General features: G+C 45.0%; 1 protein-coding gene and 1 pseudogene across 2 annotated transcripts; one reads left to right on the top strand and one right to left on the bottom strand.

Moving 5' to 3' along the window:
* Positions 1 to 31,181: 31,181 nt before the first annotated feature.
* Positions 31,182 to 31,883, top strand: LOC125516410 (uncharacterized; annotated as a pseudogene).
* A 7,642-nt stretch (positions 31,884 to 39,525) lies between these two features.
* LOC125515771 (uncharacterized) lies at positions 39,526 to 50,751 on the bottom strand. 2 transcript variants are annotated; one of them, XM_087527530.1, is made up of 14 exons: positions 50,461 to 50,751; positions 50,107 to 50,364; positions 49,319 to 49,493; positions 49,148 to 49,199; positions 48,901 to 49,074; positions 42,198 to 42,295; positions 42,019 to 42,077; positions 41,902 to 41,944; positions 40,806 to 40,897; positions 40,482 to 40,720; positions 40,232 to 40,391; positions 39,957 to 40,038; positions 39,831 to 39,878; positions 39,526 to 39,737 (listed from the first exon to the last, which is right to left on the bottom strand). In XM_087527530.1, the coding sequence occupies exons 1-14, from the start codon at positions 50,677 to 50,679 to the stop codon at positions 39,526 to 39,528; spliced, it is 1,911 nt and encodes a 636-aa protein (XP_087383656.1). In that variant the 5' UTR covers positions 50,680 to 50,751. The 2 variants fall into 2 exon arrangements, with proteins under 2 accessions (XP_087383656.1, XP_087383655.1); XM_087527529.1 differs by having other exon boundaries at positions 39,526 to 39,734; positions 48,901 to 49,075; positions 49,149 to 49,199.
* Positions 50,752 to 72,089: the final 21,338 nt, after the last annotated feature.

The following is a 72,089-nucleotide window of genomic DNA, read 5'->3' as shown; positions in this document are numbered from 1 at the left end:
GGGAGGGTAGCCGCACCTAAGTTCTGGCGCAGCCCTCCCCCTCTCCCAAGTCCTTCTCTTCTCCCGCGGTGCTTGGCGAAGCCCTGCAGGATTACCACGCTCCTCCTTCACCACCATGCCGTCGTGCTGCTGCTGGATGGAGTCTTCCCCAACCTCTCCTTCTCCCCTTGCTGGATCAAGGCATAGGAGACGTCACCGGGCTGCACGTGTGTTGAACGCGGAGGCGCCGTGGTTCGGCGCTTAGATCGGAATCAACCGCGATCTGAATCACTACGAGTACGACTCCTTCATCCGCGTTCTTGCAACGCTTCCGCTTAGCGATCTACAAGGGTATGTAGATGCACTCTCCTTCCCCTCGTTTCTAGATAACTCCATAGATTGATCTTGGTGATGCGTAGAAATGCTACGATCCCCAACATAAACATGGTCCTCAGAATTTTTTAAATGAGTATCAAGATATTTTTTGTGAGTGGTTTCACTATACACCAAACTTGATCCTTAGTAAATGCGGGAAACCCCTGTGCATCACCTGTCAATTCTAGGAATTAAACTCGGGTCGTTAGGCTGCACAACCGCATGCCCAACCACTAAGCCAAGGCTCTCTTTGCAGTTAAAAATGGGGGAATATTTCACTTCCCCGGCCTCTGCACCAACTAGGGATGCATACGGCCATTTTAGTATGAGTACCAAGATAAACATGGTCCTTAGAATTTTTTAAATGAGTATTGATGTCTACTACACAACCTTCTTCTTGTAGACGTTGTTGGGCCTCCAAGTGCAGAGGTTTGTACGACAGTAGAAAATTTCTCTCAAGTGGATGACCTAAGGTTTATTAATCCGTAGGAGGCGTAGGATGAAGATGGTCTCTCTCAAGTAACCCTGCAACAAAATAACAAAGAGTCTCTTGTGTCCCCAACACACCCAATACAATGGTAAATTGTATAGGTGCACTAGTTCGGTGAAGAGATAGTGAAACAAGTGGTATATGGATAGTAGATAAAGGTATTTGTAATCTGAAATAATAAAAACAGCAAGGTAATTGAAAGTGCAACTATCCCTAGGTGGTTTTGGTAATTCATAACAACATATAGCTCATTGAGCTAATGCTATTCCAAGATGATTATTTCAGGAAAGCTCAATGATTGGCATGGCATGGATGGTGAAAGTGGAACCCTCAAAATGCTAAGGACAAAGGATTGGCTCAAGCTCAAAAGCTCAAGACTCTTCATTTTATATTTTAGTGATCCAAGATCACATTGAGTCTTTAGGAAAAGCCAATACTATCAAGGAGGGATGAGGTGTTGCTTAATGAGCCTCTTGCTTCATGTGCTTAGTGATATGCTCCAAAACCCTCAACTACTTTCCCATATCCACATATGACCTAAACCCTAAGCCAAACTTGGTTCTACCGATTCTTTCTATCCGGCGCCACCGAGTTTTACTTGTCATAAGCCACTGCCAAACCCTAGCAATCCGGTTCTACCGATAGGGATCTCGGTCTCACCGAGATGGGATTGCAAACTCTCTGTTTCCCTTTCGTAACTTTTCGGTCTCACCGAAAGAGCGAATCGGTCCCACCGAGATTGCAATGTAAATTCAGTGTTTCCCTTTTGTAACTTTTCGGTCTCACCGAAAGAGCAAATCGGTCCCACCGAGTTTGCCTAACCAACTCTCTGGTTAGCTAATTACCAAATTCGGTCTCACCGAGTTTGTGTAATCGGTCCCACCGAGATTACGTTATGCCCAAACCCTAACCATATCGGTCCTACCGAGTTGCATGTCAGTCCCACCGAAAATCTCTAATGGTCACTAGGTTTACATTTTCGGTCCGACCGAGTTTGTTGATTCGGTCCCACCGAGATTGGCAAACTGTGTGTAACGGTTGGATTTTGTGTGGAGGCTATATATACCCCTCCACCTCCTCTTCATTCGTGGAGAGAGCCATCAGAACACATACACAATTCCAACTCATATGTTCTGAGAGAGAACCACCTACTCATGTGTTGAGACCAAGATATTCCATTCCTACCATATGAATCTTGATCTCTAGCCTTCCCCAAGTTGCTTTCCACTCAAATCTTCTTTCCACAAAATCCAAATCCTATGAGAGAGAGTTGAGTGTTGGGGAGACTATCATTTGAAGCACAAGAGCAAGGAGTTCATTACCTACACACCATTTGTTACTTCTTGGAGAGTGGTGTCTCCTAGATTGGCTAGGTGTCACTTGGGAGCCTCCGACAAGATTGTGGAGTTGAACCAAGGAGTTTGTAAGGGCAAGGAGATCGCCTACTTCATGAAGATCTACTGCTAGTGAGGCAAGTCCTGTGTGGGCGATGGCCATGGTGGGATAGACAAGGTTGCTTCTTCGTGGACCCTTTGTGGGTGGTTGCTTCTTCGTGGACCCTTCGTGGGTGGAGCCCTTTGTGGACTCGCGCAACCGTTACCCTTTGTGGGTGGAGCCCTCCGTGGACTCTCGCAACCGTTACCCTTTGTGGGTTGAAGTCTCCATCAACGTGGATGTAGGATAGCACCACCTATCCGAACCACGGGAAAAACATCCGTGTCTCCAATTGCGTTTGAATTCTCCAAACCCTTCCCTTTACATTCTTGCAAGTTGCATGCTTTACTTTCCGCTGCCAATATACTCTTTGCATGCTTGCTTGAATTGTGTGATGATTGCTTGACTTGTCCTACAATAGCTAAAATCTGCCAAGAACTAAAATTGGGAAAAGGTTAAGTTTTTATTTGGTCAAGTAGTCTAATCACCCCCCCTCTAGACATACTTTCGATCCTACAAGTGGTATCAGAGCTTTGGTCTCCATTTGCTTTGATCTCCATAGCTTTTGGTGGTCATAGCCTTGGTTTCACAACCTAGGAGAGTATGGCGTCTAGCGAGGGAAATTATCACCGTAGAGGTCCTTACTTTGATGGTACTAATTTTGCTAGTTGGAAGCATAAAATGAAAATGCATATTCTTGGACATAACCCCGCTGTTTGGGCTATTGTGTGTGTTGGTTTGCAAGGTGACTTCTTTGATGGGAAAGAACCAAACCGTGAAGCTACCGCGGATGAGTTGAAGATGTTGCAATACAATGCTCAAGCTTGTGATATTCTCTTCAACGGATTGTGCCCCGAAGAATTCAACAAAATCAGCCGTCTTGAGAATGCAAAAGAAATTTGGGACACTTTAATTGATATGCACGAAGGTACCAACTCCGTCAAGGAATCCAAGTTGGATGTGCTTCAAAGTCAACTTGACAAGTTCAAGATGAAGGATGGTGAAGGTGGCGCTGAAATGTACTCTAGGCTTGCTTTCATCACAAATGAGATTGCCGGCTTAGGAAGTGAAGAGATGACCGATAGATTCATCATCAAGAAGATCCTAAGAGCCTTGGATGGAAAATATGATACTGTGTGCACGTTGATCCAAATGATGCCTAATTACAAAGATCTCATGCCAACGGAGGTGATTGGAAGAATTGTTGCTCATGAGATGTCACTTAAGGATAAAGAGGAACTTCACAACAAATCAAGTGGTGCCTACAAAGCCTCATGTGAAGACCCTACATCATCAAGTGAGAAACAAAACTTCAATGAAGAATTAAGCTTAATGGTGAAGAACTTCAACAAGTTCTACAAGAGTAGAAGCAAAGATAGAAGCTTCAAGTCAAGGTCCTACAATGACAAAAGATCTTCTAGTCGAGAGCGAAACTGCTACAGTTGTGGAAGACCCGGACACTATTCCAATGAGTGTACGGCTCCCTACAAGAGAAGAGAAGATTCTCCAAAAATAAGAAGCAAAGAATCACCACCAAGAGAGAGAAGGAGTAGAGATGATCGTTATGAACGAAGATACTCACGGAGAAGCAAGGATTCGGAAAGGAAGGAAAAATCATCAAGGAGCTACACAAAACGAAGACATCAAGCTCATGTTGGTGAATGGGTATCCGGCTCCGACTCCGACAGCCACTCCGAGAGAAGTTATTACTCCGACTCCGAAGATACTCAAGATGAAGGTGTTGCCGGTCTAGCACTTGTGTCAACCAACTCCTACGACATATTTGACTCACCAAATGAAGGAATTGGAAGATGCTTCATGGCCAAAGGTCCTAAGGTAACACACCCCGAGTATGTTGATTACAATAGTGATGAAGATGACTTGTTAGGTGATGATTTGCTTGTTGACAACTCTAGTGATGAATACTATGATGAAACGTCAATTAATCATGCTAATAAAAATAAAATGAATGACAATGATAAGGAGAAGATTGAGGCTCTAACTAAAGAACTAAACACTCTTAAGTTAGCTCATGAAACTATCTTCGAAGATCATCGAGAACTTTTAAGAGCTCATGAGAAATTACGCTTTGAAAAGCTCAATCTTGAGCATGAGAATGAGTTCTTAAAAGCAATCAATGATGATCTCCGCAAGAAAAGTTCTTCTTACATTGCCAAGCGTTTACTCTTATCCACTTATAGGCCTCAAGTCAAGTCTAGTAACAAGAACAAGAAAGATTCTTCCTCTAGTAGTAACAATGATCATGCTAAATCCAATATTGTTGCTTCTAGTAGTTCTCTTGATTCCACTAATGATTCTATTAGCCAAGTTACACTTGAGCAAGAAAATAGCTTATTGAAGGGAATTATAGAGAAAGGAGTGTACAAAAGCCTTGCCGGGAGTAAGCAATTCGAGGAAATTGTGCGCAAGCAAGGAATGCACCGGAAGAATCAAGGTGTTGATTTTGAACGAAAGTTCAATGCCAATGGAGTTGAGTGGGAAGAAGATCAATACCCCAAGACAAAGTTTGTTCCTCAACAAGCTCAAGATGATCTTCCACCACAAGACTACAAGCAAAAAGGCAAGGACAAGCTTCAAGAGGAAATTGATGCATTTGAAGAAGCTCCTAAGACCTTAGTCAAGTGGATTCCCAAGACTACTTCAAGTTCCACTTCATCAAGTATGACTACAACTCCAAGGATTCCCATCAAGATGGTGTGGATCCAAAAGAAGAAGAACTAGAGAGTTCATGAGGGTGACTCCGCCAACATACTTCACTCTTATCATTTTGGCAAGAACAAGTGCAATCAACTTCCACATCTTGCACTAGTTCAAGGAGTCACAAACCCTCTTGTTGGTAAGACAAGGGACAAGGTAACCTAAAAGTTTTCATGGACATCATCTTGTGTGTGCATCACTCTATGTCTATGGATATCCTTGTTTGTTCCTTGTGGGACTAACCCATGTAGGTATTGAAAGTGCAATTCACTCAAATGGATAGCTCCAAGTGATCTACATCAACATTGAGCATCCACATCTTCAACATCTACATGAAGTCATCATCGACAAAACCTGAGGTTAGTTCATCCCTCTAAGGGGGATATCACATCTAGGGGGAGCTTTACTCTAAGACTTGAGCCAAAGCAACTCTAAAGATGTGAACACAACAATGCTTTATGTAAAAGTGGTAACCCCCACTAGAGCTTAAACGATGAGTATGACCTATGATCAAGTGTTCTCACTTGACTCCTAAGTCAATATACTCATATATAGATGACCTTGTCATCGCAAATTGCTTGATAGATGCTAGAATTGGTTGTGCATGCCTTGTCACATATTTCATTTGCCATCTTATTGTGTGAGCATGCTGGTTGCATATTTTACTCATTCAAGGACATCCACTTGTTGTTTTGATTGTTTGGTTTTATTTCCTTTTGCCAAGTGGATGGACAAGAATTCCTAAGAACCTCCTCTAGCTATCTATGCTTTTCTCGTCTCAAACTCTATTCATGCTACATCACAAAATTTGATCAAGTCAGATTCGAACCACTCTGTGTGAGGAGCGCTCGAAGTCCCCGATTCGTCATAGACTTAAACTTCCAAAACCTCTTTATGATTCTCGGTCTGACCGATACCCCACTTTCGGTCCTACCGAGATCATTAAGTTGATCTAGGTTTTCGATCTCGGTGCAACCGATTTGAACCTTTCGGTCACACCGAGTTTCAGTAACTGCTTGCAGTTATGAATCTCGGTGCCACCGAGTTGTTCCACTCGGTCACACCGACAGGGTCGGGTTATATATAGTCACGGGCAAAAATTTGGAAATTTCTCCGAATCCCTTCGCCCGCGCGATAGCCTGCTCTGCCAACTTGGTCTCCGGATTGTCTCCTCGCCGCCAGCCGCCTCCAGTCGCTGGTCTCCGTCGCCGTCAACGGAATTCTACCCCGCCGTTGCCGCCGTAGTGAGTCTCCGCCGAACTAGGGTATGGACTCGATCTTTGTGCTATTCTCCAATCTGATTCTTAGCACATTGTGATCATCATGATTCTTGCCACGATTGAAACACTCCTATCCAGTCAATGCGCTCGTAGATTAGGTTTGATTCAAAAATTTTAGGGTTAGGTTTCCGCCGAAACCATCTCGGACCCACCGAGTTGAAAAACTCGGTCCCACCGATTTGGCTTATGCCATTGCACAAGTGAGACTCGGTCTGACCGAGAATTACTTATCGGTGTGACCAATTTTGGAACTTTGTGAAACCCTAGCAGTCTCGTTGCCACCGAACTGTGACTCGGTCTGACCGAGTTCACTAGTTTAGGTGCCAAAACTGCTTCGGTATCACCGAGTTTAAAAATTGGTAGATCCGAGATGATTTCAGTGGGAAACTAAAACTAAGTTTTTGAGTCATTCTTTTGCAAAAATCTCTGCATTTTGTGATGCTCATCTATTCTACCTCATCTATAAACTGTTCACAGGGTCAGCAGTCAGCTTGTTCATCATGTCAGACTAGAGTGACAGCCAGAATGTGTCAGAACAGCAGGTGCACATGAGTGAGGGCACTAGTCCCTCAAGTTCTTCAGATGATGGCAGCAGAAGTACTCCTAGCAATTTGCCCAAAGCTGCCACTAGACAGAGGAAGAAGAGAACTTCAGATTCTGAGGATGAAGATTATGTGGCAGAGGAGGAAGCCACATCAAAGAGAGTAGTTCTTGAGAAGGAACATGGCTCAGCTCAAGGCACAAAGCCAGGACTGAAAGTCAAAAGGCCAGCAGGCAGGCAGCCTATGTCAAAGGCCAGAGCTTCAACTGAAAAGCCTGCACCCAAAGAGCCAGTTGCTGCTGAAGGCAAGAAGAGGAAGGAAAGGGTCAAGAAGACCGTAGCCAGAGTGCTTGGAAAGGCTTCCATCATGGAAGAGGAAGAGGAAGAAGAGGTTGCTGCACCAGCACCTAAGGCACCTAAGCTTATGGGTGATGCTATCAGGACAGGGGCTGCTGCATCTAAGCCCAAAGAAGCACCCAAAGCTGCCTCCAAGCCAAAACCAAATAGAAATACAAGAAGCATCCCAGCTGCTGAGAAGAACAAGGCCCCAGTGCCTGAAGCTGCAGAAGAAGATGATGAAGAGCAAGTACTCAGAAAACTCAAGCCCAAGATCCCAGACCACAATGATGCTCATCCTGTGGCTGAGGACATGAAGCTCAGGAGAGATTCAGGGCTCAGGAAGTGGAGAGAAGCAGATCCGTATGCTTCAAGGAGGAGGACTGTTGTTGACTACAGATTTCACACCAAGGAACAGCAGGACTTCTATGAGACAGTGCTGCTTGATAAGAAGCCAATAGTCTGTGATATGAGATGGGTTGACTGGCAATACATCAAGGACAATGAAGAGTACTACCCTGGAGTGCAGGACAGCTTTAGTGCTTGTGGAGTTGCAAACTTTGTTGGGCAGAAGCTCACAAAGTGGAACGAGGAGCTTATCATGCAGTTCTACTCCACAACATATTTTTATCCAGATGGGAGGATTGTATGGATGTCAGAAGGAACCAGATATCAGTCAACAGTTGCTGAGTGGGCACAGCTCATTAATGCCCCAAAGGAGCAAGCAGATGACTTGGACATTTATGCCAAGAAGAAGATGGACCACAACTCTATGTCCAATATGTACAAGGAAATTCCAAATGAAGCACTTGATACTTTCAAGTTTGGGTCTGTGCATTATCTTCTGTCAGGGCTGCCAACTATTAATTGGATTTTGAGGCACACTCTCTTGCCCAAGTCAGGTGATCACAAGATGATCAGAGGCCATGCAATCAATTTGCTTCATGTATTTGTTGTACCTCAGAAATTCAAAGTCATGAGCCTCATAGTAGAGACTATCAAGAGGACAGCAGTTGACCAGAAGAGGAGCTGTGGATATGCCCCACAAATTCAGGAATTAATCAACTCCAAGATGGGCACGGGCATATACTTATTGGACAAGGAACACCTGCCCATCCGTCCAGATTTTGAAGATAATCAAGTTGTAATCACTGAGAATGAGCCATCATCAGTTCAAGCACAAGCCAAGAAGGAGAAGGCAAGGAAGGAGAAAGCCGCCAAGATGCCAACTCAAGAGGAGGCATCTGAGTATTTCTTGAAAACCAAACAAGAGCAGCTTGGTTACCTGATTGCATCCACCCTGCGGATTGAGAAAGGACTAGCCACCCTAACTCAGAACCAGGCAAGCCTAGAGAGAATCATGGAACAAAAGTTCTATGACTTGGATGTCAAGGTGACAGAGATTCAGACTGCCGTGGAGCGGCTCCAGGATGACATGCAGGAGAGGAGAGGCAGGACTACAACTGATGCCTTTGCCAGAGTGCCACAAGGTCCGAGGTCATCTGCAGTGCCAGTTGCTGACACCAGAGCCACCACGTCTGCACCAGCTACAGCTTCAGTTCCACTAGCTCCAGCATCTACTTCAGCCTCGACTCCGACCACGTCTACAGAAGGCTTCGTCCTTGGAGTGCTCCGGACTCCACCACCACCTGAAGATCAAGCCTGAGCGTAGATCTAGCACTATGCATTTTCTAGGAACTTTTTGGTAACTTTTTGCCAAAGGGGGAGAAAAATGTATAGATCATAGGCTTAGAGAGAGAGAGAGTGTGTTGCTTTTTTCTCTCTTGTTTTATTTGGTGGTTTTTTGAACTTTATTTGCTTTTGAGTGCTTGAGATACTATGTCATTATCTGTGAGACATTGATGATCATGTGTTTGATCATAAGTTACACTTAATGTTTGCTTAATGTTATCATCTTATCTATCTTATGTGATCATTCACTATTCTTGGTGATGAGTGCATGTATTTCATTCTTATCATTTTAAGCGCTCCACCAAGATGTATGTGACATGGAAGAGTAACCCATGACTCTAACTCCTTGTGCATTTGCAGTCCAAAGCAAATTTTAAATATGCACAAATTTAGGGGGAGCTCTTACTTGTCACATACTTCTCAAAGCGACGATATATTTCATGCTTATTATCATTTGCCGAAGCTTTGATCTATATGTTGTCATCAATTACCAAAAAGGGGGAGATTGAAAGTGCAACTATCCCTAGGTGGTTTTGGTAATTCATAACAACATATAGCTCATTGAGTTAATGCTATTCCAAGATGATTATTTCAGGAAAGCTCAATGATTGGCATGGCATGGATGGTGAAAGTGGAACCCTCAAAATGCTAAGGACAAAGGATTGGCTCAAGCTCAAAAGCTCAAGACTCTTCATTTTATATTTTAGTGATCCAAGATCACATTGAGTCTTTAGGAAAAGCCAATACTATCAAGGAGGGATGAGGTGTTGCTTAATGAGCCTCTTGCTTCATGTGCTTAGTGATATGCTCCAAAACCCTCAACTACTTTCCCATATCCAAATATGACCTAAACCCTAAGCCAAACTCGGTCCTACTGATTCTTTCTATCCGGCGCCACCGATTTTTACTTGTCATAAGCCACTGCCAAACCCTAGCAATTCGGTTCTACCGATAGGGATCTCGATCTCACCGAGATGGGATTGCAAACTCTCTGTTTCCCTTTCGTAACTTTTCAGTCTCACCGAAAGAGCGAATCGGTCCCACCGAGATTGCAATGTAAATTCAGTGTTTCCCTTTTGTAACTTTTCGGTCTCACCGAAAGAGCAAATCGGTCCCACTGAGTTTGCCTGACCAACTCTCTGGTTAGCTAATTACCAAATTCGGTCTCACCGAGTTTGTGTAATCGGTCTCACCGAGATTACGTTATGCCCAAACCCTAACCATATCGGTCCTACCGAGTTGCATGTCAGTCCCACCGCAAATCTCTAACGATCGCTAGGTTTACATTTTCGGTCCGACCGAGTTTGTTGATTCGGTCCCACCGAGATTGGAAAACTGTGTGTAACGGTTGGATTTTGTGTGGAGGCTATATATACCCCTCCACCCCCTCTTCATTCGTGGAGAGAGCCATCAGAACACATACACAATTCCAACTCATATGTTCTGAGAGAGAACCACCTACTCATGTGTTGAGACCAAGATATTCCATTCCTGCCATATGAATCTTGATCTCTAGCCTTCCCCAAGTTGCTTTCCACTCAAATCTTCTTTCCACAAAATCCAAATCCTATGAGAGAGAGTTGAGTGTTGGGGAGACTATCATTTGAAGCACAAGAGCAAGGAGTTCATTACCTACACACCATTTGTTACTTCTTGGAGAGTGGTGTCTCCTAGATTGGCTAGGTGTCACTTGGGAGCCTCCGACAAGATTGTGGAGTTGAACCAAGGAGTTTGTAAGGGCAAGGAGATCGCCTACTTCGTGAGGATCTACCGCTAGTGAGGCAAGTCCTGTGTGGGCGATGGCCATGGTGGGATAGACAAGGTTGCTTCTTCGTGGACCCTTTGTGGGTGGTTGCTTCTTCGCGGACCCTTCGTGGGTGGAGCCCTTTGTGGACTCACGCAACCGTTACCCTTTGTGGGTGGAGCCCTCCGTGGACTCTCGCAACTGTTACCCTTTGTGGGTTGAAGTCTCCATCAACGTGGATGTAGGATAGTACCACCTATCCGAACCACGGGAAAAATATCCGTGTCTCCAATTGCGTTTGAATTCTCCAAACCCTTCTCTTTACATTCTTGCAAGTTGCATGCTTTACTTTCCGCTGCCAATATACTCTTTGCATGCTTGCTTGAATTGTGTGATGATTGCTTGACTTGTCCTACAATAGCTAAAATCTGCCAAGAACTAAAATTGAGAAAAAGGTTAAGTTTTTATTTGGTCAAGTAGTCTAATCACCCCCCCTCTAGACATACTTTCGATCCTACAGTAATTAATGGTAAAAGTGAGCGTAAACGGTATTGCAATGATAGGAAACAAGGCCTAGGGTTCATACTTTCGCTAGTGTAAGTTCCCTCAATAGTACTAACATAATTGGATCATAAAACTATCCCTCAACATGCAACAAAGAGTCACTCCAAAGTCACTAATAGCGGAGAACGAAAGAAGAGATTATGGTAGGGTACGAAACCACCTCAAAGTTATTCTTTCCGATCAATCCGTTGGGCTATTCCTATAAGTGTCACAAACAGCCCTAGAGTTCATACTAGAATAACACCTTAAGATACAAATCAACCAAAACCCTAATGTCACCTAGATACTCCAATGTCACCTCAAGTATCCGTGGGCATGATTATACGATATGCGTCACACAATCTCAATTCATCTATTCAACCAACACAAAGGACCTCAAAGAGTGCCCCAAAGATCTACCGGAGAATCACGACGAAAACGTGTGCCAACCCCTATGCATAGGTTCATGAACCCGCAAGTTGGTCACCTTAACATACATCAAGTGGCACGTGGTATCCCATTGTCACCACAGATATCCACGGCAAGACATACATCAAGTGTTCTCAAATCTTTAAAGACTCAATCCGATAAGATTACTTCAAAGGGGAAACTCGATCCATTACAAGAGAGAAGAGCGGGGAAGAAACATCATAGGATCCAAATATAATAGCAAAGCTCGCGATACATCAAGATCGTATCATCTCAAGAACACGAGAGAGAGAGAGAGATCAAACACATAGCTACTGGTACATACCCTCAGCCCCGAGGGAGAACTACTCCCTCCTCGTCATGGAGAGCACCAAGATGATGAAGATGGCCGCCGGAGAAGGATTGCCCCCTCCGGCAGGGTGCCGGAACGGGTCTAGATTGGTTTTCGGTGGCTACGGAGGCTTCTGGCGGCGGAACTCCCGATCTAATCTCTGTTCTAGAAGTTTTAGGGTATATGGAGTTATATAGGCAGAAGAAGCACGTCAGGGGAGCCACAAGGGCCCCACGAGGCAGGGGGCGCGCCCTAGGGGGGCGCCCCCCACCCTTGTGAGCACCTCGTTCCTTCCTTGACGTGGGGTCCAAGTCCATCAAGTGTGTTTCCTTCCAAAAATAACTTCTCTAGTTGATTTCGTTCCGTTTCGACTCCGTCTGATATTCCTTTTCTTCAAAACACTGAAATAGGCATAAAACAGCAAATCTGGGCTGGGCCTCCGGTTAATAGGTTAGTCCCAAAAATAATATAAAAGTGGATAATAAAGCCCAATATTTCCCAAAATAGTAGATAATATAGCATGGAGCAATCAAAAATTATAGATACGTTGCAGACGTATGAAGCATCCCCAAGCTTAATTCCTGCTCGTCCTCGAGTAGGTAAATGATAAAAAAGATAATTTTTGATGTGGAGTGCTACTTGGCATAATTTCAATGTAATTCTTCTTAATTGTGGCATGAATATTCAGATCCGAGAGATCCAAGACAAAAGTTTAATATTGACATAAAAATAATAATACTTCAAGCATACTAACAAAGCAATCATGTCTTCTGAAAATAACATGGCCAAAGCAAGCTATCCCTACAAAATCATATAGTCTGGCTATGCTCCATCTTCACCACACAAAATATTTAAATCATGCACAACCCCGATGACAAGCCAAGCAATTGTTTCATACTTTTAATGTTCTCAAACTTTTTCAATCTTCACGCAATACATGAGCGTGAGCCATGGACATAGCACTATAGGTGGAATAGAATGGTGGTTGTGGAGAGGAAAAAGGGAGAAGATAGTCTCACATCGACTAGGCGTATCAACGGGCTATGGAGATGCCCATCAATAGATATCAATGTGAGTGAGTAGGGATTGCCATGCAACGGATGCACTAGAGCTATAAATGTATGAAAGCTCAACAAAAGAAACTAGTGGGTGTGCATCCAACTCGCTTGCTCACGAAGACCTAGGGCAGTTTGAGGAAGCCCATCATTGGAATATACAAGCCAAGTTCGATAATGAAAGATTCCCACTAGTATATGAAAGTGTCAACATAGGAGACTCTCTATCATGAAGATCATGGTGCTATTTTGAAGCACAAGTGTGGTAAAAGGATAGTAGCATTGTCCCTTCTCTTTTTTTCTCTCATTTTTTTATTTTTTTATTTGGGCCTTTTCTTTTTTTATGGCCTCTTTTCTTTCTTTTTTTATTTGGGCTTCTTTGGCCTCTTTTCTTTCTTTTTTTTATTTGGTCTTCTTTGGCCTCTTTTATTTATTTTTCGTCCGGAGTCTCATCCCGACTTGTGGGGGAATCATAGTCTCCATCATCCTTTCCTCACTGGGACAATGCTCTAATAATGATGATCATCACACTTTTATTTTTCTTACAACTCAAGAATTGCAACTCGATACTTAGAATAAGATATGACTCTATATGAATGCCTCCGGCGGTGTACCGGGATGTGCAATTATGCATGAGTGACATGTATGAAAGAATTATGAACGGTGGCTTTGACACAAACACAATGTCAACTACATGATCATGCTAAGCAATATGACAATGATGGAGCTTGTCATAATAAACGGAACGGTGGAAAGTTGCATGGCAATATATCTCGGAAAGGCTATGGAAATGCCATAATAGGTAGGTATGGTGGCTGTTTTGAGGAAGGTATATGGTGGGTGTATGATACCGGCGAAAGTTGCGTGGTACAAGAGAGGCTAGCAATGGTGGAAGGGTGAGAGTGTGTATAATCCATGGACTCAACATTAGTCATAAAGAACTCACATACTTATTGCAAAAATCTACAAGTTAACAAAGCAAATTATTACGCGCATGCTCCTAGGGGGGATAGATTGGTAGGAAAAGACCATCGCTCGTCCCCGACCGCACGCATAAGGAAGACAATCAAGAAATAAATCATGCTCCGACTTCATCACATAACGGTTCACCATACGTGCATGCTACAGGAATCACAAACTTCAACACAAGTATTTCTCAAATTCATAACCACTCAACTAGCATGACTCTAATATCACCATCTCCATATCTCAAGACAATCATCAAGCATAAAACTTCTCTTAGTATTCAACACACTCATAAGAAAATTTTACTAATCTTGAATACCTAGCATATTAGGATTTTAAGCAAATTACCATGCTATTTAAGACTCTCAAAATAATCTAAGTGAAGCATGAGAGTTCATCTATTTATTCAAAATAAAACTACCACCATGCTCTAAATGATATAAGTGAAGCACTAGAGCAAATGACAAACTACTCCAGAAGATATAAGTGAAGATCAATGAGTAGTCGAATAATTATGCAACTATGTGAAGACTCTCTAACACTTAATAATTTCAGATCTTGGTATTCTATTCAAACAGCAAGCAAAGCAAAATAAAATGACATTCTAAGAATGGCAAACATCATGTGAAGAAGCAAAAACTTAGGATCAACCGATACTAACCGATAGTTGTTGAAGAAGAAAAGTGGGATGCCAACCGGGGCATCCCCAAGCTTAGATGCTTGATACTTCTTGAAATATTATCTTGGGGTGCCTTGGGCATCCCCAAGCTTGAGCTTTTGTGTCTCCTTAATTCCTCTCATATCACGGTCTCCCTAAATCTCAAAAGCTTCATCCACACAAAACTCAACAAGGACTCGTGAGATAAGTTAGTATAAACCATTGCCAAAACCTTATCATACTCTAATGTAGCAAATCCCTAAAATTATTATTCACCATTGCATACTAAATTCCTCTGCATATTTCATAGTCCTATCCTCAAATAGAATCATTAAATAAGCAAACATATGCAAGCAATGCAAACATAACAGCAATCTGCCTAAACAGCATAGTCTGTAAAGAATGCTGCAACATCCATACTTCCCTAGCTCCAAAAATTATGAAATAAAATTCCCACTGTATTAAATTTATCAGAGCTTAATATTCAAAAGGTTTCAACATTTAATCACATTCTGACTTTTCTAGGGAATTATTGCAACAGCGGTAAACTTTCTGTTTTCAAACAGCAACATGTATACCTGTAACATAGGCATAGTAAAGGCTATAAATGCCACTTTTATTGAAATAAAAGATGCAAAACATTGTTCTAAATAACAGCACGCAAATCCTAACAAAATAAATTGATGCTCCAAGCAAAATATATGTTGTGAATAAAAATATAGCTCCAAGTAAAGTTACCGATGAACGAAGACGAAAGAGGGGATGCCTTCCGGGGCATCCCCAAGCTTAGGCTCTTGGTTGTCCTTGAATATTACCTTGGGGTGCCTTAGGAATCCCCAAGCTTAGTCTCTTGCCACTCCTTATTCCATAGACCATCGAATCCTTACCCAAAACTTGAAAACTTCACAACACAAAACTTAAGAGAAAACTCGTAACCTCCGTTAGTATAAGAAAATAAATCACCACTTCAAGTTACTGTAATAACTCATTCTTTATTTATATTGGTGTTAAAACTACTTTATTCCAACTTCTCTATGGTTTATAAACTATTTTACTAGCCATAGATTCATCAAAATAAGTAAACAACACATGAAAAACAGGATCTGTCAAAAACAGAACAGTCTGTAGTAATCTGGATCAAACGTATACTTCTGGAACTCATAAAATTCCCAAATAAATTTATGGACCTGAGGAATTTATCTATTAATCATATGCAAAAATAATTAACTAAATAGCACTCTCCAAATAAAAATGGCAGCAATTCTCGTGAGCGCTAAAGTTTCTGTTTTTTACAGCATGATCAACAAGACTTTCCCCAAGTCTTCCCAAAGGTTCTACTTGGCACAAACACTAATTAAAAGAATAAAACCACATATAAACAAAGGATAGATGAATTATTTATTACTAAACAGGAACAAAAAGCAAGGAACTAAAATAAAATTGGGTTGCCTCCCAACAAGCGCTATCGTTTAACGCCTCTAGCTAGGCATGATGATTTCAATGATGCTCACATAAAGGGTAAGAATTGAAACATAAAGAGAGCATCATGAAGAATATGACTAGCACATTTAAGTATAACATGCTTCATATGCATAGGGATTTTGTGAGCAAACAACTTATGAGAACAATAATCAACTTGCATAGGAAGGTAAAACAAGCATAACTTCAAATTTTAAGCACATAGAGAGGAAACTTGATATTATTGCAATTCCTACAAGCATATGTTCCTCCCTCATAATAATTTTCAGTAGCATCATGAATGAATTCAAAAATATAACCAGCACCTAAAGCATTATTTTCATGACCTACAAGCATAGAAAATTTACTACTCTCCACATAAGCAAAATTCTTCTCATTCGGAATAGTGGGAGTATCATAGGAAAATCGAATACTATAAATTGTTTCCATATTAAAAGAGTAATGTTCAGAGAAGGGGTAATCATAATCATGACAAGTTTTATAAATATAATCATCACTACTTTTTATAGCATAAGTTTCATCACAATAATTATCATAAGTAGGAGGCATGCTATCATCATTATAAACTTGCATATCAAAACTTGGGAGACTAAAAGTATCATCTTCATTAATCATAGATTCCCCAAGCTTGGGACAAACATTAATTGAAGCAAATATATTCTCAAATATGTCATTCTCATCAAACATAGCTTCCCCAAGCTTGGGCCTTTTCATATCATAAGCATAATCACTCTCATAATTAATAGCATGGATAGCACCAATAGTATAGCAATTATTATATTCTTCCAAGCAAGTGCCAAAAAGATTTTCAAGATCATAAGAAGTATCATTATCTTCCACAATTATATTTTCATGAGGCACAATAGTAATAGGAGCAACTTTATTTGGGAGAGATACCTTTTTACCTCTCTTCATTTTTCTTTTCTTCTTCTTCACCACATCATGTGTGGGTTCAATCCTCTTTTTGGAGCTCCTTATTAATGAGATTGGTTGAATAGGAGGCTCCTCCTCGTTGCCTGATTCATCATAAGAAATAATAGGAGGATATTGGGAAGTCTCTTCCCTTTCATTAGTATTCTCTTCATCTTCTAATTGTTTTCTTTTATTTATGTAGTTGGCAATATAAGGATTATCAATGCAATTCACCGCACAATACATATAAATTTTCTCTTGATCAAAATCAAGAACTCTATCAAGATTAAACTTTGGAATACCCTCAGTTATACGTTTCATTTCTTCATAACCCAAAAGAAGGCTAAGCTCTTTATGATGCTCAAGGGTAATCAAATTATCACAATGTTTGGACACGACTTGATCATGAAACAAATAGCATTGGAGCTTTAAATGACCATGTTCATTGCAAAGTTCACAAGGGGCACGAAAAATATTAAATCTTTCAGCACACTCATCTAGGCTTTCTTGCAACGATTTGGTTTCTAAGTACTTATGCCTCTTGCAATATCTATCTTCCCTATTTGGTGTGTACTTGCAAACCCAGTCTACTCCACAAAAATTGACATGTTTATAGGAGGCATTTTCATCATAACTAGTGCAATCATCATTAGTGTCATGGATATTCAAAGAATTCGTACTAACAACAATGCAATCATGCTCATCATTCACATATTTTATGCCAAGCATTCTATGTAATTCTTCTTCTAGCATTTGAGCACAATTTTCCTTTCCATCATACTTACGAAAAATATTCAAAAGGTGAAGCGTATGAGACAAACTCAAATCCATTTTTATAGTTTTCTTTTATAAACTAACTAGTGATAAAACAAGAAACTAAAAGACTCGATTGCAAGATCTAAAGATATACCTTCAAGCACTCACCTCCCCGGCAACGGCGCCAAAAAAGAGCTTGATGTCTACTACACAACCTTATTCTTGTAGACGTTGTTGGGCCTCCAAGTGCAGAGGTTTGTAGGACAGTAGCAAATTTCCCTCAAGTGGATGACCTAAGGTTTATCAATCCGTAGGAGCCATAGGATGAAGATGGTCTCTCTCAAGCAACCCTGCAACCAAATAACAAAGAGTCTCTTGTGTCCCCAACACACCCAATACAATGGTAAATTGTATGGGTGCACTAGTTCGGCGAAGAGATAGTGAAACAAGTGGTATATGGATAATAGATAAAGGTATTTGTAATCTGAAATAATAAAACAGCAAGGTAATTAATGGTAAAAGTGAGCGTAAACGGTATTGCAATGATAGGAAACAAGGCCTAGGGTTCATACTTTCGCTAGTGTAAGTTCCCTCAACAATACTAACATAATTGGATCATAAAACTATCCCTCAATATGCAACAAAGAGTCACTCCAAAGTCACTAATAGCGGAGAACGAACGAAGAGATTATGGTAGGGTACGAAACCACCTCAAAGTTATTCTTTCCAATCAATCCGTTGGGCTATTCCTATAAGTGTCACAAACAGCCCTAGAGTTCGTACTAGAATAACACCTTAAGATACAAATCAACCAAAACTCTAATGTCACCTAGATACTCCAATGTCACCTCAAGTATCCGTGGGTATGATTATACGATATGCATCACACAATCTCAGATTCATCTATTCAACCAACACATAGGACCTCAAAGACTGCCCCAAAGTTTCTACCGGAGAATCACGACGAAAACGTGTGCCAACCCCTATGCATAGGTTCATGGGCGGAACCCGCAAGTTGATCACCAAAACATACATCAAGTGAATCACGTGATATCCCATTGTCACCACAGATATGCACGGCAAGACATACATCAAGTGTTCTCAAATCTTTAAAGACTCAATCCGATAAGATAACTTCAAAAGGGAAACTCAATCCATTACAAGAGAGAAGAGGGGGGAAGAAACATCATAGGATCCAAATATAATAGCAAAGCTCGCGATACATCAAGATCGTATCATCTCAAGAACACGAGAGAGAGAGAGAGATCAAACACATAGCTACTGGTACATACCCTCAGCCCCAAGGGAGAACTACTCCCTCCTCGTCATGGAGAGCACCGGGATGATGAAGATGGCCGCCGGAGAAGGATTGCCCCCTCCGGCAGGGTGCCGGAATGGGTCTAGATTGGTTTTTGGTGGCTACGGAGGCTTCTGGCGGTGGAACTCCCGATCTAATCTCTGTTCTGGAAGTTTTAGGGTATATGGAGTTATATAGGCAGAAGAAGCACGTCAGGGGAGCCACGAGGGCCCCACGAGGCAGGGGGCGCGCCCAAGGGGGGAGGCGCCCCCCACCCTCGTGAGCACCTCGTTCCTTCCTTGACGTGGGGTCCAAGTCCATCAGGTGTGTTTCCTTCCAAAAATAACTTCTCTAGTTGATTTTGTTCCGTTTCAACTCCGTCTAATATTCCTTTTCTTCAAAACACTGAAATAGGCATAAAACAGCAAATCTGGGCTGGGCCTCCGGTTAATAGGTTAGTCCCAAAAATAATATAAAAGCGGATAATAAAGCCCAATATTGCCCAAAACAGTAGATAATATAGCATGGAGCAATCAAAAATTATAGATACGTTGGAGATGTATCAAGTATCAAGATATTTTTTTGATGAGTGGTTCCACCACACACCAAACTTGATCCTTAATAAATGGGGGAAAACCCCTGTGCATCACCTGTCAATTCTAGGAATTGAACTCGGGTCGTTAGGATGCACAACCGCATGCCCAACCATTCAAAATTACGATATTGTAGTCATCATTTATATATGGAGTTGATGAACAATGTGGTAGGCATAGATGACATGTCATTCTCCACTCCTGCTGAGGGTGACAAAGAATTGAGTTCCGTACCAAAGAAAAGACAAAGCAACTTCAACAACAACGAGGACAAAGCATTGGTCCTCGCGTGGGAGAGTGTTAGTCTTGATCCAATAGTAGTCACTGATGAAAGCATGAGAACCTACTGGAAGCGCGTATCAAATCATTATGATCACAATGTCACTAGACCAATCCCAATATCATTAAAGTCATTCCAGGGTCGATGGGGCTTCATTCAGGAATATTGCAGTCATTGCACAAGTTGTGTTAGTACTCCACTTGTCCTTTGTCATTGCACAGGAATATTGCAGTCATTGCACATGTTGTGTTAGTACTCCACTTGTGCTTTGTCATTCCACTTGGTAAAAAAAGAGTAATGTTCATCATGCGAAACCAAGTGGAATGACAAAGGACATGTTGGTGAGTATTTTTTGTGCATATTATTCTTTGAATTGTTTATCCAAAATTCTAATATGACATTGCTAACTTCTCAGATAAGATAGTCAAACGGCATGTACAAGCAGAGGGATCCCAAAAATAGGTCCTTTTTGTTGTACCACTGCTGGGCGTTGCTGAAGAGCAATGAGAAGTGAAAAAACAGGAAGACTGTGCAGCTAAATCCCAAGAAGGATAAATAAAATTCACAAGATAGCGATGATGATGATGATGATATGGAAGAAGTGGCAAATACCCCTACTACTCCCGTCATCCAAGCAAAAAGGCCACCTGGAAGGAGAGGAGAGAAAAATAAACGAAAGAATGAAGACGATGCAGGTGTGTTCAAGTGTATTGTGGAAGATATATGGATAGACGGGTAGAGGAGGAAGTGGTGGCGTATTTTTACATGCTAAAGGCTGGACTGTAGTATACATTATTTTTTATCGCCATATTGCATGCTAGTTCACCGGGCTGCCGTGTTTCACACTCCTCCATCGTACTAGTACTCAAGTGGAAAACTAGATTATGTTGCACGGTTCTTTGCTCCTACTTCGTTCATCAACAACAATTATATTTCCTTTCGTCGACATGTGCGATAGCCAGCATCCTTTCGGCGAAATTGGAGAAGGCCATGAGGTGGGACAGAGCTGAAGGTAATGGAGGACCACAAAGTGACAATCAAAGAAGAGAAACTGAGAGCCTTTCAAGAGGAAGTGCAGACAAAAAAGATGGAGCAAGAGTACAAGATCATGTTGCGGACTTGAGCCAGAAGCGATGCAATATCTACAGATCATGAACTCACAAATTTTAGCATCAAAGCTGGATGTGGACAGGGTTTTGGGACTAGCAACGGTGGTGGAAGTCAATCGAGATGATCTACGACTAATCTTCATATTTATCATTTTCTTTTGTTTATGTCCTTCTTTTCATGACCCATATATCGCATGTTTCATCTTCATGTTTGAACCATTTGATTAAGCCTACTTCGGATTTATTATATTTGAATTATTATCAATTATACGCGAGTTTGATCTTTTTTGGCGAATACGCAGAGGATGCTTATCTCTGCATTGATAGGAGAAGAGTTTTACAGCATAGGGTTACAAGAGCTCACTAAGCCATGTACGCAAGAAGGCGCGGAAGTGAACTAGGAGCAGAACAGACATGGGGTGCTCAGCCGCACGAGCCTACATAGCTATCCCTCGGGAATGATGTTGTGCAGTCCGGTCTACCATTGTTTTAGTTATTACGATGATATTTAGGTATATGCATGTGTAATTTGCATTTTTGTTTACTGAAAAATAGAAGAATGAAATACATTTACAGAATCTGACAAAAGTAGCTCTCGGAAAACTTGCACTGTTATTTATTTACTAACATCTCGTAAAACCAGTTTTATACTCCCTCTGTTTCTAAATATAACACTTTTTAGAGATTTCAATATGGACTACATATAAATATATATAGACATTTTTTAGAGTGTAGATTCACTTATCTTGCTCCGTATATAGTTCATATTGAAATCTTTGAAAGGACTTATAGTTTGGAACGGAGGGAGTAGAAGGTTTTTCAAGAGAGGCGTTGGAGTTGCTCTAACTTACATGCACATGAAATCAATTTATATATCTATACCCCTAATAATAAAGGAGCTATTGCTTCTGGCGGTACGTCACCGAAATCGCACTCAAATTTGCAAAATATTATCCACCAGTGTCACCTATAAGTGAAAAAAAATCACACAGCGGAATCCCTGCCCGGCCCATGTAATAGGAACAGTCTAAACTGCGCTCTGTGCGCTAGGAGAAGACACAACACGCTGTTTGGGCCGGCCCATGTCTTGGCAGCCTATTTTTTAAATTTCGTTCTGCTTTTCCATCTTCACATTTTTTACATTAAATAATTTGGGAATTCAAAAAAAGTTCCAAAAATTAAGAAAATGAGAATTTTGAGATAAAATGTTTAGCAATTCGTAAATGTTTGTGGATTTCAAAAAATGTTCGCGTAATCAAAAAATGTTCGACATTTTGAAAACAAATGTTCGGAATAAAAAAATGTTCATGATTTTTTAAATGTTTAAAAATGTTAATGAAATTAAATAAACTTTGGTCAAGTCAAAAAATATTCATGAATTGAAAATATCCTAAAAATTCGAAAAACTATTCGTAACTTGCAAAATAGTTTGTTGATTCATAAAACGTTTGCTGATTCAAAATATGATCATGCATTTAAAAAACATCAAATCAAAAAATTGTGAATTTCAAAAAGCAACTAGTTCAAGAGGTAAGTGGCATGCTTTATCATAAACCATTTTATATGGAGACATACCCATAGATTTTTGTATGCAGTTCTATAAGCCCATAATGCACTATCAAGTTTCTTGGACCAATTCTTTCTAGATCTATTAACAGTCTTTTGCAAAATTAATTTAAGCTCTCTATTGCTAAGTTCTACTTGACCACTAGACTATGGATGATATGGAGATGCAATTCTATGATTAACATCATACTTAGCAAGCATTTTACGAAAAGCATCATGAATAAAATGTGAACCACCATTAGTCATTAAGTATCTAGGGACTCCAAACCTCGGAAAAATAACTTTTTAAGCATCTTAATAGAGGTGTTATGATCAGCACTACTAGTTGGAATAGTTTCTACCCACTTAGTAACGTAATCAACAGCAACTAAAATATGAGTATACCCATTAGAGGAAGGAAAAGGTCACATATAATCAAAGCCTCAAACATCAAATGGTTCAATAATAAGTGAATAGTTCATAGGCATTTCTTGATGTCTACTAATATTACCAATTCTTTGACATTCATCACAAGACAAGACAAACTTACGGGCATCCTTGAAGAGAGTACGCCAATAAAAACTGGATTGCAATACCTTATGTGCAGTTCTGTCTCCAGCATGGTGTCCTCCATAAGCCTCGGAGTGACACTTGCGTAGGATCTGTTCCTGTTCATGCTCGGGTACACAATGTCTAATAACACCATCTACTCATTTATAAAGATGTGGGTCATCCCAGAAGTAATGTCTTAAATCATAGAATAAATTTTTCTTTTGTTGGTATGTGAAATTAAGTGGTATAAATTTAGCAACAAATTAGCATAATCAGCATACCATGGAGAAGTACGAGAAGCATTTATGACAGCTAATTGTTCATCAGGAAAGCTATCATCAATAGGTAGTGGGTCATCAAGAACATTCTCTAACCTAGACAAGTTGTCTGCAACGGGGTTCTCAGCTCCCTTTCTATCAATAATATGCAAATCAAATTCTTGTAGCAAGAGAACCCATCTAATAAGTCTAGGTTTAGCATCTTTCTTTTCCATAAGATATTTAATAGCAGCATGATCAGTGTGAACAGTTACTTTAGAATCAACAATATAAGGTCTGAACTTATCGCAAGCAAATACAACTGCTAAAAATTCTTTTTCAGTAGTAGCATAATTTCTTTGGGCATTGTCTAGAGATTTACTAGCATATTGAATAACATTTAATTTCTTATCAACTCTTTGTCCTAGAACAGCCCATACAGCATAATCACTAGCATCACACATAATTTCAAATGGTAAATTCCAATCAGGAGGTTGAACAATAGGTGCAGAAACCAAAGCTTTCTTAAGTATTTCAAATGCTTCTACACAATCATCATCAAAGACAAAAGGAACATCTTTTTGTAAGAGATTAGTCAGAGGCCGAGAAATTTTAGAAAAGTCCTTAATGAACCTCCTATATAAACCAGCATGACTAAGGAAACTTCTTATACCTTTAATGTCCTTGGGACACGGCATCTTTTCAATAGCATCAACTTTAGCTTTATCAACTTCAATACCTCTTTCAGAAATTTCAATTCAAGACAAGATTAGTTTCTTCACATCTCTGCAAAACTCAATCAAGGTTGCTTAAGAAATCATCAAAAGAAGTTCCGTAAACGGAGAAATCATCCATGAATACCTCAACAATCTTTTCACAAAAGTCAGAGAATATAACAGTCATACATCTTTGAAAGGTACCATGTGCATTACATAAACCAAAAGGCATACGTCTATAAGCAAAGGTACCGAAAGGGCAAGTAAAAGTTGTCTTCTCTTGATCCTCTTTTGACACAAGTATTTGGGAGAAACCAGAATAACCATCTAGAAAGCAAAAATGTGTATGCTTGGATAATCTTTCTAGCATTTGACCAATAAAAGGTAAAGGGTAATGATCCTTTTTAGTGTCTTTATTTAATTTACGGAAATCTATTACCATTCCATAACCTGTAGCAATTCTTTGTGGGATCAATTCATCTTTATCATTAGGAACAACAGTAATACCTCCCTTCTTAGGGACACAATGGACAGGACTTACCCACTGACTATCAGCAACGGGATAAATTATACCTGCCTCCAGAAGCTTTAGTATTTCTTTTCTTACCACTTCTTTCATCTTAGGATTTAACCGTCGTTGGTGATCCACAACCGGTTTAGCATCCTTCCCCAATTTTATCTTGTGCTGGCATAGAGTGGGACTAATGCCCTTAAGATCATCAAGAGTATATCCAATAGCAGCACGGTGCTTCTTTAGAGTTTTCAATAATTTCTTTTCTTAATGCTCTGAGACGTTAGCACTAATAATAACAGAATATATCTCTTTCTCATCAAGATGAGCATATTTGAAAGTATCAGGTAAAGGTTTAAGCTCAAACACAGGATCACCCTTGGGTGGAGGAGGATCCCCTAGAATTTCAACAGGCAAGTTGTGCTTCAAAATAGGTCCCTGTTTAAAGAATACTTCATCTATTTCCCTTCTTTCATTCATAAACATATCATTTTCATGGTCTAGCAAATATTGTTCTATAGGATCAGTAGGAGGCACGGCAATAGAAGCAAGACCAATAATTTCATCTTTACTAGGCAATTATTTATCATGGAGTTATCTACGAAATTTAGCAAAATTAAACTCATGAGACATATCCCCTAAACCAGCAGAAACAATATCCTTATTGCAGTCTTTCTTGGCATTAACAGTATTCAAGAAGGGTCTACCAAATATAATGGGACAAAAGTCATCTTTTGGGGAACCAAGAATAAGAAAATCAGCAGGATATTTGACTTCCCCACACAAGACTTCAACATCTCTAACAATCCCAACTGGTGAAATAGTATCTCTATTTGCAAGCTTAATTGTAACATCAATCTCTTCTATCTCAGCAGGTGCAATATCATGCATAATTTCTTTGTACAAGAAATGAGATATTGCACTTGCACTAGCACCCATATCACATAAGCCATGATAGCAATGATCTCCTATTTTAACAGAAATAGCAGGCATGCCTACAACAGGTCTATGTTTATTTTTAGTATAAGGTCTAGCAATTCTAGCAGATTCATTGCAGAAGTAAATAACCTGCCCATCAATATTATCGGCCAAGAGATCTTTAACCATAGCAACACTAGGTTCAACCTTAATTTGCTCAGGGGGTTTGGGTGCCTTAATATTACTTTTGTTGACCACAGTTGAAGCTTTAGCATGATCCTTTATTCTAACAGGGAAAGGTGGTTTCTCAATATAAGCAGTAGGAACAACAGGATTATTATAAGTGATAGTCTTTTCTTCAACTTTAATAGGTGCAACTACTTTTACTTCAATGGGAGGATTATATTTAAACCACTTCTCCTTAGGGAGATCAACATGAGTAGCAAAGGATTCACAGAAAGAATCTACTATCTCAGAGTCAAGTCCATATTTAGTGCTAAATTCACGAAAAGCATCGGTATCCATAAAAGATTTAACACAATCAAACTTAGGTGTTATACATGACTCCTTATCTTCGTCGAGGTCCCAATCTTTAGAGTTGCGTTTAATTCTTTCCAATAAATCCCATTTGAATTCAATGGTCTTCATCATAAAAGATCCAGTCCAAGAAGTATCGAGCATGGAGCAATTACTGAGAGAAAGCCGAGCATAAAATTTTTGAATAATCATTTTTTGAGAGCTCATGATTGGGGCATGAATATAACATTGACTTTAGCCTCCCCCAAGCTTGAGCAATGCTTTCTCCTTCACGAGGCCAAAAATTATATATATAATTACGATCACGATGAACAAGATGCATAGGATAACACTTCTGATGAAATTACAATTTCAATTGTTGGTAGTTCCATGATCCAATATCATCACATAGCCTGAACCATGTCAATGCATCTCCCTTCAAAGATAAAGGGAATACCTTCTTCTTGATAACATCCTCGGGCATACCTGCAAGCTTAAATAATCCACAAACTTCATCCACATAGATTAGGTGCAAATCGGGATGTAATGTTCCATCACCTGTGAAAGGATTAGCTAGCAGTTTCTCTATCATACCCGAAGGAATTTCAAAGTAAACATTTTTAGTAGGTTCAGTAGGTTGAGGAGCAACTCTTTGCTCTACTGGTCGGGGTGAAGATACCCCGAACAAGCCCCTCAAGGGATTGTGTTCCATAGTAACAAGTGACAGTAAATTTCAGCACACTATATAAATTTTTCCTTACCAAATTCCACCTACCAAAGGCGCTTCACTCCCCGGCAACGGCGCCAGAAAAGAGTCTTGATGACCCACACGTGTAGGGGATTATCGTAGCCTTTTCGATAAGTAAGAGTGTCGAACCCAACGAGGAGCAGAAGGAAATGATAAACGGTTTTCAGCAAGGTATTTTCTGCAAGCACTGAAATTATTGGTAAAAGATAGTTTTGTGATAAGGTAATTGGTAACGGGTAACAAATAGTAAAAGTAAATAAGGTGCAGCAAGATGGCCCAATCCTGTTTGTAGCAAAGGACAAGCCTGGACAAACTCTTATATAAAGTAAAGCGCTCCCGAGGACACATGGAAATTATCGTTAAGCTAGTTTTCATCACGTTCATATGATTCGTGTTCGGTACTTTGATAATTCGATATGTGGGTGGACCGGTGCTTGGGTACTGCCCTTACTTGGACAAGCATCCCACTTATGATTAACCCCTATTGCAAGCATCCGCAACTACAACAGAAGTATTAAGGTAAACCTAACCATAGCACGAAACATATGGATCCAAATCGGCCCCTTACGAAGCAACGCATAAACCAGGGTTTAAACCTCTGTCACTCTAGCAACTCATCATCTACTTATTACTTCCCAATGCCTCTCTCTATGCCCAAATAATGGTGAAGTGTCATGTAGTCTACATTCACATAACACCACTAGAGGGATGACAACATACATCTCATCAAAATATCGAACGAATATCAAATTCACATGACTACTTATAGCAAGACTTCTCCCATGTCCTCAGGAACAAACGTAACTACTCACAAAGCATATTCATGTTCATAATCAGAGGGGTATTAATATGCATAATGGATCTGAACATATGATCTTCCACCAAGTAAACCAACTAGCATCAACTACAAGGAGTAATCAACACTACTAGCAACCCAAGGGTACCAATCTGAGGTTTGGATACAAAGATTGGATACAAGAGATGAACTAGGGTTTGAGATGAGATGGTGCTGGTGAAGATGTTGATGGAGATTGACCCCCTCCCGATAAGAGGATCGTTGGTGATGACGATGGTGATGATTCCCCCCTCCCGGAGGGAAGTTTCCCCGGCAGAACAGCTCCGCCGGAGCCCTAGATTGGTTCCGCCTCGTGGCGGCGGAGTTTCGTCCCATAAGCTTGCTTATAATTTTTTTTCTCGACGAAAGACTCCATATAGCCAAAGATGGGAATCAGAGGGCCACCAGGGGGCCCACGAGGCAGGGGGGCGCGCCCAGGGGGTAGGGCGCGCCCCCACCCTCGTGGACGGCGGGTGGCCCCCTCTGGTACTTCTTTCGCCCAATATTTTTTATATATTCTGAAAATAATTCCTGTGGAGTTTCAGGACATTTGGAGATGTGCAGAATTGGTCTCTAATATTTTCTCCTTTTCCAGCCCAGAATTCCAGCTGCCGGCATTTCCCCTCTTCATGTAAATCTTATAAAATAAGAGAGAATAGGCATAAGTATTGTGACATAATGTGTAATAACAGCCCATAATGCAATAAATATCGATATAAAAGCATGATGCAAAATGGACGTATCAGGGTTGTGGCCATGGAACACTAGAGAGCGCTTGGGAACGGGAAGAGGAGCGTGTGGCTAGGTTGAGCGGGTGCACTCACGGGTTGAACCCATGGTGTCGTCTAACCCAATTTTCTCATTCATCCTCGACCCGCACCAACTCAATCCAACTCGTTCTCTACTACACCCACACCGCCCCAGCCCAGTTAGCCTTTTCTGCCCATTATAGCCCGACCAAAGGAAACCAATCAACAACCAACACTAAAATTCCCAATTAAAACCGCCCCATTCCTAGGTTAACACACGTGTGAATATGCAAAACCATGTGCGTAGTCGGTGGTACTAAATGTAGTTAATTATATCCAAATTCTGACCACCCTCTAATGCGCCTATATAATATGCTAATCATCGATTCAATTGTCATTCCTTCCTTCTTCATCCCCGCGCTCTCACACTCTCTCTCTCTTGCAATCTCTCCCATCGCGGCCATGGCCTCCTGGAAAGGGCCATGGAACCAGTACTCCTCCAGTGACGACGACATCTGCAGTCCTGATGTAAGTGAGAATTCATTGGGACCGCAATCCACACCACCCTCTAGCCTCTACAGCTCTGACGACCTTGAATATATTGAGTTCATGGAAGGGCCAAAGGAGCCATCAGAGACCGACTCGGAGGAGGAGCACTCGGAGAACCATGAAGAAGATGATGAGGAGGAGGAGGACGACGATGAGGATGTCGATGACAGTGATGGCGACGATAACGACTTTGATGATAGTGATAATGACGCCGACGGCGACAAGAAGCCGACAATAAGCGGCAAGAAGTATCCTCGCCAATACAATGGCGCAAAAGTGGCATCCAAGAAGAAGAAGGAGTAGACTAGTATATCTTTGTTGTTGAGTTTGCTTATATATATACTCCATATATGTTGATACTTTCCTCCCTAGCTATTAGTTGATGTAATTAATGGAGTCTTATTAATGGTTATCCAGAGTCGTTTATATTTTTGTTTACCTTCTTGGTATGTGCATATGGCAGGTTTACTCTTCTGGCTCTAGGTTTCGTCGATCTTATATCTTCAGGTAGCTCTAGATCTCACACAATCCATATGCTAAAATTGTGAGCGATGGTTCTCACTATCGCACATAGTTCCATTAATTCAATTCGATCTCCCTTTGCTCTGCTCCGAGTTGTATTAGTATTGAAATCGGTCAACGACGCGAGGGGGGTGTGGCCCGAGGCTGAAATTAAGGAGCAATGAGCCCGACAACGAAAAAAGACGAACCATTTTTTATTATCGGTGGCAACAGGGGTAAATAATATTAACTTCAAGGGTTATTTTGATAACGGACGAAAAAACTGAAGACACTCACCTCCCTCTAATATTTTTTCTCTAAAGATCGCAAGGGCATAATTACCTGTCCTGTGTTTTTTTTTTGGAAAACACCTGTCTTGTGTTAGAACACCTTGAGTGATGGTGATTTGTGTAACAAGGTTCAGACATAATGACTCTCTCTCTCTCTCAAAAAAGGAACTCAACGGTAACAAACTAAACTTGAGGTAACTGAAGATAGAATAAAGAAGCTGATATTTTTTGTCAGATTTTTAGTCTACCGGTATGTGAATGCCTATGGTTTTCTAAAAAAAGTGCTACAGTACCTTCTTTTTTGGGGGGTGCGTGTGTGTGTGTTGGGGGGGGGGGGGGGGGGGGTATGCTGCAGTACCCTCACGTGGTCAGCACGGCCGGCGGTATCCATGTTGGGCGTGAGCCTCATCTAGATGGATTGCTATTAAATTTCACAATCTTTTTGTAATCCAAAAGATTGAGACGAATAAAAATAGATTGCGTGTGTGTGTGTGTGGGGGGGGGGGGGGTATGCTGCAGTACCCTCGCGTGGTCAGCACGGCCGGCGGTATCCATGTTGGGCATGAGCCTCATCCGGATGGATTGCTATTAAATTCTGCAATCTTTTTGTAATCCAAAAGATTGACACGAATAAAAATAGATCATACCTTAGAACGCAATTAAACCATGCTAATAATTTTCATTATCTTTTGAAGACGATTTTGTAATAATTTTCATTATTACTAAGTACAAAAGATTGCGTCGAATAAAAAATTGGCGATGATGATGATACCATCGCGAGATCGATGGCCATAGCAAGGACCACCGGCCGTATCCACGTTGGACAATGCGTCGGCGGCCAGATGGATTCCAAATGGACTCGGCCGCTTCTCAGCGGATCCGGCTTGTCTGCTTCCTCCCCATACTCCCATCCATGCTCCCACTCCATCCTACGGCTGTCTTTTTCTCTTTTTTCTTTCTAATCTAATCATCTCCCCCCTAATTTTAAGGAGGTGGGGCCGGGCCTTATGTTGTACACGGGGACATAGCTAATTTCTGAACCACCTATCATTTTCAGATGTCCCCTTGTGCAATTGATGATTTGTGGAGTTGCTGTTGGTCACATATTTCTGCTCATTTCTCTGATGCTTCGTGCTCAGCTAGATTTTCAGGTGGATGCAGAAGCAGCGGTCGTAAGTTGCGGATAACAACATCTATTCTAAGCAGATATATGTGATGGAAAAAGAGGGGCAGATACGGATGGTCATGTGGCTCTTCTTTGAGATGTGCAACAGCGGGTGCAAGCCGGACACTTTGGTATACAATTCCCTAGTCGGTGCTCATATGCATTCACTAGATAAGAGTAATGCTTTCATGAAAGCTCTCAGCTATTTTGACAAGATGAAGGGCATGGAGACTTGGAGAGATACTTGCCGAATATTGTGACGTACAACATCCTCTTGAGGGAATGGAGATATACCAGCTGAATATTGTGACGTACAACCCGTATTGGTGTGTATGGAAGCAAGTAGTGTATCCAAGAGTTTATTGCGATCCAAGGAGAGGCCTACCCACTTGACGTTTAATTCCATGATAACAAACTATGGGAAAGCAAGTCTTAGAGATAAAGTTGAGTCTGTACTTGAGAAGCTGGACGAATCAGGATTCAAAACCAAGAGAGTGGTTTTTTGTAGCTCGGGAAGAGTGTACGGTATTGTGATTGCGTCTCAAAGATCCAACAGATACTTGATGAGCTCATAAGCTCACAAAGTACTATGCATCTATCTTCGTTGAACGCAATGCTTGATGCCTAGTGCATGAACCGCTTGCCTCTGGAAGCAGATCGGCTGGTGTAGTGTCCAATGCTTCCACATAGGTTGCATTACAAGGCATACACCAGGGCGAATGATAAGATGTTTGTCCGGAAGTTGTTCCAGCAAATGAATATGCAAGGTATTATTCTGAATAAAAAGATTTTCCTTGATGCTCTAGAAGTATTTGTATCCTCCGCCAACCCTCAAACTCTGCAAGAGAGTCAAGTAGAAATTCTGCAAGCAATTCAGAAATGGCTTGTTCAAGCAAGCCGACGTTACGAGCTTTGGAAGAAGTTGACACTTCTGAGGACAAAGGATATTACCCAATTCAAACTTCGCAAGCAAGCCAAACACACAAAGCAATTCAGAAACAGCTACGTCAAGTAAGCCAGAGTTAAGCTTCTGATAGGTAGATTCTTGGTAGGGTACTCCGTTCTGAACTGCTTCATAGTAGAATGTGTTTCAGTTGCTTGTACCATGTGATATCCTAGGAAAAGGCCATCCATGTAATTGGTTGCTTGAATTCGAAGCATCTTATATGTTGGGGTTGAAATTTTAGGAATATTTCTCATGTAAATTCACCAAAAACAATTGAACCATATGGTACTGGAGTCATCTCATCCCATTCAACTTCCAAGATACCCTTCTTTTGTCTGTACTTTGGCAAGGGTGGCTTCTAAATTTCATAGTTGTGTTATAAAATCACATTATCAGTTTTGTTTCATCAGTGGTCTTGCTATAACTGTTGTAACAACTGACAATCTTGGCTGTCTTCAGAGAAACGGTGTCACGTGTTTAACAGTTTGTTATGGGCTAGATCAACATTTGGAATAAACCATAATCCCATGTACATCAAAATTTGTCGAGTACCCAATGCTCTCAATGATGCCCCAGGATGTTTTTTTTTCGAAAAGGGGGATTCCCCGGCCTCTGCATCAGAACGATGCATACGGCCATGTTATTAACCAAATAAAGAAGTACCAACATGGTTCCAAAGGTCTCCAAAAGTAAAAAAAAATACAGAAAGCTCACACAGAGCCAAATAAAGGCTAGAAACACCAACTAGCCAGGACAAGATGCCACAACCGGCCGGCTCAAACTAGATAGGGAAACTAAGTACCTATCCTATTACATGACCGTCATCCAAACCGGTTGAAGATATCCCGAGCTACCATCTCCCAGCGGAAAGATCCAGTAACCAAATGCTCCCTGGCCTCCGTCTGGGTGAGTAGCGACCACGAACGGATCAGTGCCGTAGTTCGGAATATGACCTGCAAAAAATGTATACATGATATTCTGATAAAGACCAAATCATTTCTGCAAGTCCAGATAGTCCACAGCAAAGCACAAACTACAACCCGAATATGTCTCGCTAAACCAGGCTCAATCCCATTAAGCCAAGTCCCAAATAACGCATTAACAAAATTCGGTGGATTGATATTAAAAGCAATGTGGACTGTCTGCCAAAGTACCTTGGCCAACGGGCAATCAAAAAAGAGGTGTTTGATAGTCTCATCCCGATCGCAGAAACTACACCTAGTAGGTCCTGTCCAATTACGCTTTATCAAGTTGTCCTTAGTTAAAATAACTTGTTTGTGGACAAACCACATAAACACTTTTATTTTCAAAGGAACTTTGACATCCCAAACATGCTTAGACGTAGGAATGGAGTTCGAATTAATAACATCAATATACATTGATTTAACCGTGAATACTCCAGACTTAGTCAATTTCCAGCGCAATTCATCGGGTTGTTGGGAAAGCTGGACGTCCATCAGTCTCCTAACTAGACGGAGCCATTCTTCCCAACGGTTGCCCGCTAGCGTTCGTCGGAACTAGATATTAAGGGGGGTAGACTGAAAGACCGATGCGACGAATACCTCACGTCGTTGAACAATGCGGTACAAAGACGGATATTGGATGGCCAGGGGTGTCCCGCCAAGCCAAGTATCCTCCCAGAAACGTGTACTCGAGCCGTTTCCAATCACAAACTTCGTCCTATTAAATAAGGCCTGTTTGACTTTCATCAGGCCTTTCCAGAAAGGCGAATCGGTCGGCCTGACTGTAACCTGGGACAGAGTTTTTGTCTGGAGGTCCTTGCTGCGAAGGATTTGAGCCCACATAGCATCAGTCTACGATGAGAGCTTCCACAGCCACTTGCTAAGCAGGCATTTATTCTTAACTTCTAGATTCTCAATACCTAGACCCCCTTGGTCTTTTGGTCTACAGATGATATCCCATTTAGCAAGCCGATATTTTCTTTTAAGCTCATCACCCTGCCAAAAGAAACGCGATCGATAGAAGTCCAGTCTCTTCCTAACACCAACTGGGACCTCAAAGAACGATAGGAGAAACATTGCCATGCTCGTGAGCACCGAATTAATCAGGATTAATCGGCCTCCGTATGACATGAGCTTACCCTTCCAGCAGCTCAGTTTCTTCTCAAATCGGTCGTCGATGCACTTCCACTCTCTGTTTGTCAGCCTACGATGGTGGATTGGAATCCCCAGGTAGGAGAAGGGTAACTCTACCAACTCGCACCCAAACAATTGCCTATAAGCATCCTGTTCATCTTTGGCCCTACCAAAATAGAACAGCTCGCTCTTATGAAAGTTAATCTTTAACCCGGTCAATTGTTCGAAAAGGCATAACACAAGCTTCATATTTCTAGCCTTGACCAAGTCATGCTCCATGAAGATGATTGTATTATCAGCGTACTGAAGGATGGATACACCTCCATCAATAAGATGAGGTACCAATCCACCTACTTGACCATTTTCCTTAGCCCTTCCTATCAAGATTGCTAACATATCCACCACAATGTTAAACAAGATAGGGGACATCGGATCTCCTTGTCTGAGGCCTTTATGTGTCTGGAAGTAATGACCTGTGTCATCATTAACTTTAATTCCCACACTACCTTTTTGCGTAAATGATTCAACCTGTCGGCGCCAGGCCTCATCAAAACCTTTCATACGCAATGACTGTTGGAGGAATGGTCATTTGACCTTATCGTACGCTTTCTCGAAATCCACCTTAAAAATTACACCATCTAATTTTTTGGAATGGATTTCATGGAGTGTTTCATGCAGGACGACCACCCCTTCAAGGATATTTCTGTCCGGCATGAAAGCAGTTTGGGACTGTTGCACCACAGAATGCGCAATCTGTGTGAGTCTGTTAGTCCCGACCTTGGTGAAAATTTTGAAACTAACATTGAGGAGATAGATCGGCCTGAATTGCTCAATTCTCACAGCATCCGTCTTCTTAGGAAGCAGTGTGATAGTCCCAAAATTCAAGTGAAATAATTGAAGCTGTCCGGAAAACAGATCATGGAACATAGGTAGTAAATCCCCCTTAATAATGTGCCAGCACTTTTTATAGAACTCTGCCGGGAATCCATCTGGTCCGGGAGCCTTGTTGTTTTTCATCTGTGCAATAGCATCAAAAACCTCCTTCTCCGAAAACGGGGCAACCAGAATGTCATTATCAGCAGCTGATAGCCGAGGTACGTCCTCAGTCCTGGACTCATCGAGGGACACACAATTATCCTCCGGAGGTCCAAATAACTGCTTATAATAGTCGATAATATATGTTTTTAGGTTATCCTGACCTAAAGTAGTGCCCTCGTCTTGCTCAAGCTGAAAGATACGCTTCTTTCTGTGCTTGCCATTAGCTATCAAATGGAAGAACTGAGTGTTCGCATCCCCTTGGACCACTTTGCGGACTTTGGCACGCAAAGCCCACTTCAATTCTTCTTCGCGAAGCAGTTCTTTCAGCCTCTTCTCCGCCTCATTTTTAGCCTGAAGCTGAGCTGGCGACAAGATATTGACTTCGGCCTGTATGTCCAGGGCCTGTATAAGAATAAGGAGTCTATCCTTTTCAATCTTATACACACCACTGAGGTGCTTAGCCCAACCCCGTAAGAAACTTCTTAAATGCCTAATCTTATTCTGCCAACGCTCTATCGCATTCTTGCCTCCTACACCTCTATCCCATTCCCTGGCGATCAAGTCCAAGAACCCCTCACGTTCAAACCAAGACATCTCGAAGGAGAAGGTATTCTTGTTACCCTCATGGTTCGGCTCCCTGAGTCTACGAACAATGGGGTGTGATCAGATATTCCCCTCGAAAGAGCTTGCACCGTAACCAGAGGGAACTTTTGTTCCCACTCCACGCTCGCAAGTACTCGATCAAGTTTTTCATAGGTTGGGTTTGGTAGAGCATTAGCCCAGGTGAACTTTCTCCCAGAAAGCTCTATCTCTCTCAGATCCAAGCTTTCAATAATGGTGTTGAACATAAACGACCATCTGCCATCAAAGTTATCATTGTTCTTCTCCTCTCTCCTCCTGATGATATTGAAATCACCTCCAACTAAAATTGGAAGCTGTTCTGACCCACAGATTCGAACAAGGTCCGCCAGAAACTCCGCTTTAAGTTCAGGCTGTGCGGCACCATAAACCGCCACCAAAGCCCAGTTAAAACCATCTACCCTAGACCTGACTCGAAACTTTACCGCGAAGTCTCCCATCACGACACTTCGGACTTCAAGCGAATCGCATCTCACACCTAGTAAGATACCACCCGATCTTCCTCGCGGAGGGAGGCAATGCCAATCGAAATCAATACCACCCACAAGAGAAGAGAGAAACTGGGGCGCAAAGTTATCTCTACCCGTCTCCGATAGAGCAACAAAATCTAACCCCTGCTCTAGAGCTGCCTCAGCTAGGAATCTTCTTTTAGCCAAGTCCTTCAGACCTCTGCTATTCCAAAAAATTCCTCTCATAGTTCATCATGGAATTTTTTAGTAACTCGAATCCTAGCACTCCTACAAACTGCGGAATCTGGATAGATCTTCCGTTTCCACTTAGGCTTAGGTTTACTAGGCTCAGTCACCCGGTCCTCATAACCGGGTTCACATATATTGCTAGCCTCATTCTCTAGAGGTACATCATCTTCCTCAGAGTCATGAATGGGGGGTGCTAGATCCGCACACAGATTATCGAGCACTCTAACCCCTAACGCATCAATCTCATCATCATTCATAGGTTTAACTGCTGCAAGATTACGAATAACCTCTAAGGCACGTTCCGCCTCCAAATCTAATAGATCATTCACCGAATTGGTAATCTCATTATCTGTATCACCTAGTGAAACTCCTAATTGGTTTGCATTATTTATAATCTCTTCATTAGAAAAATGCAATAAGGAATTAGATAAGTTGACGGACATACCAGATGATAAAGCAGCTTCCTGAAGCTTGGCCGCCCTCATAGCGCACCGCTGCTGCATATCATCAACCTCGGGGATGTCGAGGATGTCGAGGCATTTTTTATACGAAAGATTGGTTGTAGTATTCACCTGGTTCGTCATCCGTGAAGGAGCCTGCTTAGGCACTAAGTTACATTTTCCTTTTAGGCCTATTCGATTTACTTGTGAAGTTACATCACTTTGGTAAGCGTTTTAGAGCATCTCCAGCCGCGCCCCCAGAAAGGCCTCCCTAGGCGATTTTTTCGCGCCGGCGTCGAAAAAACAGCCCAGTCGCGGCCCAGGTGCCTGATTTTCGCCGGCCTGGGCCGAAATCAGCACCGGCGGACTCAAGCCGAACCCGGCGCGCTGGGGGTGCCCGGGGGCGCCGGGGCGAGTTGTTTTGGCGCGAAGCAGCCATGGGCCCGCCGAGTCAGCGAGACCGGCGCTTCGTCGTCCTCATCGCCTCGGTTCTCGCGGGAATCAATGCCAAGGCTGCTGCGCTGCAGCCGCCGGTCAGCCTTGCCATTGATTCCTCACGGGCGGCGTGTCAAGGGGTGGCGTGGCGACGCCTCCCCTCCCGCGCACGCGTACACACGGGCGCGGCTATATAAGCCAGTGGGCTCCCTCGCCTCTGGCCACACCAGCCCTAGCCCGCCGAGCTCTCCCTCTCCCGTGCGCCGCCGCCGAGTCCTCCCTCTCCCGTGCGCCGCCTCCGAGCACTCCGACAGCCCCGGCGATGACCGAGCATTTCCTCGGCGACGAGGCGGCGACCAACGGCTTCGGCCGCCGCTCGCTCCGCGAACAGGAGTCGTGGCTGCTGTTCGAGGCCAACATCCCGACGCCGCCGGACATGCGCGCCGGGCCGACGGGGTGGAGGCTCAGCAACGGGGGAGTGCCCATTCCCCCCCTGCCCGACGCCGTGGCGCGCGCCCCCTACTTCGCCGTCGAGGTAGAGCTCGTGCGTGCCTCCCTCACCGACGAGCAGCTTGCCCTCCCCCAGTACGCCGCCGACAACCACGCGGCGTGGGCGGCATACTTCGAGCGCCGTCAGGAGCAAAGGCTGGCATCCACCAACAGGGCGCGGGTGATGGACGGCACAAAGAACAGCGAGGGACACCACGTGTGGTGGGGCGTCCCCGGCCGCACGCTCGAGGGCGTGCTGACGCACCTTGAGGGCGGCAACAACCCGCCGCTTGCATACCCTCCCCCGGCGGTCGCCCCCGCCCACCGCCGACGCGTCGGGCAATGGATGTCCAGGAGGTTCGGCTCCTCCTCGCACTCCTCCTCACGATCTTCTTCCCACTCCTCCGGCTCTCCGGCGCTTCTCGACGTCAAGGCCGAGCCCCCGGCGGAGACGCCGCTCGGCCGGCGCACTCACAGCGCCGGCATCGTCATCAACGAGGGCGGCCGGCGCACCTCCTCGTCGGCTCCTCCGCGCTTCTTCAAGCCAAAGACGGAGTCGGGGCTCACGCCGGTGAAAACGGAGCCGGGGCTCCCCGCCGTGAAGACGGAGCACGGCGACGTGGAGCTCGATGACGAGGCGGCCCTGAAATGGGCGCGCGAGGACTTCTTGAAGATGGAGAGGAAGCGCCAGTGCGCCGCCCTGTGGCGCTTCGAGCAGCGCCGCTGGGGCCGCGACAAAGGAGGAGTCGTCGTCCTCGACGACAGCGGCGATGACGACGCGCCACCGCTATCGCCACCAGTCCGCCATGGTGACGCCGGGCAGGGGTCCAGCAGGGACGACCGCGTCAAGGAGGAGAAGGCCGACGACGGCGGTGGCGGCGAGGATGGCGGCAACGACGGTGACTACTCGGCGTTCAGCGATTTCTTTTTTTAGTTATATTTGCTATGTAGCGTGTCGCAAACATGTCTAATATATGCCAAAGTTTGCCAAAATTTAGTCGTGTTTAACCGAACTTCGCCGAACGTTTTTTTTTTTAAATTAGACGCCTCTGGGGACGGCCCTGAGGCCGACGACTGGGGACCAACTCGCCCCAGGCCCTTTCTTGCGCCGGCTAGCCCCCAGGCGACGATTTTAGGCGCCCCCTGGTGGGCCAACGGCTGGAGATGCTCTTAGAACATAGGCTGGGAGCTTGTTATGCGGACTTGTGAAGTGACATCACTTTGGTAGTGTTTTTAGATCATAGGCTGTGACACTGTTATGCTGACTTGTAAAGTTACATCACTTTGGTAGTGTTTCTAGAACATTGGCTGTGAGCTTGTTATGCTGGTTTGTGAAGTTACATCAGTTTGGTAGTGTTTTTAGAACTCTGAGCTTGTTATGCTGCAGGTAATATCTTGAATAGATGTGATCTGGGTTGTGTCCAGCTTGATTGGTCGTAATGGTCTAAAATTTAGCGTCGCATGTGATACATTTTTGTTGTGATTTTTAGATTTGCTTTTGTGCTTTCTTGGATACTATAGTCACAATTTTTACCAATATCTCTATATTGATTTGAACTGAAATTGGAAGATGGATATTTGATGGGCTTGCTTTCAAGGTTCATATGACAATTTTTTTTGTTTATTAGTGGGTTCCAGGATAAAATTTTCAACTATGCATGCCCAGTTTACGGAAAATATTTTTTGAAAAGGTGTTTACGGAAATTATACGTCTAGAATACTTTCATTTGTCTACTTTGTCAATACAGGCACTACACAAACACATTGCTAATATCAATTAAAATGCTTACCTTATTAGAAGTATGTTCTTCAAAGGATCTACAAACAACTAGAGAATTTACACCCCAATCATTCTATGCTTCCAAGTTGAACTGGTGAACATTATTAGAGAGACCTCAACACTGGATTTCAAACAACATGGAGCCATGTGAGGCCACCACCGTTGAGATGCCCCCCTTCATCACACTCCATCTCTTTCTACTCCAGACGTCAGTGCAGGTGCACCTTGCCAACTTTCTCCCGACAACCTTTTCTAGATCTGGCACGCTTACAGTGATCTTCCTCCTCGCACTGTCGAGGTTGAAGATGGCCACGTAGATCTCTCCTGCTTCCATGCAAGAAGAAGAATCAGCCAAAGAAAAGGGACGCTTATTCGCCAAGTGTGCATTGGCAAAGAAGCATGCTGCTCAGATAAATGTACCTTTGTCTCCAATTGCTGTCCATGCTCGTGCTCCGGTAGTTTCATTCTCTGTTGTATCAAACAAAAGTGTTACTTAGGTAAAAATAGCGATTAATTTATGGTGAATCGGTGTAGAGTAACTTGTACCTCCTTCCTTGCTGGACCGCATTGTAGCACACAATCCTGAGTAACTGCTTACAAGCTGTCCATTCTCTGTTAGCTCCCAGGCCTGCCATTGTTATCGACAAAAAATGATCAACCATGACTTAAGTTCATTTCCAAAGTTAGTCCATTTTTTGGTTATTATGGCAGCTAAATAGCAATTTCATGACACAAATGCTCCACAAATTTCTGCATTTCAGCCTCACTCTACATGGATCCCGTTTCTCTTACCAGGATATCAATGTGTGGGCTGAACTTACCTGCTTTGTATGCCGTTCGCAGGCCGAGAACATGGGAGTTTGGCTCCCTGAGCTTGTTCGCCATGGACTGACAGATGCATCCAAGCAATTATCCTCATTGTCAATACCTGCCAAATGAAACTTTGCTAGGTCTTCCCCATTGCTCATGGTAACTCCATCTCTGTATAACATAATATGTGTGGATCATACATACAAGTCAAAACATTAGTACTGCTTACTTTCATGAATTACTTTGTCGCTGGGCACTTACGATGTTGGCAGAAGTTTCGCTTTGGATATGCAGAATGATGCATTGCCGTTCTGGATTCCATAGCTTCTGCAAATGTGATCTTTTGAGATACTGTACCATCCACTGGCGCTCCTATCGCTGCATGTACCGAGACCAAGAACATTTCCACCATTGTTTGTCACGTCCATCGGATAGCCGGACTTTGAGCGACCGGATTGTTCATCTGGCTTTGAAGCCCTCTCACTATGAATATAACCAAACTGAAAAAAAATACCCACAGGTTAGCTCGTTGTTCAGTATATGTTGCAGCAGGAATCTCAGGACTCCAACTAATATTTAGTTCACCTCCATGTTGTTTCTAGTGTGGTGATTTATCTTCAGTAGAGTAGGGTGGGTAATTAGATTGAATGTGCGATCATCAAGATGCCTCAAGTCCCCTTCATACAGGGGCGGAACTGGGCCTAGGGCAAATGGGGCTATAGCCCTAGGCGTGGCCCATGTAGTAGGCTACCCAGCAGGAATTTTCCCATATATTAGTACACTTGTAGAGGCCCAGCCCCAGGCCTCAGCCCACCGAGCTCTCCAGTTTGGACGATCGCTCCAAAAATTGCTAGCGCCTTGCCCAGATCGCTCCAAAAATCGCCAGCAGCCACGACGCAAGATCGCTCCGATCCTCACGCTTCGTCTCGGTAGATCGACTGAAAAGTCTCACGATGCGCCGCCATCTCTCTCGACTGTTTGAGTCCAGCAGACGCTCGCCCAGGCGGCCGGCGCTCGGAACCGCGGATCTATCGCGTCGTTTGAATAAAGCACTCTCCATGCCTCATCACCTGTGATCCACACCCGATTGAAAAGATAATGCTAAATACCTAGGTTTGTCGTATCATCTAATATTTCCCCCTAGTTCCTTTTTATCAGCTGAAATCAATGAATTGGTGATGTTAAATTGTATTGCTTACTCAATTTTATTCCGTCGTTCTTTGTTAACAGGGGGAAAATAGAAATCCAAGATGGAGAGGACCCGGACAGTTTTTTATGATCATGGTATATTATTTTCTTGCTTCCCAAAATTTCATATGAGCAATGACTTGTCTATGTCTAGTTCTTGATTTTAAATACTCAACTTTATGTTACAGCTTCGGGTCCTATTATTGCTTGTGAAGAAACGATGGCCTCAAATGAGACAAGCCTTCATTAATTTGGTACGACTGTTTGTAATGATGCACTTTGTTATATTGATGAGATATTTATTAAATTTGCTCTTATGGTAATAAGAAATTCATATTCTATTCTTAATCTGAATGTGTGGTGGAGTACTTCTAACATGCATTGGTACGTAGAGTATTTGGCATTTTATTTTCTTTAGGTTGTGATATTTGGCATTATTTATAGTGGTTTAGCTTTAGCCCTAGGCTTCGAGAAATTTTGGCTCCGCCTCTGCCTTCATACATGAGTGGTGATTTAGCCATTGACCAAAGTACCATCTGCAAAAATGTGTCCAAAGGTTTCAGCCTTTGGGTTCCAACTTGGAAACAAAGAAGTTGCTTCAACTGCAAACCTGTGTTGTTTGTTCGTCAAATGTAAGGCTAGTGGTTCTGTGAGGGCCCTGATTAGCACCTGTATGAGAGAAAGATCAAACATTTTCGAGCAATTAGTCACACCGATGCACATGAAAAGTAGAACCGAGTCGTGCATTACAAAAGGAAAGTGCCACGAAGTTATGATATGGATGTTCACCTGCATCAGTAAGCCAGCCAAATGGAAGCATGTCTAAGTCTGGCCAAGACCTCCCTCGCAATCCGGGGGCTCCAATCTTATTCGCAGCAGCAAACGATCTATGTATTATATGATCCGGGGTTAAAAAGAAGATAAAATAAACCAAATTTTACTAGAAATTACAATTATAATATATCTAGAATTGTTTTTTTTTTTTGAACCGGGCGTAACCCCTTTCCATTACTTTCATAACGGAAATACAACAGTTCAACAACTACCCAGGAGACCAAAGAAAGGGGAACGCGAGTTCAAGCATCCCTGGGAAACCCACGATGAACACCCGTCATCGGGCAGTTCACCGCGGGGGAAAACCCAGTGACACCAACATAACCACTACACGCACATAAAAGCAACAGGCTGATCAAAGTTTTATGCTCACGCAGGAGCTGAATACCACACACACCACCAGACACCAGGACCCCAAAAGGTAAATCCGAGACAGATGAACCGCGATCAGGAGGAAACGGGATGTAGCGGAGCTTCTCTTCTGCCATCCGCATCTTTCAGTTGCATCCTCCCCCTGGCGCCGCGCAGATACGCATCATGTTCGAGGCATTGATCCTCAGCATCTTAGCTCCACACTCCATTGCTTCACGATCTTCGCCCCTCATCAGACCTGCCCAATATGTGATATAACCACTATTTGGTTTAGAATATTTTGGATGAAGTGCCGTACCCTCCAGGGGTGGCTTTTGTATTATATTTATAAGAGAATACATGTATAATTAGAAGGCAATACAATATAAGAGACCGTGTATAACTACAATTCTAACACCCTCCCTCAATCTCAACTGTGTTCCGCATGTTGAGATTGTGCCGACAGTTCTCAAACAAAGGTAATGGCAACGGCTTGGTGAAGATGTCTGCAAGTTGATCTTTAGAGGAGGTGAACTTGATCTGGAGTAGTTTCTGTGCAACACGTTCTCTGACAAAGTGGTAATCAACCTCGATGTGTTTTGTTCGCGCATGAAATACCGGATTGGAAGAAAGGTATGTAGCGCCAATATTATCACACCAAAGAATCGGTGGCTGTCGCTGAGGTACTCGCAGCTCACGAAGCAAAGACTGTACCCAAATAAGTTCTGCAGTTGCATTAGCCACAGCCTTATACTCAGCCTCTGTACTGCTGCGAGATACCGTGGCCTGCTTGCGGGCACTCCAAGCAATCAAGTTAGAGCCAAAAAAGACTGCATATCCCCCCGTGGATCGCCGATCATCAGGATTGCCTGCCCAGTCTGCATCGGAAAAAGCAGAAAGAACGCCAGAGGTAGCAGGCCGAAGATGCAATCCATAAGAGGCTGTCAGGCGAACATAACGAAGTATGCGCTTGACTGCTGTACGATGTGAGTCGCGAGGTGCATGCAGATATTGGCAAACACGATTGACCGCAAAGGCAATATCTGGTCTGGTGATAGTGAGATACTGTAGGCCACCAACAAGACTACGATACGCAGTAGCATCATCAGGAGATAGAAGATCACCATGAACAGCAGAAAGCTTGTCAGTAGCAGACATGGGTGTGGAGGAGGGGTTGCACTTGAGCATACCAACACGACGTAAGAGGTCCAAGGAATACTTCTTCTGAGTGAGGTAAAGTCCATCAGAAGTGTGAGCAACCTCCAATCCTAGGAAATAATGAAGCTTTCCAAGGTCCTTAATAGCAAACTCAGAACGAAGAGCTGACAGAAGACGATCAGCAGCATGCACCGAGGAACTAACAAGAATGATGTCATCAACATAAACCAGAAGATAGACGGTGACATCGGAGTGCTGGAAAAGGAACAATGATGTATCAGCCGTCGATGGAACAAAACCATGAGCATGGAGAGCAGTCGCAAGACGAGCATGCCAAGCACCGGGAGCCTGCTTCAGACCATAGAGTGCTTTGTCCAAGCGACAAAGGTGATGAGGATGATCAGAATCAACAAAACCTGGGGGCTGCCTCATATAAACTTCCTCCTCTAATACACCATGAAGAAAAGCATTCTGGACATCTAATTGTCGGAGAGACCAGCCACGTGTAACTGCCAGAGATAACAAGAGACGGATGGTAGTGGGTTTGACAACTGGACTGAAAGTATCCTCATAGTCAAGACCATGGCGTTGTTTGAAACCTTTAGCAACCAGACGTGCCTTGTAGCGCTCAATGGATCCATCAGAATGCTTCTTCACTTTAAACACCCATTTGGAGTCAATGATATTAACACCAGGAGGAGGAGGAACCAAACGCCATGTTTTATTTTGAAGTAGAGCATGGTACTCTTGTTCCATGGCAGTCCGCCAGTGTGGAATACTCATAGCAGCTTGATAATGTCGGGGTTCAGACGTGGGATCCGAGACTGCATGAGCCATACAGGTTGCAAGCCAGGCAACCGTGCCATCAGTACGCTTCTTGGGACAAAAAACGCCACTGCGACTGCGAGTGTGAGGTATTGAGATCACAGGAGCCGGAGCAGGTGGTGGCATTGTTGCTTGTACAGGAGATGGAGCAGGCATGGCAACTGGAGATGAAATACCGGACGAATCACCAGAAGAAACACCAGGCGACGACTCAGGCATCACATGCGGTGACCAGGTCCCATGTGCAGACTGCTCAGCTGAAGTGGACAGTCGAGGCGGTGGCGACCCAACGAGTGACGAAGGCCCAGGCGTGGATGGTCCAGCAGGCGAGGAGGCCCGAGGTCTGGGCGTCCCAGCTGGTGAGGAGGCCCCGTGTGGGGGCAACCTAGCTGGCGATGAGGCCCCATGCGGGGGCGGGCCAGTCGGTGTCCCAGGCGGGGAAGACCCGCACGACAAGGAGTGCCCAGGCTCCTGTGACATGCCGGTGCCATCAGCATGGATGGGACTACGTGCATGTGTACGCATGTTGCACATAGGACTGTTTTGAGAGTCCAAATCATCCAGAAGTTCAAGTCGAGCACCGCGACTAGTACCTGCACCATGATTAGACAACAAAAGAGGCGAGTATGCAACATCTTCAAATTGGTCAGAAGAAAAATTGGTGGGACGCAAGGACTGTGGTACGTCAGATGATGTGGAAAGATTGGAAAACGGAAAAGAGTTCTCATCAAAGATGACATCACGCGAGATATAGACTCTATTAGTGGGTACATGCAGACACTTATAGCCTTTGTGAAGAGAACTATAGCCAAGAAAAACACACTTCTTTGAGCGGAACTCAAGCTTACGACTATTGTAGGGACGGAGATGTGGCCAACAAGCACACCCAAACACCTTGAGAAAAGTGTAGTTAGGAACTTCGTTAAGGAGGACTTCAAGAGGAGTTTTCAAATTAAGCACACGCGTAGGGAGACGGTTAATAAGAAAACAGGAAGTAGAGAAGGCATCACTCCAAAAACGTAAAGGAACCGAAGCATGAGCAAGCAAGGTTAGACCAGTTTCAACAATATGACGGTGTTTGCGTTGAGCAGCACCATTTTGCTGATGTGTATGAGGGCAAGACAGACGATGAGAAATCCCAAGTTTCTGAAAAAAAAGTGTTGAGATTACGATATTCACCCCCCCCCCCAGTCTGATTGAACATGTATAATTTTATGCTTGAGAAGTCATTCAACATGTGATTGAAACTGAATGAATATATTGAACACATCAGACTTGCGCTTAAGAAGATAAAACCATGTAAAGCGACTATAAGCATCAATGAAACTGACATAATAGTTATGACCACTAACAGAGGTTTGGGCAGGGCCCCATACATCCGAAAACACAATCTCTAGAGGGTTATTGACAACTCGACTCGACGAAGAAAACGGAAGCTGATGACTCTTGCCCTGTTGACAGGCATCACACACTGCTATTTCTTTATTACTAGACACCATGGGAAGTTCATGCCGATGAAGAACATGACGCACTATTGGAGTAGCCGGATGACCAAGACGGGAATGCCACTGAGACGACGAAACACGAACCCCACTGAAGACTTGAGACATGTGTGGCAGATCCAAAGAGTAGAGACCACCACGATAGCGACCTCTAAGAAGTATGTCCCGTGTTGCTCGGTCCTTTATAAAAAAATAGAAAGGGTGAAATTCAACAGAGACATTATTATCATAAGTAAGTCGAGGGACAGACAAAAGATTACGCGTGACAGTTGGAACTCGTAGAACATTAGAGAGTTGAAGTTGACGAGATGTAGATGTGGGAATAGAGGTTTGACCAATATGAGAGATATGCATACCTGACCTGTTTGCTGTATGAACCTTGTCATGGCCCTGGTAGGGCTCATACGCACCAAGCTTGTTGAGCTCGCTCGTTAGATGGTCCGTAGCACCGGTGTCCATGTACCAGCTAGGATCAACCGGGTAGGAAGAGGTGTGCCCTTGTGTCGCCATGGCTGCTTGATGCTCATTGTTGCGCCCATCATTGCCAATGCCAAGAAAATCACGCTTGAAGCGTTTATGACAGCGGGAGGCGAGGTGACCGGGAATGCCGCACAACTGACAAGGAGGACGGTTGCCCTGGTTGCCACACACTGGACAGCCCGAGCGAGAGGAGCCACCTTGGCCTCCTTAGCGACCACCATTGGCGCCATTGGTAGCCGGCGCCTGATGCTGTGGTGGGGTAGTAAGAAGAGGTGGCTTGCCGGTGGTGCGGTTGTTGGGACGACCACCAGAGTTGGAGCGAGCGCCACCTCGGTACGCCGCATTGACAGAGGAAGTATCATGGTAGACCTCTGCAGACCGACGAGTCTCGATGCGTTGTTCCGTTCCAAGAAGACGAGCATAGAGATCGCGAGGAGCAATCGGTGTCTCACGGCCATGGACCGCCTCAACAAGAGAGTCATAGTCACTATCAAGACCGTTGAGCACATATGAAGTAAACTCCTCATCGCCGAGCGGTTTGCCAATGGAGGTGAGCGTATCGGCGAGAGACTTGATTTTGTTGAAGTAGACCGAGGCCGGGAGATCCCGTTTCTTCAAATCCTGGAGTTGACCACGAATCGCCATAGAGCGCGCTGTGGACTGAGATGCAAAACTCCCATCAAGAATGGACCACGCATCCTGAGACGTGGTGGCAAAGAGAACCATGCCGGACACAGCGTCGGTGAGAGAGGACCGGATGGCGGAGAGGATCGCTTGATCTTGGGCCATCCAGGCTCGGTACGCCGAGTTGAGCACCGTGACATGAGTACCGGCAGTGGTAGTCTGTGAGACGAATTGCGCGGGGCAAGGCAACGTCCCATCAATAAAACCCTCGAGATAATGGCTGCGAAGGAGAGGTTGGAGCTGCGCACGCCAGTAGAGGTAGTTATCAGCCGAGAGCTTGATGGTGAGAAGATGGCCGAAGTGAAACGGAGGCGGCAGAGGCGCCTCGCCTGCCGGCTGGACTGCGAGGTCGGGTAGAGCCGAGGCAGGCATGGACTGTCCGATCTGGGAGTTGGCATAGGCCCTCCCCCCGTGGTTGACGATGGACGATGCAGCAGGTCCGTTGGAGTAGCTAGGCAGGAGCTGCCCGATCTGGGAGTTGAGCCCTCCGTGGTTGATGATGGCGGACGAGGCAGACCCAGTGAGGGGGAGTGCCGGCGTGACGGTGTTGGTGTTGAAGAAAGCATGGCCCGGCAGCTGAGAGAACATTGGGCCAGCAGCAACCGTCCCGATCGGGAACGATGGGAACAACGCGGACGTCCCAGCAGCAGTTGTGACGCCGGCAAGCAGCGTCGAGAGGGTTGCAGGAAGAGAAAACCCAGACGAGGAGCTTGAGGAGGGGGCGGTAGTGGAGGACATCGCGGCAGCGGCGGCGGCTGTAGCGGCGGTGGCGGAAGCGTGAGTTAATCACGACCTAATCTGATACCATATTAGGTTTAGAATATTTTGGATGAAGTGCCGTACCCTCCAGGGGTGGCTTTTGTATTATATTTATAAGAGAATATATGTACAATTAGAAGGCAATACAATATAAAAGACCGTGTATAACTACAATTCTAACAACCACAAGCAACATAAATCACGTTAAAAGGGGATCCCAACTTCTTGAATTCAAACGTGGTTCTGTTTCGGCAATTCCACATAGCCCAGCAAAGTGCAGCTAAGCCAAAAGTATAGAACTTCTCTCCCTCTGGAAGGAAGCTATAGCACCAGGAAAAATATTGCCAAATGTTATTTGGACAGCAGTCCGTGCCCAACACGCATCCCACAGTCCTCCACATGACCCTAGCAACCGGGCATGTGAAGAAGAGATGTCGGGATGTCTCTCTGTTATCACAAAAGGAACAGGAGGGATTCCCCAGCCAATTTCGCCTCCTCATCACATCCCTGGTCAGAATAGAATCTTGAAAAAGTTGCCACAAGAAAATTTGAATCTTAAGCGGGATTTTGGCTTGCCAAATTCATTTGTAGTTACACCCAGCCAAGTTTCGTTCCAGGTATTCATATATGGATTTGGTAGAGAATTTGTTCTTTCTCCCCAAGGACCACACAATTTGGTCAGGTTCGTCAGAGATCGGCCATAGGGATACCACATTACTCATATTCCTTCACTGCTCCAGCAAGGGAGGATGGAGGCGCCTTCGAAAAAAGTTATCATCTACACCATTTTTAAACTTAGCGACCGTAATCCCTTGATCGTTACAGATGTTGTAAAGCTCAGGAAATTTGACACGCAATGGAGTTTCACCATCGATACAATCTGTTTAAATGGAATCTACCTGGCGACATCGAAATGTGGGCGAACATCTTTCCAGCTGTCCCAGTCATCTCCTGTTACCCTGTACATGTCAACATGTTGTGTGATATTCTCAGCTAATGCTGGAGTGACAGCGGTTCCGGGGGAGATGGATAGGACGACTGGTCTCTCAAGCTCTTTCAGGATCTGCAAAACGCAATGTGTAGTATTTCCCATTAATTGATCTCAATAGATCGCCAATTCTGATGTAGCTAATTCTAGAATGGAGGGTCACAATCTCTTTCGGGCTATAATCCGTGCCAAAGATGCAATCTAGCTTCACTGCAAGCAGAACAGTTTTGTGAATTATGTTACCATTTGCTGAGATTTTCAGTTCTATACTACAATTCGCTTCTGAAATTCAGAATAATAGCTGAAATTTAGTATGATGTTTTGTTTACCGAAATCGACGCCCCAGTCGGCATACTGTCGGTAGAGAGACCTTAGGAATGCTCGTCCAGCTCCAAGGTACGTATTTACACTCATAAATCCTTTCGGCATCCACGCACATGTCCTGTGGGTGAGGCCTATGTCACGTGTCCTCCATTGTCGGCCATTCTCTACATAGGCTTTTCCCTAAATAAAAATTGCAAAAAACCCACTAAGATCTTTTTCTTTTATGGTTCTAACAAGGTAACTTACTCCGCTTAAGCAACTACTACTGTCATGATGAGAAATTTCAAGACGATGCTCGATCTTACTTTCTAAGAGGTAAGGAGATGGATAGTAATAATTACCGAACAATAATAATTGGATAGTAATAATACTAAGTAATTATAATATTTTTGGGGGGAAGTAAATGTAATATTGAGCATGCTAAGCATGTTTAGCACTAAACATCAAATCAACATAGGTTGTTAGATGGACATGGATGAGCGGGTGAGATCCGTTGGATCTCCAAAATTCGCTCTTTTATACTAGAATTAGAAAGAATGGTGATCTATAGAATTAGAGAATAGATAGATAGCAACATACGAAAATATTCATATATTTTTGGGCGTTAAAGATTGTATCAAGATACTGCAAAATGATAACTACAAAAAAACTTCAAGACGAAGCAAAGTTCAGCTATTCCAGAAGACCACGTGAAACATGTGGTAAGCAATCCAAACCTAAAGACAAAAACAGCTACTACTTCAGAAGTAACAGTAAAAGAAAAGAAAAAAGGAATCAAGATGGAGAGGAGTACCGTGCGGGCGTCGAGGATGGGCGTGTTGGCGTTGACGGCCTGGGTGCTGATCCCATTCATGAGGTGGATGCCAAACTTCAAGCCCATGGCATGGACCTTATCAGCGATCGGCCTGAACCCTCCGCCGCCTCGGCCCGACGGGAACCTCCGGGGGTCAGGGTACGGGCGCCCCCACCGGTCCATGCTGTCGAAGCCGTACGCGCCCACCCCCGAGCCGGCGGCGATCCTCCGGTACCACAGGAAGTCTATCACTGCGTACTGCGTGCACGGTGCATCATCTAATGTTATGTCATGCCGCAACAGAGAAAAAAATGTCTTATGATCTATGAAACTATGGACCGGATTGTCACCTACCTGGTATCCATGCGGGAGCAGCCTGTTGGCCATGATCCGCGCGTTGTCGAGGAACGCAGCCTCGTCGATGATCCACGAGAAGGAGTCGTACGAGTTCCAGCCCCTCGGCGGCAGCGCGGTGAGCTGCTGCCGGCGGCCATCTCGGGCTGAGCCAGCCGTGGGCGCGGCTGACCAGATCAGGGACGTGAGGAGGAGGGCGACGCAGAGCATGCCGGCCATGGAGATGAGGTGTGGGCGGCTTTCAGCTGTGTGCTGTGCTGCGAGCAGGGTCGGCCGCGGCAGGCAATTATAGCGAAGCGGTTGGGGCTGTGGACTGGTGGTGGAGTGAGGTGGAGATCGGGTCACATGAATGCATGCACGCATGCAGGTTTGGAGGGACGGTGAGAGCATCTTCAACAGGCGTCCAAAAAAAGCTTCGCGCATTAAAAGTTTATTTTTTTTGGCGCCGTGCAGCTCCAGCTAGGGCTGGACGCTCGAGCGAGATTTTTAGCTTGACCCGAAACTCGCTCCAGCTCGGCCCGACTCAGCTCGGCCCGGCATGGATATAGGTCGAGCCGAGCTGTGAAATTCGACTCGTTCGGCGACCGAGCCGAGCCTATTTCCGCTTGGTCCAGCTCGGATGGCCCGTTTAGCAGCCCAGTTTTTTTAAGAAATTTGCAGCCCAGTGTATACACTAAGGAGCCTACGGAACAGCCCAAGCCCACTACGAAGCACCTCTGACTAACCCTAGCGAGTGCATGGACGATATGCCGGCACCCCTGACTTTCCCCGGTGCGCCGCCGCTCTCACCATGACCTGACGAAGTCGTCGTCCTCCTTGCCGTACCAGATGTTGGATGGCTCTCTCTCTCTCTCGGCACCGCCGGCAGACGCGCCCGTTCGGCGCCGCGGCGGACGTCGTCTTCGTCGCTCCCGAGGTTCATCGCCAAGCTCGCCGCAGTCCCTAGTGTCCTCCGCCCCAAGCACAAGCAGGTATGACTTCCATGGCTCCTTCCGGCAGCGCGCACGCACTCCCACCGACGGCTAGCACGCACACTTCAGGCATGCACTAGCACTAGTTGACTCATGCACGCATGCACTGCAGCAATGGCACATTGCATCGGCGCGCACACATACAGTAGGGCACCCACGAGCCGCTCGGTCTGGACCGAGCCAGATGCAAGACGAGCCGAGTCTCCAAAAGCAGGCTCGTTCAACTAGTGAGCCGAGCCGAGCTTAGCTCGTTCATGGCGAGTCAAAGGCAGGCTCGGATCAAGCTCGGCTCGGTTCGGCTCGTGTCCAGCCCTAGCTCCAGCAGAAGCTGTAGCGCTAAAAGTTTTTGGACGCGCGCTGAAAAACGCTATCACGCGCAACATATTTTGAGCGCCGGATTGCGCGTGCTTCATAATTTGCACTGTCTGTTATTTGGGCGCGCGTTTTTTGGCGCCTGCCAAAGCAAAGTTGGTACCCGGCCGAGTCCATTTGAAATCCATCTGGCCGCTGACGCATTGTCCAACGTGGATACGGCCGGTGATCCTTGCCATGGCCATCGATCTCGTGATCGTATCATCACCATCGCCTATTTTTTATTCGGCACAATCTTTTATAGTAATAATGAAAATTATTATAAAATCCTCTTCAAAAGATAATGAAAATTATTAGCAGGGTTTAATTGCATTCTAAGGTAGATCTATTTTTATTCGCCTCAATCTTTTGGATTACAAGAATATTGCGGAATTTAATAGCAATCCATCCCCCCCCCCACACCACCCCCCCCCCCCATACACACACACCCCCAAAAAAAGAAGGTACTGTAGCACTTTTTTGGAAAAGCATAGGCATTCACATACCGGTAGACTAAAAATCTGATTTCAAGCGCCACTCAAGCACCGACATCATTGGATTTGACCACCAAAGGCCATATCCTAGGCTTTTATCTTGAGCAAGCAGTCTAAGCATATCTGAGCAATGCCTTCAACAAGATAACGGCACAAAAACATCACTATTGCCAGGTATAACAAACTTAGGCCAGACCAAGGCTCTCATCCCAGAGTTTGTCAAAGTCAATCATATGTTGTCACTATCACTTTTTCGCGATCTCAACAGATACATGCTTTGGCTAGAAAATGGACCACCGTCGCTAGACAACCAGACCAGCTAAAACCGTCATCCGTAGATTGCATATCACTGCCAAAAGCATCCACGAAATCTGAAGAAGACCTTCCGATGGCCACCACAATACTCAGTGAGGCCTCCACTGCAAGCTGGAGTGGTCACCAAAATTGACGGTCGTCGCCTACCTGGAAGCTTCTCACACCCCTCAAGGTACCACCAGCATGTGGGTGCCACGAATGAAGGTCCCCTAGCCCCATGGCTGGGTGAAGGTCTAGGCCCGAGCAAACCCAACTTGGCCACCAGCCCCCGGCCGGGAACGGTGAACACCCCAAGAAGCGTGTGTGATAAGTCGTGATAATGCACAAGATTGAAATTTCATAATCTTGTGCGTTGTCTAGCAAACACTTAAAATGAATTGTGTGTGATGACTTGGAGCATCACATGCGTTGCGTAATATTTTCTCCAGGTAACTCTTGTGTGATAATTCATGAGAGCGCATACAATTGTGTGGTAAGAATTGTGTGCTCTACTAGCCACACAATTGAATTAATGGAACTATGTGCGATAGTGAGAACAATCGCTCACAATTTTATCATATGGATCGTGTGAGATCTAGAGCTACCTGAAGATATAAGATCGACGAAACCTAGAGCCAGAAGAGTAAACCTTCCATATGCACATACCAAGAAGGTAAACAAAAATATAAACGACTCTGGATAACCATTAATAAGACTCCATTAATTACATCAACTAATAGCTAGGGAGGAAAGTATCAACATATATGGAGTATATATATAAGCAAACTCAACAACAAAGATATACTACTCTACTCCTTCTTCTTCTTGGATGTCGCTTTCGCGCCATTGTCTTGGTGAGGATACTTCTTGCCACTTATTGTCAGCTTCTTGCCGCCGTCATCGTCATTATCACTGTCATCAAAGTCGTCATCGCCGCCATCACTTCCATCGACATCCTCGTCGTCCTCCTCCTCCTCCTCATCTTCTTCTTCATGGTTCTCCGGGTGCTCCTCCGGGTGCTCCTCCTCCGAGTCGGTCTCTGATGGCTCCTTTGGCCCTTCCATGAACTCAATATATTCGAGGTCGTCAGAGCTGTAGAGGCTAGAGGGTGGTGTGGATTGCGGTCCCAATGAATCCTCACTTACATCAGGACTGCAGATGTCGTCGTCACTGGAGGAGTACTGGTTCCATGGCCCTTTCCGGGAGGCCATGGCTGCGATGGGAGAGATTGCAAGAGAGAGTGTGTGAGAGCGCGGGGATGAAGAAGGAAGGAATGACAATTAAATCGATGATTAGCATATTATATAGGCGCATTAGAGGGTGGTCAGAATTTGGATATAATTAACTACATTTAGTACCACCGACTACGCACACGGTTTTGCATATTCACACGTGCGTTAACCTAGGAATGGGGCGGTTTTAATTGGGAATTTTAGTGTCGGTTGTTGATTGGTTTCCTTTGGTTGGGCTATAATGGGCAGAAAAGGCTAACTGGGCTGGGGTGGTGTGGGTGTAGCAGAGAACGAGTTGGATTGAGTTGGTGCGGGTTGACGATGAATGAGAAAATTGGTTTAGACGACACCATGGGTTCAACCCGTGAGTGCACCCGCTCAACCCAGCCACATGCTCCTCTTCCCGTTCCCAGCGCTATCTAGTGTTCCATGGCCACAACCCTTCATCCACAGTGACGCTAGCACCACCTATATCTCCTGCTACTCACCACACCCCACTTCCCTCCTCTGCCTTCAACACCATCATCCTCTGCACTGCAGTGACGCCCCGCCGGACCATCGCTACTCCGATGTTCATTAGACTACACTACACTTTGTAAAGAGCAGAGGCCGCTATTGTAAACTGAAAAGAACAAACAATGCACTTTGTGATTTGCACACCATAAAGACAAGGATTAACCCAGAACAAGAATAGATAATAGAGAACGCCGTAAAGACGGGATAGGAACCTCCTTGAGCCATGGGGCCAAAGGAGACTGCTCCTCCACCATAGTGGGGCCATGGGGCCAAAGGAGCCTACGTGGAGTGTGGTTGTTGGCAAAGAGTTGTCGAGCTCCAGCCGGGGGCTCACTTTATGGCATCCACCCATAGAGGGCTGGTCTCCTATCGCGGTCGGGTCTTTTGACTAGGCCACGCGATCATGCTTTGGCGCGTAGCGATGTGGGATGCTACTTGTGAGCTGCGTTGAGATTTCCCCGAAGAGGAAAGGATGATGCAGTATAGTAGAGATAAGTATTTCTCTCAGTTAAGAACAAAGGTTATCAATCCAGTAGGAAGAACCACGCAACACCTCGTTAGCAGTACCTACACACAAAGTAACAAATACTTGTACCCAACGCAAGCAAGGGGTTGTCAATCCCTTGACGGTTAATTGCAAGGGTAAAATCTCGTAGTGATAGTTAGATAAATAAAAAGACAAATAAAATAAATAAATTGCAGCAAGGTATTTTTAGATTTTAATATATGATAAAGATAGACCCGGGGCCCATAGTTTTCACTAGAGGCTTCTCTCTTGAACATAAAGCATAAGGTGGGTAACAAAATTACTGTTGGGCAATTGATAGAAAAGCGAATAATTATGACGATATTCAAGGCAATGATCATGTATATAGGCATCACGTCCAAGACAGGTAGACTGACTCCTGTCTGCATCTACTACTATTACTCGACACATCGACCGCTATCTAGCATGCATCTAGAGTATTAAGTTCATAAAGAACGGAGTAACGCCTTAAGAAAGATGACATGATGTAGACAAAGTAAATCCAATCAATATGAATAAACACCATTGTTTTATCCTTAATGGCAACAATGCAAATACGTGTCATGTTCCTTTGTGTCACTGGGATTAAGCACTGCAAAATCGAATCTATCACAAAGCACCTCTCCCATTGCAAGATAAATCAATCTAGTTGGCCAAATCAAATGGATAGATCAGAGAGAAAATACAAAGCTATAATAATCATGCATAAAAGAGTCTAGAGAAGACTCAAAAAATATTCATAGATAATCTGATCATAAACCTACAATTCATCGGATCCCAACAAACACACCGCAAAAAAGGATTAGATCGAATAGGTCTCCAAGAACATCGACGAGAACATTGTATTGAAGATCAAAAAGAGAGAAGAAATCATCTAGCTACTAGCTATGGACCCGTAGGTCTATGGTAAACTACTCACACATCATCGAGGGGGAAACAAGGTTGATGTAGAAGCCCTCCGTGATCGATTCCCCCTCCGGCAGGGTGCCGGAAAAGGCCTCCAGATGGGATCTCGCGAGAACAGGAACTTGTGGCTGCAGAAAAAGTATTTTGGGTGGCCCTGTGTTGGTTTCCCGATTTTAGAGAATTTATAGTCAGAATTAGGTTAAAAGGAGGAACGAGGGGCCCACGAGGCACTTGGGCGCGCATTTCTAGACTTCGTTTGGTACTGAATTCCTGGAAAACAAAAAACAAGCAAAAAATAGCAACTGACACTTGGCATTAAGTTAATAGGTTTGTCCCAAAAAATGACATATGATTGCATATAAAACATTCAAGATTTATACCATTTAGATATATTAAAACTGAGCATCCTCCCGGCCCTCTCAGACCATCAACATTTCTAATCGTTAGATCGCCACTTTTAGTCATTTTTGGCCGTCGAATTCGCTGTTTTATTCCATGTTTTCTCGCTAAGTGGGCTAGGCAGCTACTCCGGTGGCAATTTTTGAGCACTCTGGTTCATTGGGCCTAGCCGCCCTAGAAAGCCCACGAAGAAAGGGCGAGCAACTACTCTCGGGAAACCTAGGTACGCTGCCGCCGCTACCTTACACGCTACCCCTCCCGTCATGCGCCCTCACACCACCTTGACACCGGCCTCCGCCCCTCCTATCATCTCTCCCAAAGCCACCGACCTCATCTCCCACCCTCTGCTCCTACCTCATCAGAAGAGAAGAGAAGAGGGAGATCGACCAGGTCAGGCGCCGACCATGGCGGCGGCCAGATCCGCCACGGCTGCAAACACCTCGCCAAGGATCAGGATCTTGGCCACCACGGATATCGCGACCAACGACCAGTCCGTCCTGCGTCACCTTCACCAACGCCATGGCTCATCGGCGACACGACCATGAACCAAGTCGCTACGAACCCCGTCGGCACTGTCTTCGATGAGAACTGCCAACTGACTGTCACCTGCTAATTTCCCCTTTTTTATTGTTTAGGGGCAGTCTTTGTTTTGCATGGTAAGGGCAGTCCTTCTGTTAGTTAATCAAGTTTCTCAGGTTCATGGGTTTGTGTCACGGCGTTTTGTGCTTGTGTTGCATATATATTTATCACAATAGTATCAGACTGATAACCCACAAGTATAGGGGATCGCAACAGTTTTTGACAAGTAAGAGTGTCGAACCCAACGAGGAGCTAAAGGCAGAACAAATATTCCCTCAAGTTCTATCGACCACCGATACAACTCTACGCACGCTTGACGTTCGCTTTACCTAGAACAAGTATGAAACTAGAAGTACTTTGTAGGTGTTTTTGGATAGGTTTGCAAGATAATGCGTAAATAAAAAGTAGGGGCTATTTAGATAAAGACACAACTAAGTTAGTTTTAGTAAAGAGCTTTTTGTTACGAGAAAGTTATTTGTCCCTAGGCAATCGATAACTAGACCGGTAACCATTATTGCAATTTTATTTGAGGGAGAGGCATAAGCTAACATACTTTCTCTACTTGGATCATATGCACTTATGATTGGAACTCTAGCAAGCATCCGCAACTACTAAAGATCATTAAGGTAAAACCCAACAATAGCATTAAAGCATCAAGTCCTCTTTATCCCATACGCAACAACCCCCTTACTCGGGTTTGTGTTTCAGTCACTCACGCAACCCACTATAAGCGAATCATGAACGCATTGCAACACCCTACAGCGGGGATCCCTCACGCTTGGGCGACACGGAGAGCACCATAGGACAGCACCAATAATAAAACATGCAACTCAAACCAATCTTGATCATCAAATAGCCCATAGGACAAAACGGATCTACTCAAACATCATATGATAGCCATACATCATTGAGAAATAATATATAGCGTTGAGCACGATGTTTAAGTAGAGATTACAGCGGGTAAAAGAGAGGTTACACCGCTGCATAGAGGGGGGAAGAGTTGGTGATGATGGCGGTGAAATTGTTGGTGAAGATTGCGGTCATGATGATGGCCACGGCAGCGTTCTGGCGCCACCGGAAGAGAAGGGGAGAGGGGGCCCCTTCATCTTCTTCTTCCTTGACCTCCTCCCTAGATGGGAGAAGGGTTTCCCCTCTGGTCCTTGGCCTCCATGGCGTGGGAGGGGTGAGAGCCCATCCGAGATTGGATCTGTCTCTTTGTCTCTCTCTGTTTCTGCGTTCTTAGATTCTTCCCTTTCACCGTTTCTTATATTCCCGGAGATCCGTAACTCCGATCGGGCTGAAATTTTAACACGATCTCTATCCGGATATTAGCTTTCTTGCGGCGAAAGAAGGGCATCAACCGCCTTATGGGGTGGCCATGAGGATCAGGGGCGCGCCCCCTGCCTCGTGGCCCCTTCGGGCATCGTCTCGCGTGGATTTTTCTTCCCAAAAATCAAAGATATTCCAAAAAAATCTCCGTCAGTTTTTATCCCGTTTGGACTCCGTTTGATATGGATATTCTGCGAAACAAAAAACATGCAACAAACAGGAACTGGCACTGGGCACTGGATCAATATGTTAGTCCAAAAAATAGTATAAAAAGTGTTGGGGATCGTTGTGGAAATTAAAAAAATTCTACGCATCACCAAGATCAATCTATGGAGTTTACTAGCAACGAGAGGGGAGTGCATCTTCATACCTTTGAAGATCGCGATGCGGAAGCGTTGCAAGAACGCGGTCGGTGGAGTCGTATACGAAGCGATTCAGATCGCGGCCGATTCCGATCTAAGCACTGAACAACGGTGCCTCCGCGTTCAATACACGTGCAGCCCGGTGACGTCTCCCGCGCCTTGATCCAGCAAGGAGAGAGGAAGAGGTTGGGGAAGACTCCGTCCAGCTACAGCACGACGGCGTGTTGGTGGTGGAGGAGCGTGGCACTCCAGCAGGGCTTCGCCAAGCACTGCGAGAGACGAGGAGGGAGAGGGGTAGGGTTGCGCCAGGAGAAGGGGTGCGGTTTCCCTCCCACCCCCCCCCCCCACTATTTATAGGGGAAAGGGGAGAGGGGGTCGGCCCCCTAGATCCATCTAGAGGGGGGTGGCCCCTGGGGGGCATAGGCCCCCTTAGGGTTTCCAACTAGGGGGGCGCCCGCCCCCAGGGGGCAGCGGCCCCCTAGGGTTTCCAACCCTAGGCGCCTTGGGCCCTTGGGGGGCGCACCAGCCCACTAAGGAGTTGGTTCCCACGAAACTACAACCCATTAGGTCCTTCGGGGCAGGTGGACCCTCCCGGTGGACCCCCGGAACCCCTTCGGTGGTCCCGGTACAATACCGATAAACCCCGAAACCTTTCCGGTGACTGAAACTGGACTTCCCATATATAAATCATTACCTCCGGATCATTCCGGAACTCCTCGTGACGTCCGGGATCTCATCCGGGACTCCAAACAATATTCGGTAACCACGTACATCTATTCCCTATAACCCTAGCGTCATCGAACCTTAAGTGTGCAGACCTTACGGGTTCGGGAGGCATGCAGACATGACTAAGACATCTCTCCGGTCAATAGCCAATAGCGGGATCTGGATACCCATGTTGGCTCCCACATGCTCCATGATCATCTCATTGGATGAACCACGATGTCAAGGATTCAATCAATCCCGTATACGATTCCCTTTGTCTACCGGTATAGCACTTGCCCGAGATTCGATCATCGGTATACCGATACCTTGTTCAATCTCGTTACGGCAAGTCTCTTTACTCGTTCCGTAACACATCATCCCGTGATCAACTCCTTGATCACATTGAGCTCATTATGATGATGTCCTACTGAGTGGGCCCAGAGATACCTCTCCGTCATACGGAGTGACAAATCCCAGTCTCGATTCGTGTCAACCCAACAGATACTTTTGGGGATACCCGCAGTGTACCTTTATAGCCACCCAGTTACGTTGTGACGTTTGGCACACCCAAAGTACTCCTACGGTATCCGGGGGTTGCACAATCTCATGGTCTAAGGAAAAAGATACTTGACATTAGAAAAGCTTTAGCAGACGAACTACACGATCTTGTGCTATGCTTAGGATTGGGTCTTGTCCATCACATCATTCTCCTAATGATGTGATCCCATTATCAATGACATCCAATGCCCATGTTTAGGAAACCGTAACCATCTATTGATCAACGAGCTAGTCAACTAGAGGCTCACTAGGGACATGTTGTGGTCTATGTATTCACACATGTATTACGATTTCCGGATAACACAATTATAGCATGAACAATAGACAATTATCATGAACAAGAAAATATAATAATAACCATTTTATTATTGCCTCTAGGGCATATTTCCAACAGTCTCCCACTTGCACTAGAGTCAATAACCTAGTTACATTGTGATGAATCGAACACCCATAGAGTTCTGGTGTTGATCATGTTTTGCACGTGGAAGAGGTTTAGTCAACGGATCTGCGACATTCAGGTCCGTATGCACTTTACAAATCTCTATGTCTCCATCTTGAACATTTTCACGAATGGAGTTGAAGTGACGCTTGATATGCCTGGTATTCTTGTGAAACCTGGGCTCGTTGGCAAGGGCAATAGCTCCAGTGTTTTCACAGAAGAGAGTCATTGGGCCCGACGCATTGGGAATAATTCTTAGGTCGGTAATGAACTCTTTCATCCAGATTGCTTCATGTGCTGCCTCCGAGGCTGCCATGTACTCCACTTCACATGTAGATCCCGCCACGACACTTTGCTTGCAACTGCACCAGCTGACTGCCCCACCATTCAAAATATACACGTATCCGGTTTGTGACTTGGAGTCATCCAGATCTGTGTCGAAACTAGCATCAACGAAACCCTTTACGACGAGCTCTTCGTCACCTCCATAAACGAGAAACATATCTTTAGTCCTTTTCAGGTACTTCAGGATATTCTTGACCGATGTCTAGTGTTCCATGTCGGGATTAATTTGGTACCTTCCTACCAAACTTACGGCAAGGTTTACATCAGGTCTGGTACACAGCATGGCATACATAATAGACCCTATGGCCGAGGCATTGGGGATGACACTCATCTTTTCTCTATCTTCTGTCGTGGTCGGGCATTGAGCCGTGCTCAATCTCACACCTTGAAATATAGGTAAGAACCCTTTCTTGGACTGATCCATATTGAACTTCTTCAATATCTTGTCAAGGTACGTGCTTTGTGAAAGACCAATGAGGCGTCTCGATCTATCTCTATAGATCTTGATGCCTAATATGTAAGCAGCTTCTCCAAGGTCCTTCATTGAAAAACACTTATTCAAGTAGGCCTTTATGCTTTCCAAGAGTTCTATATCATTTCCCATCAATAGTATGTCATCCACATATAATATGAGAAATGCTACAGAGCTCCCACTCACTTTCTTGTAAACACAGGCTTCTCCATAAATCTGCGTAAACCCAAACGCTTTGATCATCTCATCAAAACGAATGTTCCAACTCCGAGATGCTTGCACCAGCCCATAGATCGAGCGTTGGAGCTTTGCATACCTTGTCAGCATTCTTAGGATCGATAAAACCTTCCGGCTGCATCATATACAATTCTTCCTTAAGGAAACCATTAAGGAATGCCGTTTTGATGTCCATTTGCCATATCTCATAATCATAGAATGCGACAATTGCTAACATGATTCGGACAGACTTCAGCTTCGCTACGGGTGAGAAGGTCTCATCGTAGTCAACCCCTTGATCTTGCCGATAACCCTTAGCGATAAGCCGAGCCTTATAGATGGTTACATTACCATCCGCGTCTGTCTTCTTCTTAAATATCCATTTATTTTCTATGGCTTGCCGATCATCGGGCAAGTCAGTCAAAGTCCATACTTCGTTTTCATACATGGATCCTATCTTGGATTTCATGGCTTCAAGCCATTTGTCGAAATCCGGGCCCGCCATCGCTTCTTCATAGTTCGAAGGTTCATCATTGTCTAACAACATGATTTCCAGGACAGGGTTGCCATACCACTTTGGTGCGGAACGTGTCCGTGTGGACCTACGAAGTTCAGTAGCAACTTGATCTGAAGTTTCATGATCATCATCATTAACTTCCTCTCTAGTCGGTGCAGGCACCACAGAAACATTTTCTTGAGTTGCGCTACTCTCCGGTTCAAGAGGCAATACTTCATCAAGTTCTACTTTCCTCCCACTTACTTCTTTCGAGAGAAACTCTTTCTCTAGAAAGGATCCATTCTTGGAAACAAAGATCTTGCCTTCGGATCTGAGGTAGAAGGTATACCCAATAGTTTCCTTAGGGTATCCTATTAAGACGAATTTTTTTGATTTGGGTTCGAGCTTTTCAGGTTGAAGTTTCTTGACATAAGCATCGCATCCCCAAACTTTCAGAAACGACAGCTTAGGTTTGTTCCCAAACCATAATTCATATGGTGTCGTCTCAACAGATTTCGACGGAGCCCTATTTAAAGTGAATGCGGCAGTCTCTAAAGCATAACCCCAAAATGATAGCGGTAGGTCGGTAAGAGACATCATGGATCGCACCATATCCAATAGAGTGCGATTTCGACATTCGGACACACCATTACGCTGAGGTGTTCCAGGCGGCGTGAGTTGTGAAACAATTCCACATTTCCTTAAGTGCGTGCCAAATTCGTGACTCAAATATTCTCCCCCACGATCTGATCTTAAGAACTTGATTTTCCTGTCACGTTGATTCTCAACCTCACTCTGAAATTCCTTGAACTTTTCAAAGGTCTCAGACTTGTGTTTCATTAAGTAGACATACCCATATCTACTTAAGTCATCAGTGAGAGTGAGAACATAACGATAACCACCGCGGGCCTCAACGCTCATTGGACCGCACACATCAGTATGTATGATTTCCAATAAGTTGGTTGCTCGCTCCATTGTTCCGGAGAACAGAGTCTTGGTCATTTTGCCCATGAGGCATGGTTTGCATGTGTCAAATGATTCATAATCAAGAGACTCCAAAAGTCCATCTGCATGGAGTTTCTTCATGCGTTTGACACCAATGTGACCAAGGCGGCAGTGCCACAAGTATGTGGGACTATCATTATCAACCTTACATCTTTTGGCATTCACACTATGAATATGTGTAACATCACGTTCGAGATTCAATAAGAATAAACCATTGACCAGCGGGGCATGACCATAAAACATATCTCTCATATAAATAGAACAACCATTATTCTCAGATTTAAATGAGTAGCCATCTCGCATTAAACGAGATCCAGATACAATGTTCATGCTTAAAGCTGGTACTAAATAACAATTATTGAGGTTTAAAACTAATCCCGTAGGTAAATGTAGAGGTAGCGTGCCTACGGCGATCACATCGACCCTGGAACCATTCCGACGCGCATCGTCACCTCGTCCTTCGCCAGTCTCCGCTTATTCTGCAGCTCCTGTTTTGAGTTACAAATATGAGCAACCGCACCGGTATCAAATACCCAGGAGCTACTACGAGCGCTGGTTACGTACACATCAATAACATGTATATCACATATACCTTTGGTATTGCCAGCCTTCTTATCCGCTAAGTACTTGGGGCAGTTCCGCTTCCAGTGACCGTTTCCCTTGCAATAAAAGCACTCAGTCTCAGGCTTGGGTCCATGCTTTGGCTTCTTCCCGGCAACTCCCTTGCCATCCTTCTTTAAGTTCTTCTTACCCTTGCCTTTCTTGAACTTAGTGGTTTTATTCACCATCAACACTTGATGTTCCTTTTTGATCTCCACCTCCGCTGATTTCAGCATTGAATATACCTCACGAATGGTCTTTTCCATCCCCTGCATATTGAAGTTCATCACAAAGCTCTTGTAGCTAGGTGGGAGCGACTGAAGGATTTTGTCAACGACCGCATCATCTGGGAGATTAACTCCCAGTTGAGATAAGTGGTTGTGCAACCCAGACATTTTGAGTATGTGCTCCCTGACAGAACTATTCTCCTCCATCTTACAACTGTAGAACTTGTCGAAGACTTCATATCTCTGGACCCGGGCATGAGCTTGGAAAACCATTTTCAGCTCTTGGAACATCTCATATGCTCTGTGCTGCTCAAAACGCTTTTGGAGCCCCGGTTCTAAGCTGTAAAGCATGCCGCACTGAACCAGGGAGTAATCATCACTACGTGACTGCCAGGCATTCATAACGTCTTGAGTTGCTGGGAAAACAGGTGCATCACCTAGCGGTGCTTCAAGGACATATGCTTTCTTGGCAGCTATGAGGATAATCCTTAGGTTACGGACCCAGTCCATGTAGTTGCTACCATCGTCTTTCAGCTTGGTTTTCTCTAGGAACGCGTTGAAGTTGAGGGCAACATTAGCGTGGGCCATTTGATCTACAAGACTGAAAGAACATGCGGTGCCCCCATGTTTGGTTTTGGTAATTGATGACAATCTCTATGGACTAATGGTTGCCTTGAGTTATATTTGAAGGTTTTGTCCATAGGCTTTTCTTGGAGTACATGTGTTGGTTTCAAGGAGAGTTTGTGTCGACCAAGGTGCTATTCAAGGAATTACCAAAAGATTGGTCTTGTGAGAGGTTGATCAAGACTAAGTTAAAGAGTGAATCAAGTTGATCAACCCACAAAGCGTAGAAGATGTACCGAGAGGGATCAAGTGATCCCATGGTATGGTAAGCATTGTCAATTACGCTTTGTGTACTAACCCATGGTCTTCGTGAGGGTTCTTTGTGGGGTTAGGTTGCGGTGTGCAAGTTCAAGTGGAGCATCACGAAGAGATCAAATGCTTGAAGCTTGTCGTCCTTTGTGGTGACAATGGACTTGTGAAGATGTGCGGAAGAGTGGCTCACCCATAGTGGAGTATGGGGGAGCAATCAACTAGTCTTCATCAAGTCAACACAATCAAGAAAGGTTGCAGTGTGCAAGTTCAAGTGGAGCATCACGAAGAGATCAAATGCTTGAAGCTTGCCATCCTTTGTGGTGACAATGGACTTGTGAAGATGTGCGGAAGAGTGGCTCACCCATAGTGGAGTATGGGGGAGCAATCAACTAGTCTTCATCGAGTCAACCCAATCAAGAAAGGTGGTCCAACTTGAGGGAGTCAAGATCGTCATCATCTAGCTCAAGTGGACCATGTGCAAGGCAAAGGTTTGCACTTGATAGGTTTTCTATTTTACCGGTCTCATGATGGTAGTTGGGAGACCGGGTTATAGGATCGATTGTCGTACTATCAAGGGGGGCTCTCGATGAGTAGCGTGATCGTATCGTTCGCTGAGAGCTCAAACCATTGCATCCTTGCATCATCTTTCTTGGTTCTTGTTTGGTTCTCTTTGAGAGTCTTAGAGCTTATGGTCATCTTGATGACAAGCTCGAGTTCATCGAAAACGGAGTTCACATGCTTCTTCTATGATGTTTTCGATGTTGGAGGTTTTGCCGGTTCTTCTCGGTTGGAGGTTTCACTCCTCTATTTGTTGGCATACCTCCCCTGCCTCTTCTTACTATAACCAGTCGCTGTTTTGATGCTACTCGTCGTCTTGTTTCCAACAAGCTTGAGTTTGCTCAATTCGGAGCTCATATGCAGAAGTTATGGCAGTTCTTGTTTTCTTGAGTGTGGTTTTGTCAAGGTCCCAGCGGTAGTACCGTGGTACCCAGCGGTAGTACCGCTGAGGGGTCACAAGCGGCAGTACCGCTCCGCAGCGGTAGTACCGGCGGTGACTCCGCAGCAGTACTACCGCTGGCTTACCAGGTCCCTACCGCGTCGATTCGAGGGGTCTTTTTCTGTGTCGGATTGTGCGGTACCTCGCTGCGGCAGTAGTGCGGCAGTACCGCCCTTCCTCCGTGGTAGTACCGCCCGGTTCCCTCTTTCCCTTTACCCTTCGTTCTGTGCGGCAGTACTGCTGAAGGGTGCGGTAGTACCGCTTAACCCAGCGGTAGTACCGCTGTCTCCTGCGGTACTACCGCCCCAAGGTTCATGTTTTGTTGCTCATTTTCCCTATTTCTTCCACCTGAGCGGTAGTACCGCTCGTGGAGCGGTAGTACCGCTCGTGTGCGGGCTGAGCACATAACGGTTGGATTTTCCCCCTCCTATAAAAGGGGGTCTTCTTCCCCAATGAACCTTATCCTTTGAGCTCGTGTTCTTCCCCCATTGTTGACCTTCTTCGAGCTTGCTAACTCTCAATCCCTACATGGATTCTTGCTAGTTTTTGAGGGAAAAGAGAGAGGAGATCTAGATCCACATTTCCACCAATCACTTTCTCCTCTATGTGAGGGGAACCCCTTGGATCTAGATCTTGGAGTTCTTGGTGTTCTATTTCTTGTTCTTCCTCTCATTTTCCTCCCTAGCGTTAGTTGCTTCGGTGGCATTTGAGACAGAAGGACTTGGGCACTCCGTGTGCCCTTGCCATTGCATTTGGTGCATCGGTTTGAGTTCTCCACGTGATACGTGGAAGTTACAAGTTGAGAAGCTTATTACTCTTGGGTGCTTGGTACCCTTGAGCTTGTTCCTCTTGGGTGCTTGGGCGCCCTAGACGGTTGTTGGTGTTCGGAGCTCAATCATTGTGGTGCAAAGCTCCGGGCAAGCGTCGGGGTCTCCAATTAGGTTGTGAAGATCGCCCCGAGCAATTTGACGGGTACCGTGACCGCCCCCAAGGGTTGCCAAAGTGTACGGGTTCGGTGACCGCCCCCGAGGGTTGCCATTTGTACGGGTTCGGTGACTGCCCTCAAGGGTGCCTTAGTGGAATCACGGCATCTTGCATTGTGCGAGAGCATGAGGAGATTACGGTGGCCCTAGTGGCTTCTTGGGGAGCATTGTGCCTCCACACCGCTCCAAACGGGGATTAGCATCCGCAAGGGTGTGAACTTCGGGATACATCGTCGTCTCCTCGTGCCTCGGTTATCTCTTACCCGAGCCCTTTACTTATGCACTTTACTTTGTGATAGCCATATTGTTTCTTGTCATATATCTTGCTATCACATAGTTGCTTATCTTTCTTAGCATAAGTTGTTGGTGCACATAGGTGAGCCTAATTGTTTTAGGTTTTGTGCTTGGCAAATTAACCGCTAGGTTTATTCCGCATTTGTTCAAGCCTAAACCATAATTATTTTTAAATGCCTATTCACCCCCCCCCCTCTAGGCGACATCCACGATCTTTCAAAGACATATTGCAAAGTTTTAGACTATGTTCATGATAATTAAGTTCATCTAATCAAATTATTTAATGAACTCCCACTCAAATAGACATCCCTCTAGTCATCTAAGTGATACATGATCCGAGTCAACTAGGTCGTGTCCGGTCATAACGTGAGACGGACTAGTCATCATCGGTGAACATCTTCATGTTGATCGTATCTTCTATACGACTCATGTTCGACCTTTCGGTCTTCCTTGTTCCGAGGCCATGTCTGTACATGCTAGGCTCGTCAAGTCAACCTAAGTGTATTGCATGTGTAAATCTGGCTTTGCGAACGTTAGAACCTATCACACCCGATCATCACGTGGTGATTTGGAACAACGGACCTTAGCAACGGTGCACAGTTAGGGGGAACACAATTCTTGATCACCAAAGAATCGGTGGCTGTCGCTGAGGTACTCGCAGCTCACGAAGCAAAGACTGTACCCAAATAAGTTCTGCAGTTGCATTAGCCACAGCCTTATACTCAGCCTCTGTACTGCTGCGAGATACCGTGGCCTGCTTGCGGGCACTCCAAGCAATCAAGTTAGAGCCAAAAAAGACTGCATATCCCCCCGTGGATCGCCGATCATCAGGATTGCCTGCCCAGTATGCATCGGAAAAAGCAGAAAGAACGCCAGAGGTAGCAGGCCGAAGATGCAATCCATAAGAGGCTGTCAGGCGAACATAACGAAGTATGCGCTTGACTGCTGTACGATGTGAGTCGCGAGGTGCATGCAGATATTGGCAAACACGATTGACCGCAAAGGCAATATCTGGTCTGGTGATAGTGAGATACTGTAGGCCACCAACAAGACTACGATACGCAGTAGCATCATCAGGAGATAGAAGATCACCATGAACAGCAGAAAGCTTGTCAGTAGTAGACATGGGTGTGGAGGAGGGGTTGCACTTGAGCATACCAACACGACGTAAGAGGTCCAAGGAATACTTCTTCTGAGTGAGGTAAAGTCCATCAGAAGTGTGAGCAACCTCCAATCCTAGGAAATAATGAAGCTTTCCAAGGTCCTTAATAGCAAACTCAGAACGAAGAGCTGACAGAAGACGATCAGCAGCATGCACCGAGGAACTAACAAGAATGATGTCATCAACATAAACCAGAAGATAGACGGTGACATCGGAGTGCTGGAAAAGGAACAATGATGTATCAGCCGTCGATGGAACAAAACCATGAGCATGGAGAGCAGTCGCAAGACGAGCATGCCAAGCACCGGGAGCCTGCTTCAGACCATAGAGTGCTTTGTCCAAGCGACAAAGGTGATGAGGATGATCAGAATCAACAAAACCTGGGGGCTGCCTCATATAAACTTCCTCCTCTAATACACCATGAAGAAAAGCATTCTGGACATCTAATTGTCGGAGAGACCAGCCACGTGTAACTGCCAGAGATAACAAGAGACGGATGGTAGTGGGTTTGACAACTGGACTGAAAGTATCCTCATAGTCAAGACCATGGCGTTGTTTGAAACCTTTAGCAACCAGACGTGCCTTGTAGCGCTCAATGGATCCATCAGAATGCTTCTTCACTTTAAACACCCATTTGGAGTCAATGATATTAACACCAGGAGGAGGAGGAACCAAACGCCATGTTTTATTTTGAAGTAGAGCATGGTACTCTTGTTCCATGGCAGTCCGCCAGTGTGGAATACTCATAGCAGCTTGATAATGTCGGGGTTCAGACGTGGGATCCGAGACTGCATGAGCCATACAGGTTGCAAGCCAGGCAACCGTGCCATCAGTACGCTTCTTGGGACAAAAAACGCCACTGCGACTGCGAGTGTGAGGTATTGAGATCACAGGAGCCGGAGCAGGTGGTGGCATTGTTGCTTGTACAGGAGATGGAGCAGGCGTGGCAACTGGAGATGAAATACCGGACGAATCACCAGAAGAAACACCAGGCGACGACTCAGGCATCACATGCGGTGACCAGGTCCCATGTGCAGACTGCTCAGCTGAAGTGGACAGTCGAGGCGGTGGCGACCCAACGAGTGACGAAGGCCCAGGCGTGGATGGTCCAGCAGGCGAGGAGGCCCGAGGTCTGGGCGTCCCAGCTGGTGAGGAGGCCCCGTGTGGGGGCAACCTAGCTGGCGATGAGGCCCCATGCGGGGGCGGGCCAGTCGGTGTCCCAGGCGGGGAAGACCCGCACGACAAGGAGTGCCCAGGCTCCTGTGACATGCCGGTGCCATCAGCATGGATGGGACTACGTGCATGTGTACGCATGTTGCACATAGGACTGTTTTGAGAGTCCAAATCATCCAGAAGTTCAAGTCGAGCACCGCGACTAGTACCTGCACCATGATTAGACAACAAAAGAGGCGAGTATGCAACATCTTCAAATTGGTCAGAAGAAAAATTGGTGGGACGCAAGGACTGTGGTACGTCAGATGATGTGGAAAGATTGGAAAACGGAAAAGAGTTCTCATCAAAGATGACATCACGCGAGATATAGACTCTATTAGTGGGTACATGCAGACACTTATAGCCTTTGTGAAGAGAACTATAGCCAAGAAAAACACACTTCTTTGAGCGGAACTCAAGCTTACGACTATTGTAGGGACGGAGATGTGGCCAACAAGCACACCCAAACACCTTGAGAAAAGTGTAGTTAGGAACTTCGTTAAGGAGGACTTCAAGAGGAGTTTTCAAATTAAGCACACGCGTAGGGAGACGGTTAATAAGAAAACAGGAAGTAGAGAAGGCATCACTCCAAAAACGTAAAGGAACCGAAGCATGAGCAAGCAAGGTTAGACCAGTTTCAACAATATGACGGTGTTTGCGTTGAGCAGCACCATTTTGCTGATGTGTATGAGGGCAAGACAGACGATGAGAAATCCCAAGTTTCTGAAAAAAAAGTGTTGAGATTACGATATTCACCCCCCCCCCCCAGTCTGATTGAACATGTATAATTTTATGCTTGAGAAGTCGTTCAACATGTGATTGAAACTGAATGAATATATTGAACACATCAGACTTGCGCTTAAGAAGATAAAACCATGTAAAGCGACTATAAGCATCAATGAAACTGACATAATAGTTATGACCACTAACAGAGGTTTGGGCAGGGCCCCATACATCCGAAAACACAATCTCTAGAGGGTTATTGACAACTCGACTCGACGAAGAAAACGGAAGCAGATGACTCTTGCCCTGTTGACAGGCATCACACACTGCTATTTCTTTATTACTAGACACCATGGGAAGTTCATGCCGATGAAGAACATGACGCACTATTGGAGTAGCCGGATGACCAAGACGGGAATGCCACTGAGACGACGAAACACGAACCCCACTGAAGACTTGAGACATGTGTGGCAGATCCAAAGAGTAGAGACCACCACGATAGCGACCTCTAAGAAGTATGTCCCTTGTTGCTCGGTCCTTTATAAAAAAATAGAAAGGGTGAAATTCAACAGAGACATTATTATCATAAGTAAGTCGAGGGACAGACAAAAGATTACGCGTGACAGTTGGAACTCGTAGAACATTAGAGAGTTGAAGTTGACGAGATGTAGATGTGGGAATAGAGGTTTGACCAATATGAGAGATATGCATACCTGACCTGTTTGCTGTATGAACCTTGTCATGGCCCTGGTAGGGCTCATACGCACCAAGCTTGTTGAGCTCGCTCGTTAGATGGTCCGTAGCACCGGTGTCCATGTACCAGCTAGGATCAACCGGGTAGGAAGAGGTGTGCCCTTGTGTCGCCATGGCTGCTTGATGCTCATTGTTGCGCCCATCATTGCCAATGCCAAGAAAATCACGCTTGAAGCGTTTATGACAGCGGGAGGCGAGGTGACCGGGAATGCCGCACAACTGACAAGGAGGACGGTTGCCCTGGTTGCCACACACTGGACAGCCCGAGCGAGAGGAGCCACCTTGGCCTCCTTGGCGACCACCATTGGCGCCATTGGTAGCCGGCGCCTGATGCTGTGGTGGGGTAGTAAGAAGAGGTGGCTTGCCGGTGGTGCGGTTGTTGGGACGACCACCAGAGTTGGAGCGAGCGCCACCTCGGTACGCCGCATTGACAGAGGAAGTATCATGGTAGACCTCTGCAGACCGACGAGTCTCGATGCGTTGTTCCGTTCCAAGAAGACGAGCATAGAGATCGCGAGGAGCAATCGGTGTCTCACGGCCATGGACCGCCTCAACAAGAGAGTCATAGTCACTATCAAGACCGTTGAGCACATATGAAGTAAACTCCTCATCGCCGAGCGGTTTGCCAATGGAGGTGAGCGTATCGGCGAGAGACTTGATTTTGTTGAAGTAGACCGAGGCCGGGAGATCCCGTTTCTTCAAATCCTGGAGTTGACCACGAATCGCCATAGAGCGCGCTGTGGACTGAGATGCAAAACTCCCATCAAGAATGGACCACGCATCCTGAGACGTGGTGGCAAAGAGAACCATGCCGGACACAGCGTCGGTGAGAGAGGACCGGATGGCGGAGAGGATCGCTTGATCTTGGGCCATCCAGGCTCGGTACGCCGAGTTGAGCACCGTGACATGAGTACCGGCAGTGGTAGTCTGTGAGACGAATTGCGCGGGGCAAGGCAACGTCCCATCAATAAAACCCTCGAGATAATGGCTGCGAAGGAGAGGTTGGAGCTGCGCACGCCAGTAGAGGTAGTTATCAGCCGAGAGCTTGATGGTGAGAAGATGGCCGAAGTGAAACGGAGGCGGCAGAGGCGCCTCGCCTGCCGGCTGGACTGCGAGGTCGGGTAGAGCCGAGGCAGGCATGGACTGTCCGATCTGGGAGTTGGCATAGGCCCTCCCCCCGTGGTTGACGATGGACGATGCAGCAGGTCCGTTGGAGTAGCTAGGCAGGAGCTGCCCGATCTGGGAGTTGAGCCCTCCGTGGTTGATGATGGCGGACGAGGCAGACCCAGTGAGGGGGAGTGCCGGCGTGACGGTGTTGGTGTTGAAGAAAGCATGGCCCGGCAGCTGAGAGAACATTGGGCCAGCAGCAACCGTCCCGATCGGGAACGATGGGAACAACGCGGACGTCCCAGCAGCAGTTGTGACGCCGGCAAGCAGCGTCGAGAGGGTTGCAGGAAGAGAAAACCCAGACGAGGAGCTTGAGGAGGGGGCGGTAGTGGAGGACATCGCGGCAGCGGCGGCGGCTGTAGCGGCGGTGGCGGAAGCGTGAGTTAATCACGACCTAATCTGATACCATATTAGGTTTAGAATATTTTGGATGAAGTGCC

The sequence above is a fragment of the Triticum urartu genome, chromosome 6A (genome assembly GCF_056163025.1).
Source record: "Triticum urartu cultivar PI428250 chromosome 6A, HENAU_Tu73, whole genome shotgun sequence".
Taxonomy (NCBI): Eukaryota; Viridiplantae; Streptophyta; class Magnoliopsida; order Poales; family Poaceae; genus Triticum; species Triticum urartu.
This window is presented reverse-complemented; position numbering and strand designations above follow the sequence as displayed.

What these genes read in the sequence shown, in the direction of transcription:
- LOC125515771 (XM_087527530.1), bottom strand. Translation starts at nt 50,679, where the DNA reads ATGGCCGGCATGCTCTGCGTCGCCCTCCTCCTCACGTCCCTGATCTGG. An exon ending in TTGACGAACAAACAACACAG is followed by an intron (nt 41,945 to 42,018) that starts GTTTGCAGTTGA and finishes ACATTTTTGCAG; the next exon opens with ATGGTACTTTGGTCAATGGC. An exon ending in ATCACCACTCATGTATGAAG is followed by an intron (nt 40,898 to 41,901) that starts GCAGAGGCGGAG and finishes CCCTGTATGAAG; the next exon opens with GGGACTTGAGGCATCTTGAT.